This window comes from Episyrphus balteatus, chromosome 4 (genome assembly GCF_945859705.1).
Source record: "Episyrphus balteatus chromosome 4, idEpiBalt1.1, whole genome shotgun sequence".
In the NCBI taxonomy this organism is placed as follows: domain Eukaryota; kingdom Metazoa; phylum Arthropoda; class Insecta; order Diptera; family Syrphidae; genus Episyrphus; species Episyrphus balteatus.
The window spans coordinates 41,287,604-41,348,551 of NC_079137.1; the positions used below are offsets into that span (position 1 = coordinate 41,287,604).

The window sequence follows — 60,948 nt, forward strand, 5'->3', positions numbered from 1 at the left end:
TATAAGTTAAACAGTAAAAAAATCGCTTCTACACAGCATAGTACACATAATTTTGAAAAGATATTTGTATCAAAAAGTAATTTAACACGACAAATACCTACAATTTACGACGGTTATGTACCTTCATATTTTGGTTCTCAACATTAAAAAACTAACACAAGCGTCTAATTTATTTCGTGTCCAGCCAAAAGCTGTCAAACTTTGTGCAAAGTTTTCAATCATAAATGTGCAACAGAAAATGATTTTTCGGTATTTAATATTCTGTTGGTTTGAAAAAAAACCTGGACTGGCAAAGGTACCCCACTGGCAAATGCTCCCCCTTCTACCCTACATCTCTTACAAAAAAATTAAGATTTGTTATTTTTAATATATTAATAAAAGTTGTCCCAAGAAAAATGACGCATAAAGGCCCCAACCCATAGAATCCGTTGCGTCCGTTGCGTCGAAGTTTTTGACTGACAGCTCGATAAAATACACACGTTCTTATGGGAAGTCCGTCTCCGTCCGATCCGTCGCTTATGGGTCGCTTCCCATAATAACGTGTGTATTTTATTTTAAAACTTCGACGCAACGGATTCTATGGGTTGGGCCCTTAATACCAACATTTATTAATGTATCAATATTTTAATCATCTAACGTACAAAAGAGTGCTGCAAGCAGTTTTTAAAGTTGATATTATAACATATTTAACATTCCACAGCCACACCTATTTTTATGGATAAATATATGAAGTGTATGTTAGAAACTAGTTTTTGTTTCATTTTTAAGTACCGTACATCAATTAACCGTCATTCCGGGAACGCTTGTTTTGGGGTATAGCTAGATTAAAAATTAAATTTGTTGGTGACATTATGATCAAAAATCGAGGCCACTACATTATAATATCAAAAATATTTCGTTTTACTTTGTGACATAAAAAATAAAAGTAAATTAAGGTCAAAACGTCATTTCCGGGATGGTCATTTTCGGGAACTCTTAGAATCTGAATAGATAATGTAGTCTTACACTCATAATTTTGTTTTTTTTTTTTGGGTATTTTTACTCAGTTTTCTATGTAAGTATGGCTGTAGTATACACTTTTATCAAAAAAGTTACAAAAAAAAAAAAACAAAAGAACAAAATACTTATGGCGTAAGTGTTTCGGACGTGCATAAAAGCATTTTTTTGAAGAAATCAGTCTCCGCCACAAGAAATAAAGTTATATATGATTTATTTAAGACTATACTGTCATTCACATTGATACTATTTCTAGACCTCTAAGGTCGTTTTAAATAGATCACCACCATTTTGAGGAACATTTTTCTAGTACTAATTTTTGGGGTTATGTGGTAAATTGAAAAATATAAATTTTTGTGCTCTGCCCGTTCATGAACCGACAAATTATGGCTAAAGCGAACATTTAAGCATGAAATTTTTATCATAAAACAAAGTTGATTTTTAAAGAATTCGGTCATCGAAATTTCCCACCTCCATGATTTTGACCATTATACAATTTCAACAATATAATAGCAAGCCACTGAAGAGTAGGTAGATGCGACTTAGTCGTATGCATAATTTTAACTTAACAATTATTCACTGAACCCTATGTATAGGTGTACTATGATGGACAGCAAATCGGTTTATAGCATTTTTTTTTGTCTGTGCATGTTTTTGTGATGTGTGCAAATTATTGGTTGAACATTATTATTTAATTTTAATAAATTGAATAAAAATTAAATTTTGTTGAATTAACAATTAAGCACACATATCGAAGTCATACATACAAATACATATACAAACGAATATACTATATACACAAAATGTTGATAGGTATACTTTACCTTATCAACCTATCGTTGTTCGTATTATATTCTGAATGCATTCAGTCAGAGACCACAATCAGCATCCTTTTGTTGATTTTTAATATTTTATGAAATAATCGTTTTAATTTTTAACGGAACTGTCATTCATTACTATATTTTTTTTTTATTGTATAATCCTTTTTTTTGTTCTTTTATTGTTTTTTTTGTTTTGTTGTTGAAATTTCTTTATTATTTAATTGTCAATGATGAACAATCCACCATTGAAGTGTGAGTACGTGAGAGAGCGAAGTTATTAAATTCATGAAACAAAGCTTTAAATGACAATTAATTGGATCAAAGGACATTTTTAATGTGTCGAAGGTGTAGGAAATATAATTATTAACGAACAATATTTTGTGAGAATGAATAAGTTAAATGAGTGAAATGTTTGCAATTGACAAACATGATGAATTGATTTTTGTAAAAATGTAAAGCATACCAATATTTAAATACATTTTCTAAAGGAATTTATTTTTTTTTTGTTTATAAATGATCCCATTTAATTGGTGGTATTTATTCTTATTTATACGTAAAAAAAGCTTATTAGGGATTTAAAACATTAATTATTACCAAAGCTTTTGTTTTACATTGTTTATGAAGAGAATAGGTTTTGTTGTATTTTTTTAAATATATAAATTAATTAAGGAACATTATGCCGTACATTTTTTTATTGAATATCTACAATATTTTTATCATAAGTAGGACTAAAAGGTTCAAGGGTTGTGTTTACAAAAATTAACATTTACTTAATATCAAGCGTTTAGGAGATTCTAAATTGTAAACAGTGAATGTTATTAAAAAGTCGCAACCCACAAAGTATTGGAAAAATTGTGTTTTTGATTTAAGAGTTTTACAATTCTTTAATGGTTCATCAAAAAGGCTAGACCAAATTTATTTTCTTGTATAAAATTAAATTCTCTACAAAAAAGGCTCAATTTTTTTTTTGATAAAACCTGAGAGAATGGGAAAAGTTCTTGCAACTGTATGAACGATGGCTTAACCTTAATTTACCATTACCAATAAATGTGATAAATCTAGCATGTAAGACATAAATCCATGGGCTACGACGAACGAAAAAAGGTAGACCATGTATAAAATTTTGAGGGTTGCAGCAAGCTTAAAAATAACTAACCAATTTTGCACCATAGTATAGGGGATAAAATACTATTTGATGCCCAAACGATTGTCCTTTTTATTAAATTTCACATTTTCATAAGGAAAAAGTAAGTAATAACATGGGAATAATATATACATAGAGAAAAATATGACCACCTAAAAACTAACAGATTGCCTCACCGAACTGTGAACTTATGAAGAAACCTTATTAAAATCAATCTATAGATATTTCCTATTATTTCCATGGACAAAATCTTCTTAAAATTTTAGTCACAATTTAATATTTTTTCAACTTGGCACTAGATCAAAAATTGTGACCAATATTTTTATCGTGAGTTGATTCAGGTGATAAGGCTAGAAAGCTGAAGTCTTCAGTGTGATCCCTGGCATGATCATATTTTTTTTATTTTCTAGGCAAAACCCTAAAAGGTTACAAGTGCAGATTTTAAAACAATAAGGAAAACCCTTCTTGATGAAAACCATATAGAATTCTTTTTGCTTTTGTTCTATTTTATTTGGTATATTTTTCTCTGTGTATTAATTTCACCGTTTTTTCCATACACTTGTCCCACTGTGCGTGGCGTCGTCGGGGTTTATATTGATGAACAATTTCTGTAGCTTAACCCAAGTATGACATCTTTGGAAATTCTTATTTATGATTTCTCTCCTTCTCTTAAGGCCCTTAATATTCAGGGCCCCATGAAATGTTGTTTTCAAAAGCCTTGCTTTCCAACAAAAAAAATAAAGTTAAAACAATTTTGTTTTTTATTAAAATTTTGAGTTTAAAAATTATTTATGCATCTGGTTTTCAGTAATTAATAAAAAAACTGATTAAGAAATCAAATTTAATTACCAAAAGCAATGCTTGATATCGTAAAATAAAAAAAAAATAAAGTTAAAAATTAAAATTAAAAAAAAGTTAAAATTTCGAGTTAAAATTTTTTTTTTTAAACACTTCTCACGAAAACAACATCATTTGAAAAGATGAAAAAAAAGATATAATATAAGATTGTAGGTATTGAAGTTGTTTTTAAATATTTTTTTTAAATAAAAGTTAATTTTTGGCAATCTCTGAAGTAAAAAATTGAAAAAAAAAAAAAATAAAACCCATCCAGTCTGCTTTCTGCCATTTTTGATTTAGAAACTATACCATCAAGAACACACTAGCAAAATGGCAGCCATTTCCGAGTCAGTAAATTTCGAAAAAAATTACCACTTTGCGCCTTTCTGCCACCCCTTTTCCATCCACTTAGCTTTCAGCCATTTTGGAATTGTCACTTTAAAGCTGGATTCACACTAGGTTGATCAACACGTTCAAGATACTTTCCAAATTTACACAATGAATAGTTTAACCGTTCCAAACTGGTTCAATTGATGTATAGGCTCAGATATGTCCTCTATGCATCAATTAGAACAATTTGGAAATGTTCAACTGTTCAGTATGTCGATTTGGAACGTATGTGGAACTAAACGTGTTGACCAACGTAGTGTGGATTCAGCTTAACACCTTCTTCAAAAACCTGTGCCACTTTGCTTATAATTTTTTATGAAATTATTCATTCCATAACTTAGAATATGAGTATGTTTGAAAATTGAAAAAAATATCAAACATCGTATTCTAAACATTATACAAAAATAAAATTTCTCCTTCTTTGTGAATCTACTATATTTATTCAATTTCCTTTGTTGATCCTTCCAAAGCAATCTCTACAAATCAAATATTGATGAGAGAAAATCCATTCTACCTTTCTCCGTTGTTGTTTTTTTCTTCTTCCATTTTTTTTTTTAACAAAGATATTTGTTTAATTTCCGGACACCGTAAAAGACATATCCCCATATAGACAAGAAGAAGTACCTTTGCACTACCACTTAAGTGTCTGGAGTACCAAAACACTTATCAGTATCTGTCAAATACCAATGTTCCCATCCTATACACAAGGACCATCATCATTTTCATCGTCATCTCTAAAACTGCGCAATGAAGAGTGCAATTCTATTCTGTTAACATTCTCAACTCTATGTACTTTCAATCTGTCACCAACAGCACCAGAGCAAGCAAGCAAGGATATCCTCTAACAAATCAAGCTCGCTTTTCATTTTACTTTTACCCAAAAAAAAAACTTACCTCTCTATGTCCAAATGGAAGCCCAAGTGGCGATCAACACACTGCATTGGTATTTGAAAAGTAAATAAATATTATTGAGTGTATTGTTCTTCTTGTTGAAGAGGACAACAAAAAAAAAAAAAATTGCAAAATCCTTCTAGAAAAAGTCCTAGAAGTGAGGAAGGACACATGTTTTTTTTAATGACAAATGAGAGTTTTACTTTTTTGTTGATTCTATAACTAAGAGATCCAACAGATTGTTTAGGAAGAAAAAGGGGCGGGAAGCATCATCAAAAAACAAAAATAAAATCAGAATAAAAAGAAAGGATAAAAAAAGCAGACTTCCAGGATCTAGACATGCATTCAAATGTTGAGCCAGAATAAAACAAAAACCACATACCGGACATCTGCATCCTTTATATTTCACTTCTGCTGGGGAGACCTCGGCCTGGAATTAGACCATCATCAGGTTCCTTTCGTCTCCCGTGTTTCCTCTAGTAAATTGGTTGTTGGTGATTTAGCGAGCCGAATGCATGTCGCACATGTTGAAATGGAAACGACACATAAACCGGCAGGACGTGTGTTTCGGTTTCAGGAGAAAATAAAACAATTGAAATGGATTTTCAAGATGAGAGTGAATAAACACACCGACTAAACAAATATTGAGGAAAAATAAATTAAAAGCAAATAAGAGTTGCTTCAGTCTTTTCCATTACCACATACGACGAGTCCTGGTACAGAGATTCCCCCAATAGGAGATTTTTATTTCGAGTGATGGGGAATACGGGCCTCATAAGCAAAAGGAGACATCATCTACTGCACTGACTGTGGCCGAGAACCGTGCGTTGGCGATACTTCTGTCGTTTTTTTTAAGTCCTTTTTGTTGTACCTTCTACGATGCTGCTTGCTCTCACTTTTCGTGGTTGCTGTTTTATTTGTAGGTAAAGGACATCATCAAAGGTATCAGTTAGTAGCGTTACGACTGGCTCCTTCAAATCAGAAACCTCCTTATTAATGTTTAATTAAAACATCAAGTAAACGGTTTCCACTTGCAAGTGTAAGTGTATCCTGTCCATCCACATACATCCTTTAAATTTCAAAGTTTACCATATGCATCATACGACAGATCTCCCTGTTTGTTTACAAACAACTTTTTGTATCTGATGAAAGTTGGTATGAGGTCGTTACATTATTTGTGTCGTTTCTTCTGTTTACTGTCGAAGGACGATTTGTTATTTAAATTTTATACGCTTTGCTTTAATTGAGTTTTAAATTAATTTTCTTAAGGACACGTGTCATTGGTGAGAGATTGGTTGTTGGTTGTTGGTTGTTTTTTTGTTTTTTTTTTTGTATTATTTTAAGATTAAAAGTAAACCTTCATTTTTTTGTTCGTTTTGTTTTAGGATTGTAAATTCAGTTATTTTAAGTAGATTTGTGATTATTTGATGAATACCTTTTCTTAAAATTTATAATGTACCTACTTGAAAGAAATTTGTTGACAGTAATATTCGTGTGATGTTGAGTGCAAAAGTGTGTCGATTAAATTAAAATAAAATACATGGAAATGAAATAAAATAAAATCCACGACTGGGTCGCACGAACTTGCTCTAAGAGTTAAAGTTGCTTACATTTTTAAGATTTTTTATATAGAAATTTGGAAAAAAATAATAAAATTTGTTTAAAAAAAATAAAATAAAATCTGAAATCAAATTGCCCTCCAAAACAAGTATGCAGTTTTGATTGATATATTAAATGCACTTTTAGAAAAAAAAATTTTCAAAATCGTTAGTTTTTTTTAAAACTAATTTTTTGGAAAAAAAGTTTTAAAATAAAATTGATATGCCATTGTTTAGAAATCACTGATCAACATCTTAAAACAAAATTTCAAAAAAATTCAATGTCCCGTTTTCGAAAATTTGATTTTTCAAAAAAAAAATTTCAAATTTTTTTAAAAATCAAAAATTATTTTTTTGGAAATTTTATTTTTGGTTTATATTTAATTATATAATGATTTTCCAACAAAAATTTTTTCATTAAAAGATAGACCTTAGCTTAAATAAACATTTGAATTTTTTAAATTTTTTAAAAATTTTTGGAGCCGACGGACTTCCGCGACCCATTTTTTTGGCATTGTCTACCATCGTATAATGTCATGGAAAAATGTTATCTCAACTGTTTTTTTTTTGTACGAATGCATAACTTGATAGAACATAGTACCTACATCGAAGTAAAAAATAAATAGGCCTATATAGCATGAAAAATTAATTTTCAAGATATTGAAAAAAAAAGAAAAATTTGAACTCATTTTTTTCAAAATTATGTGTACTAACAGACAGAGAGTACTAATTTCAATGATCTATATTTTTTTTTTAACAAAAAAGATAGAAAACCTTAAATGTAATACTATTTTTTTCTTGTGTCAACTTAACCTACTCGTTTTAGCTTTTTATCACACCTTATGCAAATCACCCTGTATGTAGGTACATCACTTTTTACTTGCGATATAGGTACTATAGGGCAAGTTTAGGATTCGTAAAAAAAATCGAACTCGAGACAACAATTTTACATGACATTACGATGTTGGAGAATTCCAAAAAAGTGGGTCCGGCAATTCTGTCTGTCTGTCTGTGTGTCTGTCTCTATCTGGAGCTACAGCCTAAACAAGTGAAGTGATTTTGTTCAAACTTGGTAGTTAGCAGTTTTTGGTAATTCCCTAGAGGGGAAATTGAAATTTTTTTTTATGACCAAAACTAACGGTACCTGCCATATAACGGAAATACAAAAGTTAATTTTTTTCAAAAACCGCTCTCATGATTTTGATTAAAATTTTTGTTTGTAGTATTACACATAACAGCCAACTTTTAAAATAAAAAAATTTTTTTGTACCGTTATTAACGGTACCTGTCATCGGACGGTTTTTTTCGTTTCTGAATATCTCGTACAACATTAACCCGATTTTAATACAAATTTTTATACAAAAGTGTTTAAGTAAAGATAATATTAAAATTTTAGAAAATTTTCAAAAAACGCATTTTTGTATTTTTAAAAAAATATTTCAAAATTTTTTTTTTGAAAATCAATTTTTTGAAAACGGATTAATGAAAAATTTTGAAATTTAATTTTTATGTGTAAATTAATTATTTCTTCAAAATGGCATACCAACTATTTTGTTGAAAAATGTTAGAAATTTTTTATATATAAAAAATTATTTTAAAAAAAAACGGCTCCTACGATTTTCGAAAAATTTTTTCTAAAAATACCTTATTATACAAGTAATGCAATGGCATACTTGTTAAAACGGTTATTAATTAATTATAAAAACAGATTTTATTTTTTTACAATACCTATGAAATTTCTTGAAAGTATCAAATTGTTCCTAATTTTCTTGAATAAAAAGCTTTAACATTAGAGTAACTTTAAGCATAAGAGCAAGTACGTGCGACCCCAGTCGTGCATTTTATTTTTATTGATTTTATAAACTTTTATGCGCTTTAGAGAGGAAACAGTAACTCGCACAAAAAACTTTATACAGGGGAAAACCGACGAAGTTATGAATATTAGACTTACCTATGCGCGACAAAGTTATGCGCGTCAAAGTTATGCAAAACCGAAGTTATGAAAGACCGAAGTTATGAAAAACTGAAGTTGGCTCTACAAAAAGACACAGCATGTTATTATTGTTGCAACCGTTGATTTTTAATCATTTTTTCCAAATTAAATCAATTTTTTAGAAAATTGCCTCGCCCGGCTAAACGGAGAGGACACCCCCGTCCCATACATTTTTTTTTCTTATCTTAACTCAACCTACACGCAATAGCTTTTTAGAACTTAGCTCCCAAAAACTACGTTGCATAGCTTTGGTGTTCATAGCTCTGGTTTTTCATAACTTCGGTTTAGCATAATTTTGGTTTTCATAACTTCAGTCTGTCATAACATCGGTTTTTCATAACTTTGGTTTTTGAATAACTTTGACGCCCATAACTTTGTCGCGCATTACTATGGTAGGTATTCATAACTTCGTTACTATTTTCTTATACAGGGTGTCCCAAAAGTAATGGATCAAACGAAATCCCTTGTCTATAAACTAATAACTGAATTTTTTGGTCAAAATCGTAGGAGCCGTTTTTGATAAAATTAAACCTTTTCAAATTGATATATGACAGTGACAGGTACCGTTATTTTTGGTAAAAAAAAACTATTCCAAAAATCTCTTTCCACCAGATTCAAAAACTTCCAAATACCAAGTTTGAAGTGGATCGGCCCATCCCCTGAGGCTGTAGCTCCTTATACAAACCTACAGTCATCCAGACAGATGGACTTTTTAGACCCACTTTTTTCGTATTCTTTATCAATTTAAAAAAAAATTTAAGTAGGTTGGAACAAAATCATTTATAATAATTATATATTTTTAAATAATGCTTTTTGATGATTCAGTTTTTGAAAAATTAGTTTTCAAAATCAAAAAAAAAAAAAACAATGGAAAAAAAATTTCGAACTATTTTTTTCAAAATTTTATGTAGGTAATTAAGGCCCATTTGCTGAAACGAAACTTAAATATTTAAGTGAATCGTAAAGCCCTAAGTTCTACATTGCGATTTGCACGAACTTTAAACTAGGTCATAAATTCCTCTAAGTTAAACATAACTTAGGGGGAAGAAATAGTAGATCATAAGTAGTTTACGTTCTACTTAAGCATATTTATTTGAGAAAAAAGAGAGAATATAGCTCAATTAATTATGCGTTGGTACCAACATGGACAAAAATTATAGTATAGCAATATGAGTTGACTTATTTTTATAAATCCTAACCATCTGCAAACGCAAAAAATTCTCTGAAAATTTTTTTGAGAGAATGTTCACCCTTTTGTTGTTTTTTTTCAACACTTATTTTGACACACACATACGTTCACAAAACACAAACACATTCACTAAAATTATTCCATTTATTAATTAAAACGCAAGTTTTACTGGGCTTTCACTATTTTTACCTTTTTCCGTTAATTTAAAGGCGTTCTTAACAATTTGTATTGCTAAAATTTCTCAAAAACAAATAAAAACTAACTGACGTTTATATCGATTTGACAAATTAATTTGAAGTTCTCAGGGATTTCTCGCATGAAAGTCAATCAGTGCTAGGTTGAACAGAAAATTTTTGAAGTTATACTTCTTATGGGAGGGTGGGTATGAAAATTTACTTTTTGACAAGAATGTCAAAGGGATTATGACGCGATCACCCTGGGTAGCAGGGCTGTCGTTTCACCTTTAGAGTACGCAGTACTTTAGTATTTAAAAATGCAGTACGCCACAGTACTGCAAACATAAAACACACAACACGTAGCAAGTTACATGTTTCATGTGGCAAGTTGCATGTTGCAAGTTGTATGTGGCAAGTTGCATGTGGCAAGTTGCATGTGGCAAGTTGTATGTGGCAAGTTGCGTGTGGCAAGTTGCATGTGGCAAATTGCGTGTGGCAAGTTGCATGTGGCAAGTTACATGTGGCAAGTTGCCAGGGTTGCAAAAAGCTAACATTTCAGCTCAGCTCACAGCTCAGCTCAAATTTGAGCTAGGTACCATAGCTTAGCTCATTTGAGCTGAGCTGAAAGTGAGCTGAGCTGAAAGTGAGCGCCCCAACTTCCAACGCCTATATCTCGGAATTTTGAAAAAAAATGAAAAAATTTTTTTTGATGCCAAAAGGTAGCGGGGACTCTAACCTACATTTGGGTACAACTTCCATCCCTGTAGGTACACGCGTTCTCAAACCAGGAGAACTTAAAGGTAAAAAAAAAGTTAAGCCCGATTCTGAAAAAATAGGCATGATGTGGCGGTTTAACATGCAAAGCGATTTTTTAAAAATCTGACAATGTGCAAAGCGTAGGCCCATGACACAAGCTATCATTTGGCATCACTCCCAAAAATTGCTCTCAAGCGGCTTAGCTTTCAGGAGCGTTCAAAGATTCGGGGATTTTTCGAAAAAAAAAATTTACCCCAACTTTCAAACACGATTTTCTCGGAATTTTGAAAAAAATCGAAAAACCGGATTATACCACTTTCGGGTAGCTGAGAAAATAAGCTTTCATATGGTACCACTCCCCTGTCTCTAGATCAAAGCCTTCCAACGCCTTTATCTCGGAATTTTGAAAAAAATGAAAAAAAAATTTTTGATGCCAAAAGGTAGCGGGGACTCTAACCTACATTTGGGTACAACTTCCATCCCTGTAGGTACACGCGTTCTCAAACCAGGAGAACTTAAAGGTAAAAAAAAAGTTAAGCCCGATTCTGAAAAAAAAGGCATGATGTGGCTGTTTAACATGGAAGGCGATTTTTTAAAAATCTGATAATGTGCAAAGCGTAGGCCCATGACACAAGCTATCATTTGGCACCACTCCCAAAAATTGCTCTCAAGCGGTTTAGCTTCCAGGAGCGTTCAAAGATTCGGGGATTTTTCGAAAAAAAAATTTACCCCAACTTTCAAACGCGATTTTCTCGGAATTTTGAAAAAAGTCGTAAAACCGGATACCGGATTGTACCTGATTTTTTTTATGATTAAAAAAGAAATATTTTACTAAAAAAATAGAAATATATTTACTATTAACCCTAGAAAGATAATCTACGTCTGTAAGACGTATGGCGTGTAAAGAACTGTTTTATCTAATTCAATTCAAATTTCTGGGTTTTTGTTAAATTGATTTGATTTATTATATCACTTCTTTAAAATAATCTAAGTAATGAGTTAAATAAATATGACAAAAAGTGTTAACATAAGACCAAAAATCTTTTTTAGAATCATACGTCTCTGAGACGTATATTATGATTATCTTTCTAGGGTTAAAAAAACCAAGAGAAAGATCACGAAAAATTATCTGTTTTATTTATAAAAATATCCATGTGTTAAAATAATTCCATTAATAACTAGAACCAAACATCTTGAGCTATGGTGTTTTATAAAAGTTTAAAATATCTTCATATTTCATTATACTTTCCAAATAAAAATCAATGTATCCTCTCACCCATCACAGCTCAGCTCAGCTCACTTTACTTTAGCTCACCCAACAGCTCAGCTCAACCATCAGCTCAGCTCACTTTCAGCTCAGCTCAAATGAGCTGAGCATGGTACATAGCTCAAAAGTGAGCTAGCTCAAAATTTGAGCTGAGCTGTGAGCTGAGCTCAGCTAACTTTTGAGCTTTGTAGCAACCCTGCAAGTTCCATATTGCTACTACTAGTGCTGAAGCACACACAATTCTCATAAAATAACCATATCGCACATTTTATGCTCAATTCATTTAGTTTCGTTAAGCGTATACCGTACGTTCTGAACCGCACAACATGTGTAAATTTCACATAATAAATTGAAAACTACATGGACGCAAGGAGGATGAAAGAATTAATTTATTGTTCACTTGATAAAAATGTAAAAAAACGATGTGTGGATTAATTAATTTAATAATAGAAATTAAAAATTCATTTACATATACTGAATGAGAAGTATAACTTCAGTCGCGTGTACATGTGTACACACACTCTTTTTTTTTAAGAAACTTAGAATAAACTAAGTAAAACATAAGAGCTATGTTCGGCCTAGCTAAGATCAAAATTTACGACTAGTTTCAGCAAATGGGCCTAAGTACTAATTTAGAATTCAATATTCAATGTTTTTAATTTATCCTATTTCCGTGACCTTTTTTTAAATCAAAATTATCCTAAGTGGGCTTTAAGTCTGTCTTGTTTTTTAACATTTCGAAATATTAAAAAAACATGACACCTAAGCCCCACTTAGGTATAGGGTAGTAATTTTGATTTAATGTTTTAATTTATTTTTAAACAAAAATAATAAACTATTAAGTGATGGTCCTAAAAGTCCATAACTATTCTTTCCGAAAGATGCAGTCATCATTAGTGAGAATCTTACTTTTCTGAAATGAGCGGGTGCAAGGAAGTGACGATTATTTTATTTCTATTGACAAAATGAAGTAAAAAAATGAGTTAAAATCAACTTAGATAAACATTTTCCAAATAGAAATTTGAATTAACTTTCGAGTTTTTCGTGTAAATCATTATAATAACATAACTGAAGCTGGAGTGATCGAATCCATAAATGTTAAGAGCTTAAAAAGGGTCTGTTAGAATATATCAATGAGTATAATAGAATTTCCATGATGAGAGGAAACAACAAATACAATAGTTCTTTTATCTCAAAAACACAAAAATCCAACCCTAAATCACGATTCAATAAACAAAAAAAAAAACAAAAAAAGAAAAACATCCTCAACTAAATCAAAGAAACAAAAAAATACCCCCAATTCAACGCATTTCCCGATGTCTTCTTAGATGATCAAAAAATTAAGGAAGAAATCCATTTACGGTAATAATTAAAGTAATGTGTCGGGGATATTTGTCAATGTCCTTTTATGATTTGTCTCACTCTCATCATCATCAAACAAAGCAAAACAAAAAAATAAAACAAATCTGGCCACAAAGTAAATGAGATATATGAATGTGAAGACCGGAAGGACCATCTGGGATAAGGGAAGAATTATTCGACCAAGACATCCGGAGCAGTCTTGAATGTGCCTATAATCCAGAAAAAAAATGAAGAAGAAAAAAAGAATCTATCTAAACAAATAGCGGAAGCGACAAAATGAATTATTTCATCATGGCTTCTTACCGTTACCTCCCCCCCCCCCCCCCCCCAAGGCTTTATCTTGCAGCTTTATATTGTTGGCAGTCTGCAGCATTATTCCAAAATCCGTCTTCTGTGATGCTGTGTGCTTTTGTCTGTCAATTGTCTCGACGAAGATGACGACGACGACAACACCACGCTAAGGGTGATTATATATGTGTGTTTCTCATCATCACTAAAACAGCAGGAGAAGCAGTCCTTCTACCGACCAAGACGTGTCCTTTCTTATACGAATCGATTTTTTGCGATTTATTTTTTGCCGGTTTTTGCGCCGGCATCAGAGAGGATATTTTGCCAATTATTTGACGTATGGTGCAGATACACAGACTCAGCATGAAAGGACCAACCAAGAAAAGAGTAGTATGAGGAATTAGATATGCGTGAATAGTTGTCACTTTTTCTTTCGCAAAAACTTGATAGCGGAGGAAAAGAGGAACTTTATTTTTATGCTGAAAAGTAAATCCCTTACAGCAAATTTGAAGGGAATATCCCTGGCAATGAAGAATGAAGAACCCCCAAACAAGAAACACAAACATTCGCACACAAATTGAAAATATGTCAATGGATTTTGCCGAAGAGTCAGATTCAGGATTGGGCACCCGATTCAAGGCATTTATTTGTCTACGTCGTAGTCGTTTGCGTTGTCGACGATGTAGTCAGCTGTCAGTTGATCATCTGTCAAAAAGTTAATTCATTATTATGTCAAATCGGAAAAGAGAGAGGAAAAGAGACTGGGTAGCATAAGAAATCTTTGTGTCGTTTCAAGGACTAAGCCGTTTGTTGAACTTGAAAAGTCGATAGGTTTGAAAAATATATATTTTTTTTTCTTGGAAAAGCTATAACCACATTGTTTTCAGTCAATCAGTCTTTTAGCGAGAAAAATATTGTGAACCCATACAAAAGAAACATTTTCGTGTTAGGCTCAACATGCACTTCCGTTAAAGAGCAAAGGTTTCCTTTTTTTGTTTTTTTTTTTCTTTCTCCCAAGAACAACGACCCTTTAAAGATGCGATTAATTTCCTCCATTTTGTCACGTTGGCTTTGTTTTGTTTTGAGAGTTCACTAAATTATTTTTTTGGACTTCGAGAGGTTCCGTCCCACACAACGATGAATGTTCTTCCGTTTTTAGTCAAACAGAAGACTGTTATGCGACGACTATACTATAACACTAACTTTTAATTAAATTTCACCCAAAAACATTCTCACCTCTGGTTTTTTGTTGAAAGAACATCGCTGTTGAAAAATGTTTTAGCTTTTGTGTCCTTGTGTTATAATTTATGGAAAATTAATAGACTCAAGGTTTGTTTTTAGTTTATTATTATAATTTGCCTTACGGATTCAGGCAAAGTCTCACACAACAAACTAAGAGTGAAAAAGTGTTTAATTGAATTATTAGTGGAAAATTGGTGATGGGCGGAGATATTGGGTATGTTTTGATACCAATTGCGTATAAGAAAATTAAAGAAGAAAGAATGGCAACTTTTTCGAGAGTTATTTATTTTTATTTATTTTTTAAAGACTTCTTTGGAATATTTGGGAGCTTTTGTGCGCTTATGTAGGTATACATAATTACAATGTCTTTTAAAATTAATTCCATAGCAATAACTTTTTTCGGGTGTTCTAGTACCTACCTAATTGAGTATTTATTGACTTGGACCTTTTGAAACCCAACAATCACGTTTTAAAAAATTGAAAAAAGCAATATATTCTAATCTGAAATTATTGTTATGTAGGTATGTATAACTATTAAATATTGGTTGTGCTACTTACACGCTTTCAACGAATCTCTTGTCAAATTATAAGAAATAGGTAGTTAAGAAGTAATGATGGAATTTATGGAGAAACATGCACCAGGTAAAATCTTTAAAAAATGTGTGTTTTTGCTTTAGTATTAAAATTCTAACAATAAAAATTTTAATTTTGTTGCTTAAGCTTATTTTTATTCAAAAAACTTTACAAAAAATATTTGAAAAGTCTTTCTTGATTTTTTAATTAAAAAATTTATTCGTTTTAATACCTAAGAAAAAAAAAAATCATTTCCATTTTTCCATCTAATAAATCTAAAAAGCGTTCCAGGACAACTTCCACATCTTGTAAGACTTGTTTTCTGGAATTTTGATGAGATAAGAATTTGTGAATTTGATTTTGTTGGCAATATTATTAGGTACCATCGAGTCTTTTGCAATTTAGGAAATATCTCGTTTTACATTGCTAAATACAGTCGACTCCCTCTAAGTCAAACTCCCTCTTAGTCAAATTTTCCTCTAACTCGAACTTTTTCTTCATTTTAATAAAAAAGTTTGAACAAAAATATTAAATTAATTCCTCTAAGTCGAATTGCCCTCTGATAGAGAATGCTAACTGCAGCCTAAGCTACTGATGCATCTTGTTTCAAACTTGGTACTTAAGAGTTTTTGGTGATTCCCTGGAGAGGAAATTGAAAATTAAGGATAAACTTGCCATATGTCTAAAATGGAAAAGGTTATTTTTCTCAAAAACAGCTATAACGCTAATATAAGAAAGGTCCTGCTTTTGAAATTAAAAAAAAATTGAACCGTTATCAACGGTACCTGCCATAGAACCGTTTTCTTGATATCATACTTACTCATAAAAGACTAATACGATTTAAACAAAAATTTTTACTAGAATGTCTAAATTTTTTCAGTTTTGGATTTGGAAAATTTTGGATAATTTGGGTGGATAATTTTGTTCTTATGTGTCAAATAATTATTCCTGTAGAATTGCATACCATTTAAAAAAAAAAATTTTTGAAATTTTGTATTACGAAAAAACTAATACAAATTTAAAAATAAAAGGTTCCCACAATTTTCAAAAAAAAAATTCTTAAAATTCTTTGTTTTAAAAGAAACTACTCAGTTTAAAGATTAATACCATGAAAAATGGTGTTTTCGTTCTTTTAAGACAATTTTTAATTCCTTTTTACGTTTCTCATAAAATTAAGGAACAAAATTTAATTACAGTTTCTGTTTTATAGAAATCTATAATTCTAAGCAACTTTTACTATAAGAGCAAGTACGTGCGACCCAGTCGTGCATTTTATTTTTTGTTACATGGTAGATAGGAACCTTTTATGTTGGTCATAAAAATAAAATTTTAATTTCGCTTCTAATCTGACTACGAATTCAAATTGCAATAATTTTATTCTGGCTTATCACGTCATTGGTATATTTTCATAAAAATAGATCCAAAACGCAGTTTTCCATTATGTTTAAGGTGAAATTACATCACCTCAAAATATTCTTTTCAAAACTTGTAACGGTTATTAACGGCTATAAGAACTGATATACGAGATATTTTCAAATAAAGTAAGTCTTCACGAAAAATAATCAAAATTTTAAAAATATATTATTTTGTATTTATATTGAAAATTTCTTCAGAACTTCATAAACAATTAAAAAAAAACAAAAATTCTTTGTTAGCTACATATGTAAGAAATCAAATGGTATACTTTAGTTTAAATAAATTTAAAAGGGCATTTTTGTAAATTTTAGAAATATATTAAACTAGACACCTGGCATGTTAGTTCTTGTATTGGTTTACTTTAAAATTCTTGAAAATCTAAGGAATTCTTTTTTATCAAAATTATTTCCATATTCTAGTAACAACAACAACATTCAATAAATAATCATTCTTAATTATATCCTTCTGAAAAGTTGTTAAGTCTCTAGAGAATTTTTAACAAAATTATTATCGGTATACAAAAATCAAACTCAATCCAGATTTTTCTTTCCCCCATATTTATCATCAATTATCCTTGAAACCAATCAGGTTACCATTGTTAAATTACCAATCACCACTTCAACAACAAACCAAAAAATCATCAAAAAATTACTCTCAGTTGTTTTCGCTATGCGTGTTCTATGTATATTGTACATCTCTTTTATCACCCCTTCCAACACGATTGTTTTGGATTTTAAAATATCTCTTCTGAAGCTTATACCACAGAAAAACAAACAAAGACACGAAATTTTTGAAAGTCCTTTTGCTTTTACTTGATGAAAGTTTTTAAACAACCAACGCAAGACCATTCCATGAGCCATACGACTTTATTCGACATTGTGCCTTTGAGTAAGTATGAGGAACTGAAATCCAGCAGAGGTACAGAGTACCAGACTTTTATAAACGCTGCAAACCGAAAATCCAATTAACAATTCATTAAACATGCATTAAGCCGCAAATAAAGTCCACCTACTGCCACACCAAACCAGCCCGCAAATTCTTTACTAGGATTAAGGTTGATTTACTCCACAGGACGACATGATGTATATATGAATTGGGGATGGGTGGACGAAAGGATATCAGCCAGAGAACAACTTTCGAATGTTTACATTTTCAAACTGCACAAGGATAGAGATGAATGGTGCGGTGCAAAAGTCGAGTCAAATAAAATAACGCACTTCCATTTTGTATACAAAACATTTTTCATTTTCAAAGGAGGTGAGTAAAGTTGAGTGCTTTTGTGTGACAAAACGAACGCAGCTTGTGGCTAGGACAAACCCCCACATGGGGTTAAATTAGATTCACTTTTGCGTTTTTGAATGTTGTTTTTCTTCCTTTTTTTTGCTCTATCCTATTTTGCTTCCTTTTTTTTATATTTCCTTTTGTTGTTACAGGATAAGGCTTTGGCAAAACAACTTTCTCGGTGAATTATTAATTAATGGGTTTTCGTTTTGGCAACGGGCACACGGGCGCTTTTGCTTTCGCTTTCTCAATGAATAGAGCACTCGATTTATCATTCCAATATGGCTGGTGTGTAGCTGATCTATTGTTGCAATGAAATTACGCAGAACCGAGAGTGAAGTTGTTTGTTATTAATTGAATTTTAAATTGAATGGAGAATATAATTCTTTTGTACTATAGACGCAAAATTTTTCTTTTGTTAAAATTTATGTAAACAAATTCGAACAAATTTATATACGAAATGGGAAAATTCTATTTTTGGTTGATGGATTTTGTGCGATGTGATTGGGATTTATTTTTGAAATTGCGGCGCGTGTTTAGGCAACATTTCGATAAATAAAATAATAGCTAAATTAATTTGCCTTTATATAAACTGGTGAAAGTGGATAGTGGGAACAGTTATTTTAAATTGTACAATATTTTAAAATGTTTCATTAATAAAATTGATTTTTGATATTGGAAAGTGATTTTAGCTTGGACTTGAAATAAAGGTCTGATTAGGTTTCTCAAAATTCCTTAAGCTACTTTTAATTTAAAAGCAGTTTTAGCAGAGATTTGGATAAGTTCATAAAAAGATTAAATGCTAAAAAATGCCACTTGCCTTAAGACAACTTTGCACTGAAGATAGGAAACGACAGATGCTATTAATCCTTCTCGTACGCATCAACAAGTTCAATAAAAATCTTATCTTTGGAGAAATATAAAACGAAAAAAAGTTCGTACCAAAAGAGAAAGTTGAAAAACAAAAGACTTGAGGGCTTGTTAAAGAAAAAATTCGAATTAACCAGGCAAATCCAAATTGAAAAGTGATTACTGACACATCGTCCTTGCGTTCTTGCTGGAATTTGTCATTTAAAAGGCGAATGAAAAGCAGCGAAAGGAAATCAAATTCTTTTATTTGTTCATTGCTGCAAAGCGAATGCCAAGCAAAATTGTCTCGAGGACTCGACAGCGTTGAACAGGTTAAAAAAAAAAGATCCCAGTACCTACCAATTTCAAATGATATTTTTTTTTTTTCAATGGACGACAAGGTATGAAGAAACTCAGCAAAATGAAGCCCTTTGATGTTTTGTGTTTGTTCCTTTTTTTCAGAATCAATTGATAATAGTTATGTCTTGTTTTTGGTTCATAAAGGACAGTGGGGCCACATTCTAGTATTAATGCCTTCTTTAAAATTCATTGCTTAGTGTTCCAAAAAAAGAGCCATTTTTAAAAAGTTTCTTTTGAAAATAAAGTTCGATCGTGTAAGTTAAAAAAAAAAAAATTCAACTTGACTTAACAGCTCACATATAAAGTTAAATGTGTTAAAATTAAACACAAATCTATTTTGTTTTTATTTAAAAAAATAATAATAATATAATAAAAAAATAATTTTGTTTTAATTCCCTGAAAAGCCATCGAGTAAGGCATCAAAATAAAAGTCTCTTTAAGATCTATTCATAACTGACAACTTAAAGTTTCTTGGAGGTCTGGTTCCTGAGGTCCAAATAACGAAAAATTGTGTTTTGTATATTTTTTTTCTTTTTTTTTTCATAGATTCCAAAATCAATATCTTTTGACCAAAGTTTCGGAATCGGTTTAATTGCATCACATTCATGCGTCTTTGCAAAAGAAGTAAAAAAGAAAAATTGTAGTTCATTAATTTAAATGATTTTTTTAACTATTAATATAGACTCCGAGATATTAAAAACTCATTAAAAAAAAATGTTACACATACACCACAGTGACCAACTTCGATTACAGCTTATAAAACTGTAATTACATTTTTATTTGAACATAGTCAATTATTTTAAGTAAATGGGTTTTTAAAATCAATTTTAACCCTACAAACAATTTTGCTTCTATAAAGCTTTATAGAAGCAACGGTAGCATCTATAAAGCTTTATAGAAGCAAAATTGTTAGTTGGGAAAGTCCATAAGTGGAAACGAGCAGAAAGTGATTGATTCGGAAATTTAAGCATAATCGTATAAATTAGAGGAAAGAAGTATTTGGTTGAGAAACAAGAATTTTTAACCCTTTCGGACCCAGCGTTACTCTCATGTAACATTTTTTTAAAAATTCGTCAAAAATATTAAATTAAACAATTTTTTAGGTTACGATGGCTTAATTGAAAGATAATAATGCCTAGTTACTGGATTATTACAAAAAGTTCTTAGTTGTGATGTTTTTGACCCGATAATACCGAAAAAACATTTTTTAATATTGATTTTCATAGCTTGGGTTCGAAAAAGTTAACGATTTCTTGCCAAAGGGTACCTTTTATCAAAAAAATGATATGTAAAAATTGTAAGTAATTATCAGATCTTCAACATTTATCTCAAACGACAGCAAAAATATTGATAAAAATGACAAAATTAAATTTTGTTTTTTTTTATTATTTTAGTCATAAAAAAAATGTAGTTTAATTTTGATAAAATTTTTGGAAAAATGTACGTTTTTTTCAAATACAGTACCTTGCCATACTCCCAAGCGAATGAATGTTACTGAATTTTTAAAGTTTTTGTCGAAATATCTTAATTTTTGTTTGTCTCATAAATTTACACTTATCATGTGCCTAGATACAGAATTGACTTACAAAAAAGTTGAAGAATTCACACATTTTGAAAAAAAAAAACACGTACAAAAGGATATAAGCACCAAAAGACGATTTCTATGGAATTCAGGCCCGGAGAATCACCAGACAGGTTCAATACTTAAATATTTGTATTGAGAAATGACATGACTTCTTATAACTTCATGTCAAGGACGATATCTTTAAAAATTCAGCAATATAAACCTAAAAAAATTTTTCTTTCTTTACGTTTTTTTTTTCGAAAAATGGCCTATTTTTTGAAAATTTTACCAAACAGTATCCTTAAAAAATGATTAAAAACAAATATCTGGCTATGAAAGATATCAAGTTTGTAACGACATAGGTATAATGAATGTATATTAGGGTGGGTCAAAAAAATTGAAATTATTTTTTTTTTATTTGGTACTCCGAAAAATCGATTGCTAGACACCTCTAGAATATACACACCAAATATGAGTTCTTAATATTAATGGAAAGGTCCTCCGCTTTGCAATTTTCCATTTTTACATCAAGCTTCTACTAAAAAAAATCATTTTTTTTTAAATCGATTTTTTAGCAAATTTCCTTACAAATTCTTGTAGAAAATTGAGCGCTCTACAAAAAGGCCTTGTAAACTTTTTTCGTTTATCTAACCGTTGAATAGATATTTGAGGTCAAAAAATGGAGAAAATCTTTAAAAATTCGTTTTTTGTTCTTAATTTTGTAACAACTTGAAAAATTATAATAAACAAACGCGCAAGACATATTCTTGTAGGAAAAAGATTGTTTCACAAAAAAGGTCTTATTAACTTTTTTCATTAATCTAACCATTCTAAAGATATTCGAGCTCAAAATTAAAAAAAAATTATATAAACATTTTTTACTTTTTTACTGAAAATTCATTATTTTTAAATTAGCAAAATATATTCTTGTAGAGGCTTGAACGTTCTATAAAAAATTCCTTGGAATCAAATTAATTGCTTTAACCGTAATCGTATCCAAATCGCAATGCATACGAGTCATAAGAAAACTACTGAAATCAGTGGGCATTGGTTTGGATACGAATATCTTCTAAACGGTTAAAGCAATCAATTTGATTGCAAGTAATTTTTTATAGAACGTTTAAGCCTCTACAAGAATATATTATGCTCATTTGAAAAAAAAAAATGAATTTTCAGTGATTTAGAAAATTTTGAAAAGTAAAAAATGTTTTTATAATTTTTTTTAACTTTGACCTCGAATATCTTTAGTATGGTTAGATTAATGAAAAAAGTTAACAAGACCTTTTTTGTGGAACAATCTTTTTCCTACAAGAATATGTCTTGCGCGTTTGTTTATTATAATTTTTCAAGTTGTTACAAAATTAAGAACAAAAAACGAATTTTTAAAGATTTTCTCGATTTTTTGACCTCAAATATCTATTAAACGGTTAGATTAACAAAAAAAAAGTGTACAAGGCCTTTTTTTGTAGAGCGTTCAATTTCCTACAAGAATATGTAAAGAAATTTGCTAAAAAATCGATTTAAAAAAAATGATTTTATTTTAGTAGAAGCTTGATGTAAAAATGGAAAATTGCGAAGCGGAATACCTTCGCATTAATATAAAGAGCTCATATTTGGTGTGTATATTCTAGAGGTGTCTAGCAATCGATTTTTCGGAGTACCAAATAAAAAAAAAAAGAATTTCGATTTTTTTGACCCACCCTAATGTATATGCTAATAACCAAAATGTCAGATTTCGAAAAAAAAGAAGGCAATGCTTAAATCATTACTTTTCTAAACGAAATCCTAAGACATGCCTTAAACATGCATGTTTCAAATAAGTTGTAATACTTCAAATTTGTCTTATGGGATATGGGAGGTATAAATTTCAATGACCATGGTTACATTTCCAGTGACTATGTTTTTTAACTGTAAAAGAAATATTATGGCGCAGTTTCCATAACACCTTATAGAAGCTGAAATCATTTTTGGGATCTTTCATATTGAGGCGGTCAATCATTTTTTTTTTCTTCTATTTCTGAGTTTCTTCTTTTTTTATGAGCGACCCCTTTGTGCACTGTCATACTCCTACAAACTTTGCTCTTTCTTTTTTTCTTATGAAATGAAGCTCGAGGTCGCCATTGCTGTGTGTTAATAAAACACAGACATCCACCTCAAACTCATACACATATCCAAATTCTGATTCCTCGTTGTATTTCACCAAAAATCTATTCTTGGTGTTATAGTGTGTGACATCCAAGGACAAGATAGAAAAAAAAAAAAAAACGGAAAAAAAGTTAGAAAATGACTTTCTGCTGTCATTCTAAGGATAAAAAGATTACAACTGGAGGAGAATAATAGGATTTTTATGCCACTTCTCGAAAGCGCACAGAAAAACACCAAAAGCCAATGCGAAATCGAAGGAGAAGAAGTAGAAAAACATAATAAAACCAAAATGAAAAGAAAAAACCCGGCAACAAGGTTGGAAAGAAAGTAAAAAAAATACAAAAAAAAAAACAAATACTTTTCTGACAAAGTTGACAATCAAAACGAAATTAAGTTTCACTCGTCGTATCCGTCGTCATATCGTCCTTGTGTGATAGAAAGGGATTCGCCCCAAAAGTCCTTTCACTTCGCCTTTTTAATACGCCCGCCCAGCCCATCCATTTTTCTCGACGGATGACATTTGGTTTATGTTCGCACAGTCTTGAGTTTTTATTTTTCTCATTTTATTTGCTTTTGTCTTTATCCTCTCTGATAGAAGTTTGTTGGCTAGAAGAAAATCTTCATTGGTAGAATCTAGTTGTAGGAAGTCATAGGATAAGAGACAAGGATAATCAGATACGAACAACATACAACACACAGACCATAGTTCGTCCTTTAATATGTGTGTTCGAATGATAATGATATGAACCCCAAATTTGACACTTGTCCTTTTACTCGTGTATCGCTATAGCTTTTCTCTTATTCGTGATGCCATATGGTCTATGTTGATAGTTAATTCGAAAGAGACAAGAAAATCTTGGAATTTCATTAGATAATCCTGGCAGCCTACAAATAGGACTATAGGGACACCCGTATACAGGATAAATCGACCGGTGTGCCTAATAGGCTCTCTATTATGGTTGTATGTACTCCGTAGTTAGTGTAAAGTAAGAAAATTGTTTTCGTTTGTATAGTTTCTTGATTTTTCTTTTTTTTTGTAGATATATTTTATTTTGTGGCTAAAATTGGGATATATTCTGGATCAAGGAGGTACAAACAAAAAAAAAAGGATGTGAATGTTCCTTGTAATCTGTGTTAGGTTATGAAGAGCTCTTTAATTAGACAATCTTTTGGTGGTTTTTCTTGACCAAATTGAATGGGCTGGATGGTTGGTTGGATATGTAATTTTTTATAGCCTGATTAGAAAGCAAAGAGGAAAGCAAATTACGGTTGTAGGTTGTTAAAAGAAAATAAAAGTCACAAGACTATTATTTATGCAGGAATTATACTTACAAAGGGCAAGTTAGATAACTATGTGTATAAAGATTTGATTTGGATTCGAAGACTTTCAGAAAATTCTGTTTAAACGATCTAATATGAAAAAATAAGATGTTTAAGATGTATGTGTCTTCATAACTTCTGAACTTCTTATCGAAATTTGGCAAATAAGGTTTTATCGAAAGCGTATTGCATGCTCTCTGGTTATAAGCATACAAAATTTTAATTATAGCGCCATCTAGAGTTGAAAGTCATGAACTAAAAGTATTATTCTTATTGCACATACAATAGCTTCACAAATAACTTACTAAAATATAACCTTAACATAATTTTAATACAAAAAATAAGACTGCAAACTAAAACTTGGACATTTTATGACTTTTCTTTCTGAAGAGCACCATTTTGACAATGCTTTAAAGCCTATGATCAGCGAACAAATAAGACGCTTTTAACAATGCCTCATTTGTGAAATTATCATGAGTAGTTTAAAAGTTATGAGGAAATATACAACTAACTTTATTCACAAAAGATCTTCATTCAACATCCTAGTTTTACCAAATTGTCTACAAATTCATTCCTTAAATGAAAATCCTTTAAGACATATATTTTTTAATTATTTTGATGTAAGCTATTAATATTCTTTCCCTCTTTGGCTAAAAGGTCCCAAGTGTAATTATTATTACCCAGTCTAACTATATACGAATGCTTAAACAGAGTAGTTGGCATTTTTTTAAACAAATTTTTTCTAGCATTTCCTTTTTTTGTTGGTTAAATTTTATTTTTTAACCCAACATAGATAAAAAAAAAAGCCCAAGTAACCTACCATTTTAAGCGTCTAGACGTAATTTTTCACATCCTTGCTTGCAAAAGAGAACGAAAACAAGAGAGCATGAGTGATATGTGTGTGAGTGTGTATAGCAGCGTTAGAGAAATAAAAACGAGTGCATAGTTAACTAGCTAGCAAACACTCTTAAGCAGGATTTATAATGTGGCGTTAAGGATTCTTAATTGCTGTGGTTTTACTTTTTTTTTTTTACCAGTGTTTTTTTTTTTTACTGTGGTGCTTCATTCTTTGTGTATGGCATTTCATCTTTATACGAAAGTTTTTTTTTGCTTTGCTCTTAGTATATCTGCATCTGCATCATGTGTTAGAATTGTTTTCATTTGTGTTTTTTATTTGAGAGTGGTTAAAAAAGTTATATAGAGTGGAGTAAAGTAAAGTTTTCCGGTTTCATGTAAGGTTTTGAACGTTTTTGTTTACATTATTCTCCTTAGTTTTTGAGTAGAGGATAGTAAAGTACGACATTAATAGTTCAAGTTGAAAAGAATGCCTGTTCTGTTTTTACTTGAATTCATTAAAAGAGAATTTCAACATATAATATAATATGTATAATGTATATTATATTTTGTTTTGAAAATTTAAGAAGTACTCTTTTAATTCGGCATGCATGCCGTCTCCAATGACGATGATGCATCGGTCACAATTCTCATAGCTAGTTGTTAGCTATTAAAAGACTATCAAGGCCCAGAAGCGTACGTTGTGCTGTCTCCTTATCAAGGGGGTCCCGGGGTCATAACCCTCCACCCTAAAACTAGCATAATTTTGTTTAATATTTTCTGCTACGCCAAAAATATGTTTTTGTCTTTACTATTTCGACAGAGGTAGCTATTTGTATCCTGTAAACCGATCGTCTTAAAAGAAAAAAAAAATTCGCCTACAATTTTAAAACAAAATTTAAAAAAAAAATTTATTTTGCAATAGCTATTTTTTTTGCGATTCGTTTGCCAGAAGTTAGGAAGACAATTACCAGTGTTATTAAATAAAAAAGATTTTTATTCAAACTTGTAAAATAATTCTGGACTAGTGGAAAACAATGCAGAGTTGTTTAAAGGCAAATTATTCAATCGAAGTACTTGTACATTACACTGTATTTTAAGGACAGGATATTCTTAAGACTTAAGGCTAAACCCTAAACAAAAGCAGACGAATCAAACAACGTTTTTGTTTGGTTTTTCTTCGAACTCTTCGGAACTGTTCGATTCAAAATGCAAAACGAACAAACTTGAATATTTTTAATTCAATTAGCACATTTTCAAGTCTATTCCTACTATCAAAACTTTTGTAATAAAAAATTCAAAAATATTCTCCAAATCCATTAAGTACAACATCAAAAGAAAGGTCTATTTAAGTTCTATTCATAATTGAATTCCAAAAGTTTTTTAGAGTTCTGACCCCTAAGATATTTCTAATGGGAACGTATCGGAATCCCGCTTTTTAAAATCCCTATTTTCGAAAATCCCGAAAAAAAAAGTTTTAAAATCCCGTCTTCTAAAATACCGATTTTTTAAATCCCGTCTTCTAAAATCTTGCTTATTTAAAATCCCGATCAATTATAATCCCGTATTTTAAAATCCCGTAAAATCCCGAAAATTCCCTTTTTTTACAAAATACATGCTGAATTCATTAATAAAAAAAATCATAATAGGTAAATAGACAACAAATTAGTAAAACTGATTTTTTGCGTCGTAAGGCCCACAGAATATGTACCTTCAACACTTTATGAAAACGGTATTTCTTTTATAAAAACATAAAATGATTAAAACCTTAAATTGAGTTCACAAGTAAAAGAAATATCATTTATTTAAATATGAAAGTTGTTGAAATACATCCAAATACCTATAAGTTGAAATATATTTAAATGAAATTTCTTTTGATTGTGTAGTGTGTACTTAATTTAAAGTATTGTGATCATTTTATGTTATTACAAATCTGTGGGACTATCACGATTTGATTGTTCTTTTGAAACTGTAAAGTAAATATTATTTTATTAATTGATTTCTCTTTAATATAAAATTCCTTACTTTTTCATATGTTTTGTTATGTATTATATTTTTTGTTAAAGGTTTTAATTAAATGCGCTTAGAAAAATCTCTCGTTTTTAAATTTGTGTTATTTTTTTATCATCCCGATTTTGCAATCAAACAACTTTACATATATAAAAAACTTGATTACAAAAACCGTAATTTTAAAAAGCAGGATTATAAAAAGCGGGATTATAAAAAGCGGGATTATGAAAAACGGGATTTTAAAAGCGGGATTTAAAAAAAAAACGGGAATATAAAAAGCGGGATATTGAACCCAACCCATTTCTAATCCAACAATTTAATTTTTTTCTTACATTCCGAAGCCGATATCTCTTGCCCAAAGTCTCAAAACAGATTTCAAAGCAAAGAAATGAGTTCAAAATCAACAGTCTTATGCATTCAGGTAAGAAGATTACATATATAGATTTTTTTCGGATTTTCGAAAAATATCCAAAAAAGAAAGCATTTTCAAAAATTTTCTTAAGCTCTATTCACAAATTGAAAACCAAAATTTTTTTGGACGTCTGGTATACTTGAAATATTTCCAACCAGACATTTACGCGTGTTCTACGGAACCTCCCACTAATTGAATAAAAATGTTTGGGGACCAACGAAGAAAACAAGCAACTTGGGGCAGACAAAAAGCCAGTAAGGTTGATAATCATGACCTCAAACAAGAAACCAGCGCATCAAAATATTCTTAAATGTGCATGCATTTGGCATTACAGTGCTGTCAATTTAGTCAAAACTAAGAAGCTTTATCAAATAATCATGAACAGTATTGTCTTTGCATTTTATTGTTGATTGGATTCTTACACATAAAATACAAATTGGAGTATTAATCTATGGCGCTTCTCCTCTTTTTACCCCCCCCCCCCTCCCCTTCATTTTCCAAGGATCAATTTAAGTTATTTTTTCCAAGAACTTAGAATTTTCCTCATTCCTACACTTATCTACTTATCATTCAATCCATATTTTTCTAGGTAAATTCTGCCTCATACCTCAGGATACGACTAGCTAAATCAGTTGGTTTTAATCCTAGTTTACCGCACGCAAAATAATGCAATAAACAAACTTGGGGGTTCGCGCGAACCCCAAAGCTTTTATGCACCTCTAATTGTTCATTATCAACAATTTGATGCATTGTCTCTTTCTGTTATTGATTAAGGTGACAGTTGCGGTGTCTTTTTATGATAACACGTATATATAACAGGTATATTTTTGCCAAAATATACCTAATAAAAATTGTTGAAAATAGTCCATTTAAAGTCTTGGGGTTCGCATGAACCCCAAGTTTGGTTTGTGACTTTTTTTCAGAAAAAAATTCCAGAAAATTATATAAAACCGCTTTTATGGAAAAAAGACAAAAAACGTAAACAAAAATGAATTTCGTTCACTGAGTTTTCATCCCAGGTCGAAAAAACAATTTAGAAAAAAGTTAAGCATGCGTTGGGGTTCGCACGAACCCCAAGTTTGGTTTGTGACTTTTTTTCAGAAAAAAATTCCAAAAAATAATATAAAACCGCTTTTATGGAAAAAAGACAAAAAACGTAAACAAAAATGAATTTCGTTCACTGAGTTTTCATCCCAAGTCGAAAAAACGATTTAGAAAAAAGTTATAACCATTTAAACATGCGTTGGGGTTCGCACGAACCCCAATTTGTAAACTAGGGTTAGTAATAAAATAATTAAAATCAAATAAATAAAACTTCCCTATAACAAGTATGAATTTAAATTTATTATTTCTTTGTAAAAACCTTATAATACCATTTCCCTTAACCCAAGAAAGTATATAGCATTTATAAGAATGTACTTCACCCCCATTTCCTAGAAAAAAAAACAAAATTTATTACTTTCTAAAAGAACTCCTTTGTCTTTCGAACAAGAATATTATCTTATATGTACCTCATTCCAACTTCCTTATAATTCCTACTTCTCAAAAACAAAAAAAAAAACCAAAACGAAAAAAAAAATCAAAACTCAAACAAAACAAGACAAAATGAAAATTAACGACAATTTAATTATCCTTCTTATTGGCAAAGTGCGAAGGAGTACAAGTCCTTTGCAAATGAAAATTATCTAACAACTAAATTACAACCATTTTGAACTTCATGTGTAGTCGTACATATGCAAAAGAAAGCATAAAGTCAGAATGAATTTCACTAAGAACCCAGCTTTGGTTGTATACTCTATGTACGATGATGTGTTTTTTTCTTTAAGAGTGGGTGGGGGGGGGGGGGGGGGGGTTGAATATATATATGACAAGAGAATGCTTTTGTTGCACAATATAATTGTTTGGAGCGGGGACAACACAACCCATTCGTTTTGTATTTGTATAATACTAGCGGTAGATGGGTATTTATGTTTTACTATTTTATTTTGTAAGACGTCGAAATCCTTTTTATTTTGTCGACTTTAACATGATTCCCTGGAGGATGTTATATGTCATGATGTGTGTATTTAGTAGTACACGCAGTACGCGAACGATGCTCATTATTTGCCATTTAGGTAGTAGAGTATTATAACAAAGCTGTGTGTGTGTGTGTTTATGTGTTTGGATGTGTTAGAGAGTACTTTTGTAATTTATGAGATATAAACTGATATGACAGGTCCTTGTTGCTGTGTAAACTTTTGTCAGACAACCAAGTTGGTGTAATTGATTTATAATTTTCTGTTTGTTTTAAGAATTATGTTAAACAAAATAATAAAGGGGGTCTTTTGTAGGGTAGGGGGATGCTTTTAAGGTACGCGTTCTTTAGGATCCTTTTGTTGTACAATTTGGTTGTAAATGTACTATAAATGTTGTAAAAGTACTAACACATTGAAGATATCACATGTTCATAAATAAATAAAAAAATTAAGAAAGTGCATATAAATGTAAGAATTTTATTTAAAAAATTTTATATTGTTTTTTCTATTTTACTTAATCACTCATATAAAACCTTTTTTTGGCTACAGTAAATGAAAAAGTATTTTGATTTTATTTAATTACCTAAATACGGTGAGTTAAGAGTGTATAACTAAACAAATTGATGTTTTATCTGGAGTTCATTGGAGTCATATTGGACCACTTTTCAAGAAATATTTGACTGTTAACAGTCGAATTGTTTTTTTTTCCTTGAACACCGTTTATTTTTAATAAATATGATCTAAAATCATGAAAATATAAAAAATATAAAAACCAGCATAAAAGTGTTCATATATGCGTTTCGCCCCGATGTAATGGTTGGGCTCATCAGAAGATGACCTTACACCTTGTCTTGACGCATATTTTCCCGAATAAATCAAGATTCCATATAATCCGAGCTGCATAGAGCAACTGCGAATTATATAGTTGCTACAAGTCTTCAAAGAAGATAAGTTGTAGCTATTTTTATTGCCTTGCTATGGCACTGAAGAAATATTTGACTGTTAACAGTCGAATTGTTTTTTTTTTCCTTGAACACCGTTTATTTTTAATAAATATGATTTAAAATCATGAAAATATAAAAAATATAAAAACCAGCATAACAACCATTACATCGGGGCGAAACGCATAGGTATATGAACACTTTTATGCTGGTTTTTATATTTTTTATATTTTCATGATTTTAAATCATATGGACCACTTTTGTTTATTCTTTTTTCTGAATGACATTTCTTTTCTTAAGACATTTTTCGTATTGTACAATTCTGAAATTCACTGACGACTTCAAAAATTTGTAAGGTTTTTCGAACCCAAATGGCTATTTTTTTTACAACACACATCGACAAAGTTATTGAATGGTGCCACATAAATGGAATTGAACTAAAAAAAAATGATGTTTTTGTTTTATCAGCAGAAGACGTATTTATTTTAAAAATACACAAAGTTGTAGGTACCTATGCTTCTCACATTGAAATAATCACAAGTAAGGCAAGGATTCGGCTCAGTTTTATACATACCTACCTATAACACGGTGTAACACTCAAAATATACGCGGGCGGAGACCTATCAGGTTTTGTAGAGCTAGTCGCACTGAATACGAAACGGTATTTGAAAATCCCCTAACACCCCCAAAATCTGGAGTTACGGGCAAAAAACGGCTTTTTGGACCTTCACCCATTGAAAAAATTCTAGCTTCGACAATTTTTTACCCATTTTCGATTTTTTTACAGTTTCTGATAGAAGATAAATATACCTTTAGAACAATGTATAAAACATGTAACTCGGTTAAACCACTTAGAATTTATAAGATGTCAAAGTTCAAAAATTCAATTTTTTTTGTCATTTGCCCAACTTCGGCATCAATTTAAAGTATATGTTTTCAAAACAACATGCTATTTAAAAAATATATTCTTAAACTATATCTATTTTTCAATTGATCGAGGTATTTTTTATGAAAATCACTTCAAAATTGGCTTAGAAAAAAAAAAATTTTCGATTTCAACCCAGATACAGAAATTGGAACTTTTAGGTATAGAACAAAAATGTTGTTTCGGCACGTAGTAGGATAAGTTGGGCGCCAGGATTTGATGAAAGGTTTTTGTAGAGGAGCTCAATACAAACATTTTTTTCTTTGGAAGGGGGGTCTATCTCCCCCCGTTTAGGTGGGAGGGGCATTTTTCTAAAAAAAAATTATCAAAATAAAAAAAAATTATTAAAAACAACGGCAACACTAACAGTAATAAATGATACCATTACCAAAAGGCAAAATTGTGCATTTGATTTTAATTTTTAAATCAATATAATATTCCCAATAGTTTTTGAAATAATCGATTTCAAAGTTAAAAATAGGCGCCAGGATTTGATGAAAGGTTTTTGTAGAGGAGCTCAATACAAACATTTTTTTCTTTGGAAGGGGGGTCTATCTCTCCCCGTTTAGGTGGGAGGGGCATTTTTCTAAAAAAAAATTATCAAAATAAAAAAAAATTATTAAAAAACAACGGCAACACTAACAGTAATAAATGATACCATTTCCAAAAGGCAAAATTATGCATTTGATTTTAATTTTTAAATCAATATAATATTCCCAATAGTTTTTGAAATAATCGATTTCAAAGTTAAAAATAGGGGGAAAAAATTTGTTTAAAACTCATTTTATACTATTTTTGTCCAGACTGTGAATTTTAGTAAATAAATTACTTAACAGAAAACTTCCTCAATCGAACAGTGAAAACTATATGTTTCTATGTCTTCTAGTTTTTGAGAAAATTGAAAAATAAAAACAAATAAAAACAAAAAATATTTTGAAAAAAGAAAAATCTGATAAAATAATTTTTCAATTTTCCCAAAAACTAGAAGACATAGAAACATATAGTTTTCACGGTTCGATAAGGAATCAATTGAGGCAGTTTTCTGTTTAAGTAATTTATTTACTAAAATTCACAGTCTGGACAAAATAGTATAAAATGAGTTTTAAACAAATTTTTTCCCCCTATTTTTAACTTTGAAATCGATTATTTCAAAAACTATTGGGAATATTATATTGATTTAAAAATTAAAATCAAATGCATAATTTTGCCTTTTGGAAATGGTATCATTTATTACTGTTAGTGTTGCCGTTGTTTTTTAATAATTTTTTTTTATTTTGATAATTTTTTTTTAGAAAAATGCCCCTCCCACCTAAACGGGGAGAGATAGACCCCCCTTCCAAAGAAAAAAATGTTTGTTTTGAAAACATATGCTTTAAATTGATGCCGAAGTTGGGCAAATGACAAAAAAATTGAATTTTTGAACTTTGACATCTTATAAATTCTAAGTGGTTTAATCGAGTTACATGTTTTATACATTGTTATAAAGGTATATTTATTTTCTATCAGAAACTGTAAAAAAATCGAAAATGGGTAAAAAATTGTCGACGCTAGAATTTTTTCAATGGGTGAAGGTCCAAAAAGCCGTTTTTTGCCCGTAACTCCAGATTTTGGGGGTGTTAGGGGATTTTCAAATGCCGTTTCGTATTCAGTGCGACTAGCTCTACAAAACCTGATAGGTCTCCGCCCGCGTATATTTTAAAACCTCATTTTTGTAACACCGTGTAATGAAATTCTCAAATAATGTAGCCAAACATAAGATTGAAATTGTTCAAAAACGATTGTAATTATTTGCGGTTCGACATCTTCCTTGGGACCCGAATCAAAATCTTCCGGATTATTGGACTATCGACACTCAATTTCAAACCAAACGGAGAGTTCTCAATATGTCTGCCGGTCTGTATAAGGAGCTACAGCCTAAACGGATGAGCTGATCCACTTCAAACTTGGTATGTATGAGTTTTTGGATTCTGTAGAGAGGGATTTTTTTAAGTTAATTTTTTGGACCAAAAATACAGGTACCTTTTTGTAATAAACCAATTTTGGAAAAGTTAAATTATATCAAAAATGGCTCCTACAACTTTGATCAAAAAATATAAATTAAAATTAAATTTGGAAAAAAATAATTTGTGAATTAAAAAAAAAAACTGAAACATTTGTTTTTTTTTTTTTTTTTTGAAGAATAAAAAAAAAACGGGAATTTTTTAGGAAATTTTGGTTTTAGATGTTGATTAATTAATTGCTACAAAATCGCACACCAACTCTAATTAATTTTTTTTTTTTGAACTCTAACGATTTTAAAGTTCTTTTTTTCTAAAAATGCATCTAAATAAAAGGAATTATATTGCATACTTGGACCTCAAATTCATTTAATTGTTGTAAAAAAAGTTTTTAAAATGTTAGCAACTTGAACTCTTAGAGAAAGTTTGTGCAACAAAGTTCTGGCTTCGGCCAGAGTTAACTACGGAATTAAAAGGCCTCTTAACATCACGTGCATCATTATCATTATTATCAAAATATTGATTTTAATTTATCAAAAAAATATTTCAAAAAAGAAACTCTTGATTATAAAAAATTGTTTAAATTGTATGTTATTACTATTGTTATAGTTTTGAACAACTAAGACTTTAAGCCTAAAGTTGAATAAATAAATAAAAAAAAAAAAATAGAGGTTTGATTCATCACTTAATTTTTTTTTTTCTTTTATTTTTCATGCACATTTAAACAGGATATGGAGAAAAGTTTGCAGATACCACCTTGGTACCCTATTATATGTAATTTGATTATTTTAAATGCAGATGTGATGATCAGAGAAAGAAAATCATAAAGTATTTCAATAGAAAAAAAATAAAAAAAAATGTTACGCATACACCATAGTGTACCAAAGTGATATTAGTTTTTAAATATTATAATGCTATAAATAATTAATATGATTAAACCATGGCATAGTAAATAATAGTAGTAAGATTTGATTTATATAAGGACTGTTTGTATAATTAAAACTAATCTGTAGAGATATTAGAACAACATAAAGTAGAAAATTATGAGTTATTTTTTTTTTTCAATGTTTTCCAAATCTTTTCAAAACACTTACATGAGTATCTAAAAATCTGATTGTAAAGTTGTCATGTTTCTCCTAAATATTACAGACGTCTTTAAAATTAATTAACTATGAATTATATTTAAAATAAAAGCTCAACGAAACAAAGAAAATCACTTATAACAGGAGTTAAAACTACTAATTAAACAGCTTGTTAATTACCAAAGAACTAATATTCTTTCTAATTTGGGAAAAAAGTACTCATAATTTTCTTATCGGTAAGACAATTGAATGATTGCATGTAAAATCTAACTAAAAACTAAATTATCGAAACTATTTTTGAATTATTGTATAAAAAGACTCTTGAACAGAAGACATCAATTCAGTAAGACATTGGAAGTTATAGAAATGAAGTTTGTTCTGATCACTATTTTTGCTTTTGCTTGCTTTGCTGTTGAGGTAAATAAGAAAAACTACGAAAACTAATTTTAAATTTATAATTTTTTCATTGAAATTTCAAGGCTGTAACATCTGAAGACGATACAGCTTTAACTCATGCAGCTATAGAAAAATGTAAAGGACCAGCAGGTGTTACCGCTGAGGAGATAGAACAACTTAAAACTGAAAAGTTTCATGATGGAGGTGCTGATAAACACATCATGTGCTTTGTCAAATGTGTACTGGAAGAATTTGATGCCCTGGATGGTGATGTATTGAAGGAAGGTGTTTTCCTAGACTATTTCGAACCACATTTGGGTCGACCAAAGGCTAAGGAATATTATGATTTATGCAGTGGAGAAACTGGTGATGAGGAATGTGAGACACCATTTAAAATAATCATGTGCTTGGGCAAAAGTGATGATATTTTCAAAATTTAAAAAAATGTATTATGTATAATTGAAGTTTAGAACAATTTGTTCCTATTTAACAATATTATTTGATTAAAATTATGTTTCTTTGCGCAAAAGTTAGTTTTTAATATATTTCATATTTCTTCTTCTTAACACGCTCTTTAGGTAGGTCTAAACAAAGATATTACCTAACAAAATTTCAGCCTATTATTATTATTCATTTCGAGGTTAAATTCGTTTTTAAATGCAGTATATTTACAAATTCTTTCTATCAAAGAATATTAAATTTTAACTTTTCTAGACACGACCTTGTTATTTTTGGCATAAGTCTGACTATGTAAATTATATGATTTTTTTGGGTCCCTAAGACTGAACCCGAAGTCCATTTAACCTCATCACGTAAGGTTTTCGCGATAGCCTCAAAAAAGATCAGGGTTTTTCTGATCACTTTTAGAGGTTATCTAGAAAACTTGATGCGATCGAGTGATTGGATTCGTTTGTTTAAAGCTTGATTTAGAGACCTCTTTAATACTTCCTAAAAGAGGAAGCCTTGTAAATTTCAGTTAAAGAAGGCCATTTTAAGGCCTTGTATTTTCAAATGACAGAAGTCCTCTATAAGACCCGTTTGTAAGAGGTTCTTTTAAGTATTTTTTACTTGCGATATAGGTACTATATATCAAGTTATGCATTCGTACAAAAAAAAAAAAAAGAGTGTGTGTACACATGTACACGCGACTGAAGTTATACTTCTCATTCAGTATATGTAAATAAATTTCATTTGATATTTTTAATTTCTATTATTAAATTAATTAATCCACACATCGTTTTTTTACATTTTTATCAAGTGAACAATAAATTAATTCTTTCATCCTCCTTGCGTCCATGTAGTTTTCAATTTATTCTGTGAAATTTACACATGTTGTGCGGTTCAGAACGTACGGTATACGCTTAACGAAACTAAATGAATTGAGCATAAAATGTGCGATATGGTTATTTTATGAGAATTGTGTGTGCTTCAGCACTAGTAGTAGCAATAACTTGCAGAGTTGCTACAAAGCTCAAAAGTGAGCTGAGCTCAGCTCACAGCTCAGCTCAAATTTTGAGCTAGCTGACTTTTGAGCTATGTACCATAGCTCAGCTCATTTGAGCTGAGCTGAAAGTCAGCTGAGCTGATGGTTGAGCTGAGCTGTTGGGTGAGCTAAAGTAAAGTGAGCTGAGCTGAGCTGTGATGGGTGAGAGGATACATTGATTTTTATTTGGAAAGTATAATGAAATATGAAGATATTTTAAACTTTTATAAAACACCATAGCTCAAGATGTTTGGTTCTAGTTATTAATGGAATTATTTTAACACATGGATATTTTTATAAATAAAACAGATAATTTTTCGTGATCTTTCTCTTGGTTTTTTTAACCCTAGAAAGATAATCATAATATACGTCTCAGAGACGTATGATTCTAAAAAAGATTTTTGGTCTTATGTTAACACTTTTTGTCATATTTATTTAACTCATTACTTAGATTATTTTAAAGAAGTGATATAATAAATCAAATCAATTTAACAAAAACCCAGAAATTTGAATTGAATTAGATAAAACAGTTCTTTACACGCCATACGTCTTACAGACGTAGATTATCTTTCTAGGGTTAATAGTAAATATATTTCTATTTTTTTAGTAAAATATTTCTTTTTTAATCATAAAAAAAATCAGGTACAATCCGGTTTTACGACTTTTTTCAAAATTCCGAGAAAATCGCCTTTGAAAGTTGGGGTAAATTTTTTTTTCGAAAAATCCCCGAATCTTTGAACGCTCCTGGAAGCTAAACCGCTTGAGAGCAATTTTTGGGAGTGGTGCCAAATGATAGCTTGTGTCATGGGCCTACGCTTTGCACATTATCAGATTTTTAAAAAATCGCCTTCCATGTTAAACCGCCACATCATGCCTTTTTTTTTCAGAATCGGGCTTAACTTTTTTTTACCTTTAAGTTCTCCTGGTTTGAGAACGCGTGTACCTACAGGGATGGAAGTTATACCCAAATGTAGGTTAGAGTCCCCGCTACCTTTTGGCATCAAAAAAATTTTTTTCATTTTTTTCAAAATTCCGAGATATAGGCGTTGGAAGGCTTTGATCTAGAGACAGGGGAGTGGTGCCATATGAAAGCTTATATTCTCAGCTACCCGAAAGTGGTATAATCCGGTTTTTCGATTTTTTTCAAAATTCCGAGAAAATCGTGTTTGAAAGTTGGGGTAAATTTTTTTTTTCGAAAAATCCCCGAATCTTTGAACGCTCCTGGAAGCTAAGCCGCTTGAGAGCAATTTTTGGGAGTGATGCCAAATGATAGCTTGTGTCATGGGCCTACGCTTTGCACATTGTCAGATTTTTAAAAAATCGCTTTGCATGTTAAACCGCCACATCATGCCTATTTTTTCAGAATCGGGCTTAACTTTTTTTTTACCTTTAAGTTCTCCTGGTTTGAGAACGCGTGTACCTACAGGGATGGAAGTTGTACCCAAATGTAGGTTAGAGTCCCCGCTACCTTTTGGTATCAAAAAAATTTTTTTCATTTTTTTCAAAATTCCGAGATATAGGCGTTGGAAGTTGGGGCGCTCACTTTCAGCTCAGCTCACTTTCAGCTCAGCTCAAATGAGTACCTAGCTCAAATTTGAGCTGAGCTGTGAGCTGAACTGAAATGTTAGCTTTTTGCAACCCTGGCAACTTGCCACATGTAACTTGCCACATGCAACTTGCCACACGCAATTTGCCACATGCAACTTGCCACACGCAACTTGCCACATACAACTTGCCACATGCAACTTGCCACATGCAACTTGCCACATACAACTTGCCACATGCAACTTGCCACATGAAACATGTAACTTGCTACGTGTTGTGTGTTTTATGTTGGCCGTACTGTGGCGTACTGCATTTTTAAATACTAAAGTACTGCGTACTCTAGAGGTGAAACGACAGCCCTGCTACCCAGGGTGATCGCGTCATAATCCCTTTGACATTCTTGTCAAAAAGTAAATTTTCATACCCACCCTCCCATAAGAAGTATAACTTCAAAAAGTTGAGATAACATTTTTCCATGACATTACGATGGTAGACAATGCCAAAAGTGGGTCCCGGAAGTCCGTCTGTCTGTCTGTCTGTCTGTATAAGGAGCTACAGCCTAAACGGATGGACCGATTAATGTCAAACTTGGTATGTAGCGTTATTTGGCGACTCTCCAGAGGGGTTTTTGGAATTAATTTTTTTGGACCAAAAATAACGGTACATGTCATATACCGATTTAAGTAAAAATGAAATATCTCGAAAACGGCTCCAACGATTTTGTTTAAAAAATTCAAATGTTAGTTTTAAGCTAAGGTTTATCTTCCAATGAAAAAATTTTTTTTTGAAAATCATTATTAACGGTACCTGCCATAGAACGGTTTTTTTCAAATCCGATTATCTCCGAAACTGATTATTCGATTTCAACGAAACTTTTTGTGAAGAAGCATTTATATAATTTAAGTATAAACCAAAAATAAAATTTCAAAAAAAATAATTTTTGGATTTTTAAAAAAAATTTGAAAATTTTTTTTTGAAAAATCAAATTTTGAATTTTGAAATTTTGTTTTTAGATGTTGATTAGTGATTTCTACAAAATGGCATACCAGGTACGGTAGGTCATATATCAATTTTAGTAAAGTTGTTCGAAAATGGCTCCAATGATTTTGTTTACAAATATACTAAAGTAAGTTTTATTTTAAAACAATCTATCTTGTAATGAAAAAAACTTTTTTTTTTTAAATCATTATTAACGGTAACTGCCATAGAACCGTTTTTATTTAAATCCGATTTGCTCCGAAACTACTTATTCGATTTCAACGAAACTTTTTGTAAAAAGGAATTTATATAATTTTAAATTAAGCCAAAAATGGTTTTTTTTTTTAAATTAATATTTGGATTTAAAAAAAAAATGGGAAATTTTTTTTTGAAAAATCAAATTTAAATTTTCAAAAACTGGATATTGAATTTTTTTTGGTTTTAAATGTTGATTAGTGATTTCTACAAAATGGCATACCAATTTTATTTTAAAACTTTTTTTCCAAAAAATCATTTAAAAAAAATAGTTTAAAAAAAAAGGCTCTAATGATTTTGAAATTTTTTTTTGCAAAAATGCATCTTAATAAAACTAATAAAACTGCGTACTTGTTTTGGAGGCCAATTTAATTTCAGATGTTTTTTTATTATTTTGAAAAACGATTTTTATGTTTTTTTGTTAGTTTATTGTTTTTAATTTTTGTATACCTACAATAATTACATTTACTTAATTTCTATGTATATAAAAAAGTCCTTAAAATTCTAGCAACTTGAACCCTAAAAGCAAGTTCGTGCGACCCAGTCGTGCATTTTATTCTTGTAAATATGCAGAGTTTTTTCTTGTAAGTATGCAATGTTTTTCTCTTGGAAGTATGCAATTCAATAAAAAAAAAACATAGCATTTCAGTGTGTGGTATTCCTATTTTCCACTTATCTTTATTGTTGAAATATTACATGGTCTACTGGTAGAGTACCTATCTGCTATTATGCGGATGCACGTGGGATCGATTCCTGACCGGGCCATGTGAAAGTAGGAAAAATGTATTCTTTTTCAATAAAAAAAATTCTTCCCATTTCCGAACTACAGAAAAAGCAGTGGAATGCCTCTATTATTATTATTTTATATTGTTAATTGGGATGGAACTCTATCTAAAACGCTGTATGTGATGTGATCTTTATATCTACATAATATTTTTTTATCATTTTGGTGTCAATTCAATGAATTTAAAACAGAAAATAGAATTTGGTGTCAGTTAATGTCAAATTCTAGTTCTTATAAAACATTTTTTCGTTATTATTTCAAAAACAGCAACAAGGAATATATGTTATTCTTCCATTTGGTCCAAGGTGCTATTCGTGTTCGCTATTTCTGTCACCAATAAATTAGAAGTTGAAAACCATAAATAAACTATTCCACTAAAACTTTCTTTTTTTTCAATTCTCAAGAACTGTAAACATCATAATAAAAAAACTTAACTATCCCCAAGACAATCTCTCAAAGTAACGATAAAACAATTTTCTGTCCTCTTATCTTCAAAAAAAAAAAAAAAAAAAAATGTCAAAAATACTCCTCTATAAAAAAAAATTAAATTAAATAAAAAAAAACGTACTACATAACAGTATCTATAACTAAAACTAAAAAAAATACATATATTTTAGAAGTTTTCCCTTTTGGGCAAAAAAACTTTCTGGTCGTCATCGTCATAAAAGTCACAAAAGAGAAAAACTTGTCACTTTTAAATAACTTATCCCATTGGTGTTATGGTCTCCAGGACTAAAAAAAATCAACTAAAAAATAGAAAAACCCCATCCTCTTTTTTCTTATATACATATATATGAACCACGTAGCACTTAAAAAATAAAGTAGCATACTCACACACACATATCTTAAAATATAATACACCCACAAGAAAACGTATACTTTACCTACTGGACTCGTATATAGTTGTGTAAAAGTTTTGTTTGAAGTAAAACTTTTTAGTTGAATCCTCAATGCGCGCCATCTCGATGTCCTTTCTTCGTTCAAATGACATCTCAGCAAACAGTTTATCTAATTTCCTTAAACAGTTTTTGCAAACACACCAAACCAACCCGAACCAAGGTTATGTATGGGCGATATAAGGAGCAGAATAAGTTGGCAGCACATTTGCCAGTGAGAAAAATGGTTTCATACATAGCAAAGTTTTTTTATTTTTTTGTGTGAACCAGCAGCTCACAATTTTAGGGCCCTTTTGGCACTGTAACAACACTGAGAGATGCTACTGCAACAACTTTTCCACTATATACAATATGTCCTTGCGTGCATTCCAAGGACTATCGCCCTAGATAAGAACTTGCATTCGCCATCAGAGAGGAACATGCTTCACAAAGTGATGACTTTTAGGTACCAAGTCTCTCAACAGAAAAAAAGAAAAACGACAAAAAAAAAATCCCAAACACCCAACAACACCCAGAGTGCCACAAGATAAGACCTCGAACTCGCATCAGGATTTGGATATGGAAGAAAATGTCCTTTTTCGTTTGCTGTTGAGAAAGAACTTAAAGTCGCTATACAGAGTTCGACAGTTCAAAGTGTAACTTTGATAGCGAAAGAGAGAAAACTCACAACGAAAAAAAATAGAAGAAAAATGTCCCCAAAGAAAGTTCCCATCGCATCGCCGAAATCTTATTCCCTAGCAATGTCCTTTGACATAGTGAACGTGAAGTGCGGCGCGCAGGAGGTGGTAACGGCAGCAGCAGCGGCGGCGGCGGCGGGTGCTAACATGAAACTATACGGCTAATGTGAAATCCATTAAAAGTTTAGTCCTGGAGCGAAAATATAACACGCGGGTTAAATTGAAAATCTGTCATCACGAAAGTGTGAGCGTGTGTATGGGGTTCAACATTCGTCGTCTTCGTCGTCGTCGTTCGCAAAAAGTCCATTTGCTAATCTTTTGGGATAGATATGGATTCAGTGTGTAAATGTATGAGCCCTCTCTCCTGCCCCGTCCTTCAGCCCCTTTTCAAACTCCAATATATAGTTGCCGCAAAGTCCCTCTGTGCATGCGGTTGAATTTTAGAAAAGGACTCGTTTATTCTATTTTCTGTGAGTGTTTGTGTTTGCCTTACGGTGCATGGGAGAAAAAGTTTTTTTTGAGGACAAACAAACGTCAGAATATAAACTCGTATATGAGATTTAAATTTATTTGATTTGAAATTAATTGAGTTGAGTTTATAAAGACGAGGACGACGATAACGACAAGGACAACGACAACGTCAAACTATCTATATACGACAACGACTATATATGCCAAAGCCGGAAAGTAAAGATAAAGATGGAAAACCGGATGCTGGGGTTTGTGTTTCCGGTCGTCATAGTCATCTTCATCTCAAAGGGATATCTGTATCTCTTCTCCAGTTTTAGTTTCGGTGACAACTTGTTTTTCAATATTGGGACGCAATTTGGTTAAGTAAATTGTTGGATTGAATGTTGTTAGCACAAGCATATCTCTGATGATATGATGGTGGAAAGTTATTTACTTCTTCTCTTCTGTTATATACGTGATGTGTCTGTATGTATATGGTATAAATTTGTGAATTGGATATTGGGATAGATTTTGGTAAGTGATTGAGTGTTAAAGGGAAAATAAACATAAATGGTATATAGTTTTGTATGGAGATAAAGTTTTTGTTGATTATGTTTGTATGAAACGTATGCGGTTGAAGTACTTTCTTCAAATAAAAGATTCAAACAAATATCTTTTAGCATTGATTTCAGTGAAGGAGGGGGAGGGAAGGGGTTAAGTCTAATTTATTTATGAATCTTATTGTGCACAGCCTAATCACACATAATGTAATTAGACTAAATTTTTTTCAATATTTCTGAACAATTGAGTTGAAGCTCAAATCAATAAAAATTGTTCACCATCCTCCAGCTTCAACCGGGCGCCACACGCGTAATTAATCCGTAGGGAAGAAAAGCTATTTCATCACTTTTTTTTCCTCCCAACAAATGTTACTAAAATTGCATTTAAAGAAAAAAATATACTCCTGTCACAAATCTATTTTTGTACAAATGCTGTTCCCTCCCGAAATTTTGGTTTTGAGGTCTTCTGATTTTGGCTTCTTTGGTTTATCTCGCCATAATCAACAGACAAAATCCAGAAAAATTATTATAAAGGTAGGTATTAGACTCCTTTCCACTGGCGAGAAGGAATTTTTCTATACACTCAAGACTATGACAGAATTTTCAGAATTATTTCCGGTCTTTTTATAACAATAATGTGAAATGATTACCAACTGGATGTGAATTGTAAGGCCCTAAAATGTAGTTTTCTAATTAAAACTACATAATGTTATAGGTATTATTGTAATGAACAGAGTGAAATAATTACAGAATGGTATGTTGGGTATATTGACGATGACGTAGATTACAAATTATTCGAAATTCAACATTTTCTTGTCTTGTTGCAATTAAAATAACATATATAACATACTCGAAAGGTGGTTTAACTTAATAAAATTACAGTTCCTTGCCAAGCGAAAATAATACAATTTTTCATGTTGCTGAAGTTTTAAACTTTTTGCCGAAATATCTTAGTTTTTTTTTTTTTTGTCTCATTTACTTACACTTATCATATAGATACGGATTGACTTAAAAAAAGTTGGAAACATACTGTGAATAGCACTGCTCGTCGAAAGAAAAAACTACCCCAAATCTAAGAACATTACTTAATAAACAGACGATCAGAGCTTCTATATTTATGCAAAATGGGACTTTGCCATAAAGTTAAGAATGTCACGTTATTTCTCGATACAAAAATTTAAGTATTGGACCCGTTTGCAAATTTTCCGGTCATGAATTCTATAGAAAATTTCTTTTGGAGCTTATTCCCTTTTGCACGTTATTTTATATCAAAATTTTTGAATTCTTTAACTTTTTTTTAAGTCAATCCGTATGTTCATGATAAGTGTAAGCAAATGACACATACAAAAATTTAAGATATTTTGACAAAAACTTTAAAAACTCAGCAGAAGCAAAAAATTGTATTTTCTTCGCTTGGACGTAATAAAATGGCAAAGGTACTGTACTTTTGGTAGGTAGAGTTTTGTTTATCTCTATTTGGATCATCTTCACAATATTTGTGAATGTCGTTCCTCTTTCATTAGTGTCCTGAACTTAACGACCTATAGGACATTCTGTACAATAACCCTAACATTATAATCAAACATACCTGAAAAATTTGTTGACCAATTGGCAAAGCATACAGAATTTTGTGTGTGTACAGCTGTACGCGGACTAAAATAACACTCTTAGAAACAAGATGATGCGCTTTTTTAATCTTATCTGCTTAGAATAAAAACATAAAAATTTTGTTAAGAAAGTATTTTTTTTACATTTGCCTTATTCTGCCAACAAAAAAAAAACTGAAGCTTTCAAAATCATAGGTATGCCAAATCGCTAGCTGAGAATTATAGGGTTGTATGTCAACTCACCTTAGTTTTGAGAAAATCGATCTCAAAGTTTTTTAAGGCTGGTTTTTGGATAAAATAGTCACATAGCAGTAGAGTATTGATGCAATCTTATAAAGGACCCTAAAAAATCATAAAACCATGAAAAAAACATTAATTTCACCACAAAAAAGGATTCTATGAGCATTTTTAAAAAATGACATAGAACCTTTTTATGACAAAATTTGTAAAAAAAATTTGAAAAAGGTTCTATGTTCAACATAGAACCTTATAGTTATAAAGAGCTTACATATAATAAATGCATTTTATATGAAAGAAGTGACTTCATCGTGAAATAGGCTTTGATTTAATTTAATTTTATTCAAGTTTTGCACAAAACAGTTAAAATCTATTTTAAAAAAACAGAAAAAAATACCACAAATCACGTTTTTGCATTTATAGAAAACAATAATTCCTATACTTTTGTTGAATTAGATACACAGAAAAAAGACATGCTAAGAACATTTAGAATTTGTATTAAATCCATCGGATTTTTGCATGCTTTTTTGCCAGAAAGACAGTCGTCTTAAAACAATCATCTACGGTGCAAAATTTATGCCAACAAAAATTTAAAGTTTGTTTAATCTTTTAATTTTAATAAGTACATAAAATTAATGAAAAATCATTTCAATCTTAGCAGGTATTAGCCCAGTAATTTTAGTCATTTTTAAGCCCAATCTGCGGAATAATTCCTACTGGGCTGAATTTTGGTATACAGCTTAATGACGGCTTTGTTATGAAGATGTGAAAAATCGACATTGATATCGTGTCCGCGTTAAGAGTTATAGGGGTCAAAAGGTCACAAAAACTGGTTTTTCACGATTTTCAGCAAAACGGTAAGTCTTATCAAAAAATTTTCAATGCAAGAATTGTAGACCAGATTATTATATATAAAAAGTGTCATGACACTTTTTTTCCTAAGACCCACCGTTTCTTAGGTATAACGATTCAAAAAGTTGAAGTTTAGTTGTAATCGTCATAATCCTATTCCTGAAAAAAAAACTCCTAACTGAAAAGTTCCTGAAATTTCATTATTTTTTTAGCTTGAATTTCGTTCCTCAACTGTTAAGAATATGGGGAAACCAAAAAAAAAATGGAAATTTTCGCCATTTTTCCGATTGGGGCCCTTCTCCCGAAACCATTTCCCTGGGAATTTTTGTTTAGAATATGTCCGAAAATATACAGGGTGTGCAATAGAGAATGGACAACCATAAAACGGCTTATAGCTACACTTATGATTGTTCTAAAAACAGATAGAAAAAAGTTCTATCGCAACCAGTTCATAAAATATGGACTTTTTTTCGTTCAGTGTATTTTAAATTTTATCATCTTATGTTTTCGTTCACTACAACCACGAATGAATGAATTTTATTTATTTCTTTTTTTTATAATTTTCTACAATAATTGGATGAGTACATAAACACTTTAAAAATTTCATAGCTATTGCACATTTTCGTAAAAAAATTTTGAAATCTGTTTTTTGATGCAAAATGTAAAAAAAGTATTTTATGAAAAATTTTAAACATCTGTGGTATAAAATAAATCTATAGATACCTAGGTGGCCAACTTTCTTAAAAATATTCTGGTATAAGGAGAATATTTTTAAGGAAGATGGTCACCTAGGTTTCTATAGATTTATTTTATACCGCAGGTGTTTAAAATTTTTCATAAAATACTTTTTTTACATTTTGCATCAAAAAACAGATTTCAAAAATTTTTTTACGAAAATGTGCAATAGCTATGAAATTTTTAAAGTGTTTATGTACTCATCCAATTATTGTAGAAAATTATAAAAAAAAGAAATAAATAAAATTCATTCATTCGTGGTTGTAGTGAACGAAAACATAAGATGATAAAATTTAAAATACACTGAACGAAAAAAAGTCCATATTTTATGAACTGGTTGCGATAGAACTTTTTTCTATCTGTTTTTAGAACAATCATAAGTGTAGCTATAAGCCGTTTTATGGTTGTCCATTCTCTATTGCACACCCTGTATATTTTCGGACATATTCTAAACAAAAATTCCCAGGGAAATGGTTTCGGGAGAAGGGCCCCAATCGGAAAAATGGCGAAAATTTCCATTTTTTTTTGGTTTCCCCATATTCTTAACAGTTGAGGAACGAAATTCAAGCTAAAAAAATAATGAAATTTCAGGAACTTTTCAGTTAGGAGTTTTTTTTTCAGGAATAGGATTATGACGATTACAACTAAACTTCAACTTTTTGAATCGTTATACCTAAGAAACGGTGGGTCTTAGGAAAAAAAGTGTCATGACACTTTTTATATATAATAATCTGGTCTACAATTCTTGCATTGAAAATTTTTTGATAAGACTTACCGTTTTGCTGAAAATCGTGAAAAACCAGTTTTTGTGACCTTTTGACCCCTATAACTCTTAACGCGGACACGATATCAATGTCGATTTTTCACATCTTCATAACAAAGCCGTCATTAAGCTGTATACCAAAATTCAGCCCAGTAGGAATTTTTCCGCAGATAAAACCTAAAATTACTGGACTATATCTACTATCTACACTTAAATTTTCTTAAGAAGAAAATTCTTATTAAAATGAAGTTCACTTTGATTTTAAAAATGTTTAAACAAATTTTACTTAGTTTTATTAGAAATCTTATTAATATAAGAGGATTGGATTTTAGAGGAGTATCATCTTGATTCTAAGTTGCTTATTTGTCTCCATGTATAACGTAAGTAAATTTGCTTCAAGTTAAAAAAAAAGTTTTATTCGATGAAACTATTAAGAGAAATAAACTAATATAATTGTAAAGATGAATAACGAAGAGTTCACTACGGTTAGTAGAGTAAAATCTTGACCTTTGAAAAAAAAAAAATACTCAATTTTCCAAATACCACTAAAAATTAGTTAATTTTTTGTCTTTTGGGTACTAAGGTGACTTCTTTTATTTAAAGTTAAGGAATCTAAGTGTTTCTTAAACTTTTGGTTTATTAATACGAACTATGAAATTCCCAACCTCGATTATGAAAAAAAAGTTTTCAAAAAATCACTTCCAATTCTTGGCACACAAAAAACATTATTTTAATTTAATTATGATGTAAGAACATCTAGGTTATGAATTATTGCAAAAGTTAAGGTTGGATAGTACATATTTTGGTTTAAAGAGTACAAAACGAGATACAAAAATTCTATTCTGTTAAGCAAAAGCCCGTCCGCTAACTTAATAGTCGATAGTTGATAGTCAAAAACGACGAATTATGGAGCAAAATCGTCTTTTTGACTGTCATTTATTGACTATCAAGTTAGCCGACTCCATCCCTGTTGTTCAATACCAGCAAAAACATCAAAAGATCTTTTATTTTTACTTTAGTTAGAAAACAGATCATTTCCATAAGATTTCATTTTGAAAAATTTGCGTAAAAAAGTTCTATGTAACTTAAATCAATGTATTTTTTTGTTTGAAAAAATCAGTAAAAAGGTTCTATGTTGCAATTTGAATAACATAGAACCTTATTATATTAATACATGTATGTAAAATCATGAAAGTTGTAGGGGAAAGTGGCCTAAAATGGCACCCCAAGGTAAAATGGCTCCGTGGCTAGAAATCGTAGAATCGGAAATAATTAGAAAGTTTTATGAACGCGATTCTTTAGTTTATCTTACAAAACCAACATATACGAAATTTCAGCAACTTCAAGCCATTATTTAAAATTTGACAGGTCAAACTGTCTCTATCCACCTCAAAAAGTACACTCGTTATAATTTTGTGAATTTTTTTTTGCAAAAAAAAAGTATAAAAAACATTGTATTTTGGAAAAAGAAGTTAATGTATGTACGCATGAAGTATTTCTTATTAATTTACTGAAATAAGTTGGTTTAAAACGATTTTAAATTTTTTGGTGTAAAAATTAAATTGAAAAAACTCAAAATGGGCAAAATGGCCTACCTAGTGCTCGGGTAAAATGGCATACCAATTTCACATGCCATTTTAAATTTTTTTCACATTTTCATTTTTTAAAGTAAAAATAGTTGCTATTTATGAACGATGTACAGAGAGGAAGTCCTGGACTGAGGAAAGCCCTTGATTCCGTCAAAAAACCTGGAAAAAAGCATCCAAAACATTCAAAGTTGCAAAAACTGCAAAACTACGAGACGAGCAACCAACATGAACTGGGTTTTAAATGACTGGATGAAAGATCTGGGGGGATTAAGCACCACTTGTTCCAAGAAAATGAAAAAGGAACCCTTTGACTCAATTTCGCATTTAAAATAACGTATGTTTGGACAGTGTGCCATTTTACCCGGGTAAATTTGATCAGTGAAATTTGTAGACGTCTTGAAAATTAAAAAAATTAAATACTTTTTGGAACTTTTTTAACTCGCTAATAAAAAAAATTTGAGAGTAATATATTAAACTTTGAAAAGTATATACCATTTAAGTTTGAATGCTACTGTTTTTCGAGATACAGGACATTTTCCTTATGGGGGCCATTTTAGGCCACCTTCCCCTATGTCTTTTTTACCTGTGCCGTCGCCATTAATTTTTTTCTAATTTTTTTTTTAATTTTATCTAAAAGCCGTTGAAATTACTATGTCTTTTTTACCTGTGCCGTCGCCATTAATTTTTTTCTAATTTTTTTTTTTAATTTTATCTAAAAGCCGTTGAAATTACGAAAATTTTTTGTATTTTGTATGAAATACACCCTTATAATTCTCAGCCAGCGAAATGTGTGCATTAAAAAAAAAATATTTTTTTTTAGAAATGCATTTTTTTTAAGAAACTGTTGTAATTTTGATTTTTCATTTATTTTACTTATTTTTTTCTTTTCAACAAAATTATTAAGGGATTTTTCAATAGTCAGATAAACCTCAGTTAGAGCTTATTCTTAGGTATAAAAGTTTTTTTTTATATTGACATTTAATCTTCTGATAGTCCAACTGATGATGGAAAAATCAGGGCTTAGATAAAAAAACCGATTCCAAATTCATTTAAAAATAATTTTATTTTCCTTTTAAGGACGAATGTTGTGTTTTTTTATTTGCTCTATATACTCCAGTCAAAGCGTCGGAAAAAACGACCTAACCTTGCGCACAGAGGCACTGTCTGTTATTTCATGGATCGATAGGGGTATATTTAAAAGGCTTAAACCCAATTTCTCACCACCTGATCATTCTTTTTAGCGGAGTTATTCACAAAAATGCATTTTTTGGGATATTTTACTTCTAAGCTAATATCCTTGCTCCAGATTGTCGTAGACCAAAAAATAAACGTACATTCTCTTTCTGATAATATTTTCTATCGTTGTAAATACAAAATGGCAGTCATTTAAAATCAAATTCTTGTTGTTAAAAAACACCTTTTTGTCATTATTTCGAAAAAAGCTTAATGATTAACATTTTTCTAACCTATTTTGTAGCCCTATTCATGTACTGCATTTTAAAGATAAAATCCAAAGATGGCCGAGCAATTGTTAAATGAACGCATGCATAACCGGTGCGAAAACACCCAAAAATATCGTTTTTTGGGAATAACTCGGCTTCAGAATGTCCTACGACAAAAAATAAAGTTATTGATAAAAGTTGTCCCAAGAAAATGACGCATAATACCAACATTTATTAATGTATCAATATTTTAAGGGGGGAAATCCCTCTGGAAATTTTTATTTTTGCATTAATTTTTGTTTGCCTTATAAATTCATTTATCAACCGAAGAAACTATTTTCAGTGGTCTAAGCCTTAAATGAAGCCTCAAATGCCCCAAGATAGTCCCGAAACCCATGCCCATTCAACCTACCTCAGTACGAAAACCGAAAACTTTAAACGCTTTTTCCTCAAAACGCGCTTATTTCCGCGCCGTGCAACGTAACTCAAAAACTAATGAAGCTATCGACTTGAAATAAATTGCAAATTACTCTTTAAATTATTAGCATGAACCTAAAAGTTCAACAACATTTTTACAATAAATATTTTTTTTCAACAATTTGTTTATAAAAAAACATTGTGTTTTTTCGTTTTTTTTGGTCTCTAATTTTTATTTTACACTTTTTTTTACTAAATTTAGGTTCATGCAATGCGTATAAATATATTTTATTGGAAAAAAAAATTCGTTTTTGATTATAAATAATTTTCTGGACCTGGACATTGCACGGCGCAAACTCGAGGCGTCAACTTTAAAGAGCTGTATAGCCGCCATTTTGTTTTTTTTTGTACTTCAAAAAAATTGTATCAATACTTTATAATGTCAATAATATCACATACTTTCCCAAATTTCAATAAATGCTTTCAGTTTTCCAAAAAAAATTATTGAAAAAGCTGTCGTCCCGAGGGATTTCCCTCCTTAATCATCTAACGTACAAAAGGGTGCTGCAAGCAGTTTTTTAAAGTTAATTTTGTATAGATTTATCATTCCACACCTTTTTGTATGGATAAATATATAAAATGTATGTTAGAAACTAGTTTTTGTTTCATTTTTAAGTAGCGTACATCAATTAACCGTCATTCCGGGAACGCTTGTTTTGGGGTAGGTATAGCTAGATTGAAACTTAAATTTGTTGGTGATATTATGATCAAATATCGAGGCCACTACAATTTAATCTCAAAAATATTTCGTTTTACTTTGTTACATAAAAAAAAAATAAATTAAGATCAAAACGTCATTTCTGGGAACGTCATTTCCGGGAACGCTCTTAGAATCTGAATAAATAATGTAGTCTAACACTCATAATTTTGCATTTGTTGGGCGTATTTTTACTCAGTATCTTATCTTTGAATGGCTGTAATAAACAATTTTATCAAAAAAGTTGCAACAAAAACAAAAGAAAAAATTACTTATGGTCTAAGTGTAAAAGCATTTTTTTGTAGAAATCGGTCTCTGCCCCAAGAAATAAAGTTATATTTGATTTATTTAAGACCTACTATCGTAGTATAATAATATATCATTCACATTGATACATTGATACTATTTCTAGACCCCTAAAGTCATTTTGAAGAGATCACCACCATTTCGAGGAACGTTTTTCTAGTACTAATTTTTGGGGTTTTGCGGTTAATGCCCGTTCATGAGCCAGAAAATTATGGCTCTAAAGCGAACATTTGAGCATGAAATTTGTATCATAAAACAAAGTTGATTTTTTAAGACTTCGGCCATAGAAACTTCCCACCTCCATGATTTTGACACATAAGTCAATTTTATTAAAAAATTTACAGACATCATTTTGATATATTAAACGTAAAAAAAAAAAATATTTTAAAAAAACATTTTTGAAAAAAAAAAAAATTTTTCGATTTTTTTTTTCTCGACACTAAACAAAATCTTAAATCTTATGGCAACTCTTTTTTTATGTACATCTCTTAAAAATATGCTTAGTCACTTAGGAAAAGCCAACATTTTTTTTATCTTTAAATGAGAATTTTCAAATTTTTCATGAAGGTAGAATATTAAACTCTAAAATTGACATTGACACTGAACTCTGAAACTATCCAACCGAATAATCATTTGTTTACTTTATGATTATAATTACGAGTATATTCCAATGATTGTGATTGCAAAATTATGATTGGCAAACATTTCAATAATTTGTCTTTTATCATTGCAATTAATCGCAAAAAATTCAAAATATAAAACCACCCAAAAATTGAAACTTCATTCAAACACATAATGTCTCTGCAAAGTATTTTATCCATTCTCATCCTGATTTGTGCCCAAAACACATTTGTAAGTTCACTTTTATTTTTTGTTATTTAAAATTATTAGGTAATTTTGTTACTGTTTTTATTTATAGGCTCGATATGCTTCACTCAATATTGGCCTAAATATTTCGGCCCACTTTTCCGATGAAAACAATCAACTCACCGAACAATTAGTTCGCATTTGCATGCAAGAAACCCAACTATCGATGGCAGATTTGTATAAATTCAAGACCAACGATATCCAAGAGACTGATGTTAATGAATCTACACAATGTTTTGCCCATTGCATTTACGAGCAAATGGGAATTATGAGGAATGGACTTTTCGTTGATAATAATGATCAAAAATTGTCTGCAAATGCGATTGACGGAACCAGTGGTGTAGATTTTGCACTCTGTAAGTCAATTCGTGGTCAAAATAAGTGCGAAACTGCGTACAAAATACATCAGTGCGTTCAGAAGCTGAAATATGGTGGCACCCGTGACCAGGGACTTGCAATGAACACAGACCCAACCAACAACGAGAGTCGAAATGATGACAACGATGAAGACGATTCCGGTGATAGTCAAAATGGGCAATAAAACGATTTGGCGTGAAAATAACACTTCTTCTGCATGGCGAACTGGCTTAATGACGTTGGAAAAGCGCAATTAGCTATTACTATTTTTTTTTTTACTTGATATTGTGATTTTTTCTTTTGTTGTTCTCGTGAATATAATAAAATAAATTGAGAAGCGTTATTAACAGATACAACATTGGACAAAACAAAACGATTCAAGCGTGTGGTTTTTTTTCTGTAGATAATTTAATTCTCACATAGAATAGAAATAGCAGTTAATTAGACTAATTAGAATTACGTGGTGACTAACTTCACTGTGCACTGACATTGATACAAGAATTTTGTATATTTTGCTACTATCGCAGCGGAACGGAAAATAATTAAATATGAACATTAAATTTTTTTCAAAGTGATGACCAATATTATGATGTTTGAACATTACAAAATGGGATTTTAGGATATAAAAAAATGTTTAGATGCAAATAACTCAGCAACCCGACTTTGTAACTTTTAGTTTTTAGTTATGAATAGAGCTCAAAGATACCTTTCTTTTAATATCTCACTCGATGAATTTGGAGGAATTTTTTAAAAATGCATTTTTTCCGGTGAAAGTTATAATTTTGTAAGAAAAAAACAAAAAGGTTGGACTCAAATAAATTAGCAACCAGACGTCCAGACCTCCTACAAACTCTTTCTTCATATTTTGAACTCGATGATTTTGGAGGATTTTTTTTTTACATGTAATTAATTCTCAGAAACAGCAAACCGTCGCCCGAGAGTTGTTTTGTCGTAAACGCCAAAATGCACTTTTTTAAACTGGATATGTAGTAATAGGTTTTAGAACGTTCTCTTTTCATTTCTGTTATCAGATTTGTCCTATCGTTTACCGTTACTGAGATAATTAGTGTGCATTTTGTCGTATATCCACAAAATAAGCATCGGATTAGCGTTGGTTTGTCGTAAGCGCCAACTTTTGGCGTTTACGACAAAAAATCTATGTATTTTTCACCTTTTTTTTCTTCAGTATTGGTTTGTCGTACGTCGTACAAAACAGATACTGTAGAAAATTTCGAACTTGTTTTGTCTTACATGTATGTAGGATGTAGGTATATGACCCAATTAGAATATAAACAAATATAATAAACCTACTAGAAAAGTATTTATTGAAAGTAAGGACTTCATGTGCTATAAGGACAACGAATTTAAAAACTAAGGGCTGCATTAAGCTTTGCGCTACTTGAGGTTTTGCACTATTCCTAGAGGTGCAAGGAAGAAAAAAGTGCATCTGAGAGACATCTCAAATGTTGTATTTAATTTTGTCATGGTTCTTGTCGTTTGTTCCTGCCGCTAGATACTTGACCTCATCCTCGGTCGCAAGTACCGCTTATAAATATGTACACTTGTTGATCTTCTATCGAACACAAGATCAAGAAGTCGACCGTCGGTCGCGGGCGCCGCTTCGTTCAAGCGCGTTGTCTTGAGCGAAGTGAAAAAAGGTCGCAGTTTTATTGTTTTATTGTTGTATACTTATTGATCTTGTCACTTCGTTCGCGCGCGCCGCTTCGTTCGAGCGCGCCGCTTCGTTCACGCGCGTTGTCGTGAACGAAGCGAAAAAGGGTTGCTGTGAGTTTTGTTATTGCACCCGCTCGCAAAAAACACCTGCTGGTCGAAAATTATTTTTTTAAGGCGCCATTGTTCTTCGCTAAATTTGCGTTATTGTTTTGCAAATTGATGATACTGATGATACTTTTACACTATTTTATAAAGCGAGCGGTAGAAAAGTGGAATATAAAAGCTCATCAATATTTAAAACATATAAAAAGTCTACCATATAGCAACTCCTGTAAATTTGTTCAGCCAATGTCTTCAAATTACTAAAAAATCTAACTCGATAACTAAGGATAAGATTATTGATATTAAAAGCCTTTTCATATTTATGCCTAAATCAGACCAAGAATATTATGAAGCGTTATTCAAATCAAAAAATTAGAATAAATTCTTTAGTTTGATATTTATTTACCCCCCTATTCTGGCAAACCTCACAAGTCACAAAAACCTCACAAGGTGATCATAGCTCGATTTTGTGAGGATTTATTTCTCGCAAACTTCTTACTATTCAACTTGTGAGTTGTGACCTCCTTCAGAGCAGATCACAAATTCGAAAGTTTTTGTGACGCGAAAACCTCACAAAATCAAATTCAGCTCACCTTGTGAGGTCCTCATAACTTGTGAGGTTTGCCAGAATAGGGCTGTTAATTTACTTTTATTTATGACCATATATTAATTTATTAATTTAACCAAACTTGGTTTATTTTTATTTTATTTCTTTCATATTTCATAGCCATAGGATGACTTTTATTTTTTGTTAAGACATTTAAAAAATTTTTTTTTTATGTTAATGTTCATATTTTTTACATTTTCTTTATTTTAAATCTATTTATTTTAATAATTGAGCCTCTAAGTCAAACCAATACTACTTCTATGTAATAAGAAACTATTTTTTAAATGTTTAATTAATAAATAAAAACGAACTGTGAAATTTTTTTTATTTATTTTTTAGTATTGGAATGTTGTACGTGCGCCTCCTTTGTCGTACGTGTACGGAATGGAAAAAAAAGTTGATTTTGGTGGCGTTTACGACAAACTGATTTTGGATAAAAACCTTGATAATTTAAAAACTAAAACAGATGTGACAATTTTGACAACATAAATATGAAGAAGATATCGCACAAAATATTCTATTAAAAATTGAAAAAAATCTATCGGCCAGTTTTTTTTTTATAAAAGCTCAAACCTTAAAATGCGATTTCCCAAAATTCCAAAATTGGCGTATACGACAAAACAATTCTCAGGCGACGAAACGATATTTAGTTCTAGATATTCAAAAGGTCTTAAACTTTAATGTATTATTGATAATTTTTGTACACAACTTTATAACTTTTACATATTTTTTTTAAATAATAAGGTCTACTTTATTCAGAAATCTTTAAAATTCTGTTTTTGTACCCTATCTTGTCATAATCTCACACTCTTGATATATTAAGATGCATTTTTAGAAACAAATTTTCAAAATCCTAAGAGCCGTTTTTTAAAAAACTAATTTTTTATAAACAATTTTTGGGAAAAAAGTTTAAAAATAAAATTGGTATGCAAAAAATAAAATGCACGACTTAAATTTTGCTTACATTTTTAAGACTTTTTAAATCGAAATTTGGAAAATGTAGGTACCTACTGTATAGGTACAAAAAAAAAAATAAAATTCGTTTAAAAAAAAAAAATAAAATAAAATCTGAAATCAAGTATGCAATTTTGATTGATATATTAAAATGCATATTTAGAAAAAAAAAATTTCAAAATCGTCAGAGCCGTTATTTAAAAAACTAATTTTTTATAAATAATTTTTTGGAAAAAAAGTTTAAAAATAAAATTGGTAAGCCATTTTTTTTAAATAACTGATCAACATCTAAACACAAAATTTCAAAAACATTCGATAATTTGATTTTTCAAAAAAAAAAAAAAAAAAATTTCAAAATTTTTTTAAAAATCCAAAAACATTTTTTTTGGAAATTTTATTTTTGGTTTATATTTAAATTATATAAATGCTTCTTTACAAAAAGTTTCGTTGAAATCGAATAAGTAGGAGATAATCGGATTAAAAAAAAAAAAAACGGTTCTATGGCAGGTACCGTTAATAAAATGATTTTCAAACAAAAATTTTTTCATAAGAAGATAGACCTTATCTTTAAACTATTTGAATTTTTTAAACAAAATCATTGGAGCCGTTTTTGAGCAATTTAACCTTACTTAAATCGGTACATGACAAGTACCGTTATTTATTGACCAAAAAAATTAATTCCGAAAATCCCTCTGGAGAGTCGCCAAATAACGCTACATACCAAGTTTGACATTAATCGGTCCATCCGTTTAGGCTGTAGCTCCTTATACAAACAGACAAACTGACTGACAGACAGACGGACTTCCGGGACCCACTTTTTTGGCATTCTCTTCCATCGTAATGTCATGGAAAAATGATATCTCAACTTTCTTTATTGTACGGATGCATAACCTGCATACCTATATCGCAAGTAAAAAATTCAAAATTAGGTAGGTAGGTACATCAAACAGCTTTTCTGAAAAATCTAAATTTTTAAAACAGACCACTTTTCTTAAACAGCAAGGATGTATCACTCTGTAATTCCAAACAACTATAAGCTGAGTTTTTTTTCTATTTTATTTTATTTTATTTTATTTTATTTTATTTTATTTTATTTTATTTTTCAATTTATTCCAATACTTTTTGAATACATTTAAAAGTATTAAAAGCAATTGTACAAGCATAAAGCTGTTTATAAGCTTCATTCATGCACTTATTAAAACTATTTCTAGTCTCTAAATCTTTATCTCCGACAACATCCACACTTAATCGAGTTTCATTATTTAAAATACCATACTCTTCCATGACACATTTAATATAACAATGAAGTTTAACATTACGATCTGCAATCGATGAGTTTTTATAAGCGAATTCTTCAATCATGTCTCGTTTAACCTCCGAAGTATAAATACAATAATAGAATCCATCACCAAACATCATAGGAAAACATTGTATCTAAATATTGTTTATACATATAACAAAAAAAAAAAAAAGTTTAAAACTTAAATTTCAATCAGGATTTACTAATTTATTAAAATTTTTTTTTTTAACTTACAATAATTGTTAGAAAAATATAAAAGGTTATAAAAATAGAAAAAACTATTCGGAACATTGTAAACGAATAAGCAATTAATGTATGAGTTCTGACTATAATGGAAGTCAAATGCAAACTAAGGATAAAATCGTAGACTTTTGTATTTTTAATTGATATTTTGTTAAAAAAAATTGTTTTCGAACAAAAAGTTCATACCTATTTGATAAGTCAAACAACAACACAGCAACTTTTATCAGCAAAACCACAACATTTTTTTTGTTAAAATTATTATATTACAGTCATGAGCTTGAAAATGAGTTTTAAGAATAATATGTTGATCTTAAAAAAAAATATTAAAATAAATTTAGAATCACTTTTTATTGGGTACCAAATATTCCTTTTAGACACTTGAAAAGAAAAAATCCACTTTTGCAAGCATCTTTCATATCATTATTATAATCAATACAATTAAAGTAAGCTTGTTCAAGTTCTTCTGCTCCAGCACCATTCCATTTAGCTGCAGCTAAACTTCTCAAATCATGCTCATCCATAATTCCAGTTATTTTCAATATGCATTGAATGAAACATTGAATCTCATGAATTCCTTCAATTAATTCAATATTTTCATCCAAGAGTATTTTGATTTGATCATTAGTAACATTTGATTTTAACTGACAATGATAGTAGGGATCACCTTTAACTGCTGCTTTGACATTACTCCAGCTCTAAAAGAAAATAAAGAAAATAAAACCAAAATAAGTACAAAATTGTGTGATTTGTTGCGGAAAGAAAAACCAAATTTATCCAAAACATCTATAAATTTTTACTACTTACTACTATTACAAAAATTGTAAAGAATAAAAAGATACTCAAAAAGGCACTTAACATTGTTAATACTCGATTTGCTCTGACTTCGAGGAAATGCAACACCGAGACAATGATTTTATATAGAGCACATTTTTTGTTTGCATTATTCTTTTGTTCAAAATAAAATTGTTGCTTTTGTTTTGAGCTAAAAAGCTTGTGTTTACTATATTTATTATTATTAATAATAGTAAATTAATACTTGGTTCAACATCTAGATAGAACAATGCATGGAAAGTCTTATCGTAAAAATTTTTTAGCTTTGAATATTTTCAGGTATTTTCTGATTCAAGCTGCCTTTCAATTTTTTACAAGTTTTCTTTAGTGTTAGACATTAGGGAGGAGTGATTTTATTTTTGTATTTTATTTTCGTTGCACTATTTATAAACGAACAAAACTGTATACATAAAATTTTTAAATAATTTCATTTTGAGGTGCCCCACCCTATTACACATGCTTCTGTCTTTGGCTCACTAGGGCGTATGCGTATCATTAAGGGGAGAAATCCCTCTGCATGGACTATAGCTTTTTGAATATTTTTGTATGGACAACTAAAAGCATTTATTGAAATTCAAAAAAATTCATGATATTAATGATATTATGAAATGTTGATATAATTTTTTTAAAGTAAAAAAATAACAAAATGGCGGCTCTGCAGCCCTTCAAAGTAGACGCCTCGATTTTGCGCCGTGCAATGCCCAGGTCCAGGAAATTATTAATAATCAAAAGAGAATTTTTGTTTCCATTAAAATATGTTAGTACGCATTGCATGAACCTAAATTTAGTGAAAACAAGTGAAAAATAAAAATTATAGACAAGAAAAAAGAAAAAAAACACCATGTTGTTCTATAAACAAATTATTAAAAATAATGTTTAATGTTTTTATTATATTTAACTTTTAGGTTCATGGCCAATTTAACGAGTAATATGATTTTTATTTTAGGTCGATAGCTTCACTTGTTTTCGAGTTACGTTGCACGGCGCGGAAAAAAACACGTTTCGAGTAAAATGCATTTAAAGTATTCGTTTTTGTACTGCATGCTGCGGTAGGTTAGGAGCGCATACCCATGGGGACTATCTAGGAACATTTGAAGATCCGTCTATTGGTTAGAGCACTGAAGAAAGCTTCTTCAGATGATAAATGAATTTTCTGAGCAATACAAAAAATTAAAAAAAAAAAAAATATTCCAGTGGAATTTCCCCCCTTAAAAAATGATTTTTAATACACTTTTATTAGCTTATCTTGAAAATAACTAACTAACTTATAATATTAAAATCTTTTAACTAAATTTGGACCCAATTCTACTTATTGTATCGAACTGAAACTTTGTACATATATGTTAGTTCGGATGACAACACAATATTTTCATGGTCCGGACCCTGAAGGGGGACTTTGGGGGGTCTAAACACCCCAAATCAATTTTAGCCTACTTCCAACTATCTCAGATAAGACTTATAAAAAATAAAGTAAAAAATAAAATATATAGTTTAAAAAACTAAAAATACTCTTTTATCATGCACTAAGAATTATAAAATAATTGAATTGACTTATTAGAAATGGTAAGATCAAAAAGCGTAGAGCGCATTTTTGTTAGGTGTAATTTTATAAAGTTTGAATAAAGCGCCCGACTCTCTTTGATCTAACCATTTCCAATAAGTCAATTAAATTATTTTATAGTTTTTAGTGCATGATAAAAGCGTATTTTTAGTTCTTTTAACTACATACAGTCGACTCCCTCTACATAAGTCGAACTTTCACGGGACTTGAAAATCGGTTCGAGTTAGAGGGAAATTGGAGTTAGAGGGATTTATTTAATATTTTTTCTTCAAAATTGTTCATTAAAAATGGTGAAAAAGTTCGACTTAGAGGGAAATTCGATTTAGAGGGAGTCGACTGTATATATTTTTGTGGAAATTACTAAGGGTCAAGTTTGCGTTGAGAAAAAAGAATCTCATGAATCAAATATTAAAATGTGTATAAAATGTACTAGATCTTGTTAAGACCTTTATCCCGTTACAGCATGACATAATTCGATATATACATTATTGTTGTACAAAATTCAATAATTTTGTATATATAAAATAATAAATAATTTTTAATCCTATGTATAATGTACTAGAACTTTGACTAAAATGTATGTCCCGCCACAGTAACTTTACGTTATTCCACATTTTCACTGGTTTCAAGTTTGACAAAAGTCCATAATTTTTTTATAGATGGGATATAACTCCTCAGCGGGCGGAGACCTATCACGTTTTGTGGAGCTAGTCGCGCTGATTACGAACCGGTATTTAAAAAGTCCCTAACACCTCCAAATCTGGAGTTAGGGGCCTTTGGACCTTCACCCATTGAAAAAATTCTAGCCTCGTCAAATTTTTACTCATTTTTTATTTTCTGATAGTATAGGTTTTCAAAAATGTATAAAACATGTGATTCAGTTAAACCATTAAGAATTTATAATGGCGTTTTCGATTGGCAGTCCGGAAGCGTCCGGAATCATTCTGAAAAAATTTTATTCACACAAAACTGTCAGTTTTGTACGAATAAAACGCTTTCAGAATGATTCCGGACGCTTCCGGACTGCCAATCGAAAACGCCATAAGCTG

At 30.5% G+C, this 60,948-nt stretch overlaps 5 protein-coding genes across 5 annotated transcripts in view; 2 read left to right on the forward strand and 3 right to left on the reverse strand.

The window, feature by feature from the left end:
- LOC129917855 (uncharacterized) overlaps window positions 1–5,951 on the reverse strand; it is a 21,339-nt gene extending 15,388 nt beyond the window's left edge. The window contains exons 1-2 of the transcript XR_008772889.1: window positions 5,778–5,951; window positions 5,462–5,712 (exon numbers count right to left, since the gene is read on the reverse strand). The gene's annotated coding sequence lies outside the window, so the exon portion shown is untranslated. The remainder of the gene's footprint in view (window positions 1–5,461; window positions 5,713–5,777) is intronic.
- A 29,062-nt stretch (window positions 5,952–35,013) lies between these two features.
- On the forward strand, window positions 35,014–35,590 carry LOC129917856 (uncharacterized). Its single transcript, XM_055998043.1, has 2 exons — window positions 35,014–35,091; window positions 35,154–35,590. The coding sequence occupies exons 1-2, from the start codon at window positions 35,041–35,043 to the stop codon at window positions 35,508–35,510; spliced, it is 408 nt and encodes a 135-aa protein (XP_055854018.1). The 5' UTR covers window positions 35,014–35,040; the 3' UTR covers window positions 35,511–35,590.
- Window positions 35,591–52,152: 16,562 nt separating this feature from the next.
- LOC129917852 (general odorant-binding protein 56a-like) lies at window positions 52,153–52,901 on the forward strand. Its single transcript, XM_055998038.1, has 2 exons — window positions 52,153–52,255; window positions 52,323–52,901. Exons 1-2 carry the CDS (start codon window positions 52,199–52,201, stop codon window positions 52,809–52,811), a joined length of 546 nt encoding a protein of 181 aa, XP_055854013.1. The 5' UTR covers window positions 52,153–52,198; the 3' UTR covers window positions 52,812–52,901.
- A 4,142-nt stretch (window positions 52,902–57,043) lies between these two features.
- LOC129917860 (uncharacterized) lies at window positions 57,044–57,592 on the reverse strand. Its single transcript, XM_055998047.1, has 2 exons — window positions 57,499–57,592; window positions 57,044–57,398 (listed from the first exon to the last, which is right to left on the reverse strand). Exons 1-2 carry the CDS (start codon window positions 57,553–57,555, stop codon window positions 57,072–57,074), a joined length of 384 nt encoding a protein of 127 aa, XP_055854022.1. The 5' UTR covers window positions 57,556–57,592; the 3' UTR covers window positions 57,044–57,071.
- Window positions 57,593–57,854: 262 nt separating this feature from the next.
- Window positions 57,855–58,391, reverse strand: LOC129919208 (uncharacterized). The gene is made up of 2 exons (XM_056000062.1): window positions 58,312–58,391; window positions 57,855–58,202 (listed from the first exon to the last, which is right to left on the reverse strand). The coding sequence occupies exons 1-2, from the start codon at window positions 58,363–58,365 to the stop codon at window positions 57,855–57,857; spliced, it is 402 nt and encodes a 133-aa protein (XP_055856037.1). The 5' UTR covers window positions 58,366–58,391.
- Between the last annotated feature and the right edge of the window lie 2,557 nt (window positions 58,392–60,948).

What these genes read in the sequence shown, in the direction of transcription:
- LOC129917856 (XM_055998043.1), top strand. Translation starts at nt 35,041, where the DNA reads ATGAAGTTTGTTCTGATCACTATTTTTGCTTTTGCTTGCTTTGCTGTT. An exon ending in TTGCTTGCTTTGCTGTTGAG is followed by an intron (nt 35,092 to 35,153) that starts GTAAATAAGAAA and finishes TGAAATTTCAAG; the next exon opens with GCTGTAACATCTGAAGACGA.
- LOC129917852 (XM_055998038.1), top strand. Translation starts at nt 52,199, where the DNA reads ATGTCTCTGCAAAGTATTTTATCCATTCTCATCCTGATTTGTGCCCAA. An exon ending in TTTGTGCCCAAAACACATTT is followed by an intron (nt 52,256 to 52,322) that starts GTAAGTTCACTT and finishes TTTTATTTATAG; the next exon opens with GCTCGATATGCTTCACTCAA.
- LOC129917860 (XM_055998047.1), bottom strand. Translation starts at nt 57,555, where the DNA reads ATGTTCCGAATAGTTTTTTCTATTTTTATAACCTTTTATATTTTTCTA. An exon ending in ATATTTTTCTAACAATTATT is followed by an intron (nt 57,399 to 57,498) that starts GTAAGTTAAAAA and finishes AACAATATTTAG; the next exon opens with ATACAATGTTTTCCTATGAT.
- LOC129919208 (XM_056000062.1), bottom strand. Translation starts at nt 58,365, where the DNA reads ATGTTAAGTGCCTTTTTGAGTATCTTTTTATTCTTTACAATTTTTGTA. An exon ending in TTACAATTTTTGTAATAGTA is followed by an intron (nt 58,203 to 58,311) that starts GTAAGTAGTAAA and finishes ATTTTCTTTTAG; the next exon opens with AGCTGGAGTAATGTCAAAGC.